We start from the raw sequence: 72,089 nt of genomic DNA, 5'->3' as shown, positions 1-72,089 counted from the left end.
AATTTCGCACCGTGCTATCTCACTGGTTGTTGTCCAACCAATCCCTTTAGCGGGATTGTATCCTCTAGAGGATAACCAGCGCACTTCTGTGTGTTGTAAAAGCGTTACATGGTCGCTGCCCATATCATTGTATAGTGCAGGAAATGCGCGAGAGTTCAGGGGCCTTGCTTTAACAAAGTTAACCATTTTTCACTGTAGTGTCCAAAACGTCTTTCAAGCTGTCAGGCATTCCCTTGGCAGCAAGAGCCCCTCGGTGGATGCTGCAGTGTACCCAAGTGGCATCGGGAGCAACTGCTTGTACACGCGTTACCACTCCACTATGTCTCCCTGTCATGGCTTTTGCGCCATCGGTCCAGATACAGATACCAACACATCTTAACCACCAAAGTCCGTTTTATGTCACAAAGCTGTCCAGTACTGAAAAAATATCCTCTCATGTTATCCTGGTTTCCAGAAGAGGATGGCTTCCTTAATTGACCCCCATAAATGTAATGGACATATACCATGAGCTGCGCCAGGCCCGCCACGTCTGTTGACTCATCCAGCTGTAACACATAGAATTTACTGGCTTGTATGCGAAGCAGTAATTGTTTCAAAATATCTCCTGCCATGTCACTGATGTGTCGTAAAACAGTGCAGGTGTAGTACTGCTGGTTGTAGCAGTACTACCAGTAGAGCTGGTATGTGTCTCTATGGACGCGGGCCTTACTTTTTTTTAACAATTTATCAATTTTCTAGGAAATGGAATGAGCAGCAGCTACTTTTGGCTACATATGGACCATTAGTGATATTCCCACGAGAGAGTAACAGTTAATGTGATTGGATGTTAATTATTTGACTAGGCTACCTGTATTTGACATTGTGTTGTTATTTCACTGAACACTACATGGTTTAATAAAACATTTTACAGGAAAACGAGGCTACTCAGGCGAGAGAAAAAAACTCACCCAAATGTATAGCCCCATTGGAAAATCTAAATGGACTGTTTGAAAATATGAATCACATTTTTATTTGGTGTACCCCTGACGGCAAGTTTGGGAATAGCCGTCCTGGAAGATGATCCACTTAGTGCTGGAATATGGGAGCATGGCATTTGGATCGGCGGCAGCTACAACCCTGTGGATGTTGGATGTGGTACAGGCATGGGCGCTGAGGTTGTGTTGTGGGGCATTTCAAACTACCCCTATCTCTGTGTTGTTGGTTGTAATGGGGGAGGTTCCGTTGAGGCTGAGACGAGCTAATCTGGCCATTCGCTACGGTATGAAAGTATGGGGAATGACTCAACTCCCCTCACAAGGTGTCTGCTGGGAGAATGGGGAGGTGAGGGAAATGGAGTGAGAAGAGGTAGGCCAAGCTATGTGACCCAAGTGCAGGAATGGTGGGAGGAGATAAGAATGGGAGGTCTGGAAGTGGGGGTCCCTGTCTGCTGGCCATAAGTTCCTCAGTGGCTGTTTGATGAAGGTTCAGTCTTCTCTGCTGAAATGCTAGCACTAGTGGGCATTGGGATGGGTGGAAGAAATGGGTCCTAAAGGGATTTGTGTTCAGACTTTGCTGCTAGACTGGTCGAAGGGAAGTCAAAGGCATGACCAGACCTGATAAGGTGGGTCAGAAAGGGTGTAAGGTAGGTTTCTGTGGATCCCAACTCATGTTGTGGTAGGGGAAATAAGGCCGCAGATAAGGTAGCGAAGGCAGCTCTGAAGAGGGAGGACGTAGATGTGGTGGTCCCATTAGGGGGGATGGAATTTTGGAGCATCATAGTAGAGGGGTTGACCCAGGAGTGGTAACATAAGTGAGAGAGAGAGAGGAGCGGTGAAGGCAGTTTTTCTCTATCCAGAATTCTGTGAGGAAGGTCAGTAGGAATCAGGGGCTCGTTTATAAACGTTGCGTACGCACAAAATATGCCCCAAAACATGCATGTGCCAGTTTTTACACAAAATTGGGAAATGATAAGAAATGTATTTGACCTGAGAATGTGCTTATCCTCCCGCAAACTTTAGATCATGCATACGCACAGTGTTTGAAGTATTGCATTGCAAGAGGCAAAAGTAGGCCGTCATTGTAAATAAGAATTTGTTCTTAATAACTGACTTGCCTAGTTAAATAAAATAAAAAAAATAAAATAAAAGTAGCCTATTTAGTAGCCTTGTGCAGGAATATTCATATAACTTAATATAATAGCAAGATACAATCATTTGCTGTTAGTGAGAAGAGTGCATTCTTAAATAATTACAAATAGGCATCTATTTCCTATTATTTATTTAATTTCCATGATCCTTGTAGAGTAAACGCCTCACCTTTTCGAACTGTGATGGTTTCATATTTGCAAAATAGCCTATAGGCCTACAACAAGTTAGGATAGGCTACTATTCATCCAAGGGAGTCATTTAATTGGACCTACTTCACTGCAGTAAATAGATACCCACACAGACAGTGTGGTGAAGAAGGTGCAACAGCACCTCTTCAACCTCAGGAGACTGAAGAAATTTGTCTTGGCCCCTAAGACCCTCACAAACTTTTACAGATGTACAATTCAGAGCATCCTGTCTGGCTGTATCACCGCCTGGTACGGCAACTGTACCGTCCGCAACCGCATTGCTCTCCAGAGGGTTGTGTGGTCTGCACAACGCATCACCGGTGGCACACTGTCTACCCTCCAGGACACCTACAGCCCCCGATGTCACAGGAAAGCCAAAAAGATAATCAAGGACATCAACCACCTGAGCCACAGCCTGTTCAACCCCGCTATCATCCAGAAGGCAAGGTCAGTACAGGACCATCAAACCTGAAACAGAAGCTGTTTTTCAACCTCAAGGCCATCAGACTGTTGGATGTAGTCTATTACAGTGCCATCCGTTTAGTCACCAAAGCCCCATTTTTTACCCACCACTGCGACCTCTATTCTCTCGTTGGCTGGACCTCACTTCATATTCGTCGCCAAACCCACTGGCTCCAGGTCATCTATAAGTCTTTGCTAGGTAAAGCTCCACCTTATCGCAGCTCACTGGTAACCATAGCAACACCCACCCGTGGCACGCGCTCCAGCAGATATATTTCACTGGTCATCCCCAAAGCCAACACCTCTTTGGCCGCCTTTCCTTCCAGTTCTCTGCTGCCAATGACTGGAACGAATTGCAAAAATCACTGAAGCTGGAGACTTACCTATATCTCCCTCACTAACATTAAGCATCAGCTGCCAGAGCAGCTTACTGATCACTGCACCTGTGAACAGCCCATCTGTAAATAGCCAACCCAACTACCTGTGTCGTGGAAAATTGCAAGATTATGTTATAATGCTTCTATTGTATTATAATGGTTGTTTTATTCGACAGAATAGAGTATTCTGTTAACTATTGTGTGTATGTTTTTCTGAGGATGGGCCTCTATGAGATAGCACTGACAGAGGAGATTTACAATGTCTTTGGGTGATAAAACCTAAAGAGCATTCCAGAATAACATGAGGTAATGTTTTTGTGCTATGAAGTACCAGGAACGAGATTAGAACCTCGTCTTAGGGAACAAACTGAACAATAATTTATAGCGAATGCTATCTGGCTATGGGATACTCCTCTCTCAAGTAAAAGTCTTTCTTTGTGAACTGTTCCTAAGATCTGTGGTTCGTCATGAAGGTTGAGAGGGGTGTATTTTGGCTATAAAAGATCTTTGTACTTAATGCTAAATTGTAATTATTTCACCTCTATGGCCTATTTATTGCCTTACCTCCCTAATCTTACTACATTTACACACACTGTATATAGCTTTTTCTATTGTGTTATTGACTGTACGTTTGTTTATCCCATGTGTAACTCTGTGTTGTTGTTTTTGTCGCACTGCTTTGCTTTATCTTTGTCACGTCCTGACCAGCAGAGGGAGTAATTGTATTAGTTTTGGTCAGGACGTGGCAGAGGGTTTGTGTTGTGTGTAGGTTCTAGGTAGGTTTTCTATGTGTAGGTTGGGTGCTGGACTCTCAATTGGAGGCAGGTGTTTCTAGTTGCCTCTGATTGGGAGTCCTATAAACAGGTGTGTGTTTTTCTTTGTGGTTGTGGGTAGTTGTTTGTGAGCACTGCTTTTGTTTAGCCTGCCACACTGTTCTTGTCGTGAGTATTGTTTATTGTTTTTTCCTGTGGATGCTTTGATCGTGTTTTATTAAAAAGATGAGTATCCACATTCCCGCTGCGTATTGGTCCTCCCTTCAACACAACGACATTATCTGTGACAATCTTGGCCAGGTTGCAGTTGTAAATGAGAACTTGTTCTCAAATGGCCTACCTGGTTAAATAAAGCTGAAATACATTTTTTTAAATAAAAAAATAGCAAATCACTAGCTGGCTACCACCCGGTTATTCAACCCTGCACCTTAGAGGCTGCTGCCCTATGCACATAGACATGGAATCCCTCGTCACTTTATTAAATGGAACACTTGTCACGCCTGCTCCCGCTTTCCCTCCTGGCGCTTAAGGGGGCAAGGCTGCCCTGCATTAAGCACTCCTGCCACCATCATTACGCACACCTGCTCCCCTCGTCATGCACATCAGCGATTCATTATACTCACCTGAACTCCCTCCCCTGTGTTTATTTCCTCCCCTATATCTGTCTGTTCCTGAGGTTTTCCCCCCACTTCAGCATTGATTGTTGTATGTCTTTGTCTTACCCGGTTCTGGCGCTGTTCCTGTCCTGTCCCTGTCTGTGTAAATTAAATGTTCACTCTCCGTACCTGCTTCTCATCATCGGTGTCGGTTCTTACAACACTAGTCACTTTAATAATGTTTACATACTGTTTTACTCATTTCATTTCATATGTATACACTGTATTCTACTGTATTTTAGTCAATGCGACTCAGACGTCACTCATCCTAATATTTATATATTCTTAATTCCATTCTTCTACTGTCACGTTTGCTCCTCCTCCTCCCCTCCGGCGTACGACGTCGCCAGAGTACTAACCACCGGTCCTGGGATTCATCATTACGCACACCTGGCACTCATCATTACGTGCACCTGGTAATCATTATAATTCACACCTGGACTTCATTACCTTCATCATCTACTCCCTTTTATATGTCACTCTCCCATGTTCACTCACCAGTTGGTATTATTCTTGTGTATCGGCGTTCTGCCTTATGTTAGTGTCGTGTTCTTGGTTTTGTTGTTTTCTTAAAACGTTTCACCTGTTTCCGACTCACCGCCCCATCATTACAGAATACCTACTCAATATGGAAGCAGCAGGACAACCGGACATCTCCCAGACAATCGATGAACAAGGTTAACTTCTTTCTCAACACCATGATCAGCTGGCTCAACTGGGGACGGCCATGAAAGATGTTCTCCGCAGTCTACAATGTCTCAACAGCGGAGGACATTCTAGAGCCCATCTACCCAATGAGTCAGCACACCAGCCCATCCAGCAAACCGCTCAGGTCAGCGATACCCGTCTACCCCTCCCGGAGAAATATGACGGGACACCATCCAAATGTCATGGCTTCCTCATTCAGGGCTCCCTCTATTTCGCACATCAGATGGGAGCCCCCACCACTGACAGGTCTAAGGTTGCCACGGTTATTTCTTTGCCGACTGGGCGGACATTGGAATGGGCCACGGCCGTCTGGGAAACAGGAGAGGAGGAGCTCGAGTCTTATGAGAGGTTCATGGCTCTGTTTAAATGTATTTCCGATCATCCTGCGGAGGGCAGTGAGGGAGGTGAGCATCTGCTTCAACTCCAGCAGAGGAATCAGACAGATGTTGAGTATACTCTTACCTTCCTGACAGTAGCAGCTTCCAGTGGGTGGAATAAGCCGGCGCTCAGCATGTTATTTAGAAGAGGTCTGCGTGTGGAGGTCCTCTGCGTGAGGAGGCCCTGGACGCACTCATTGCGATGGCCATCCATCTGAATATCCTCCTCCGGGAGATTCGGCATCTTCATCGCTTCTCTCCCTCCTTCGGCGAGTGTTCGGGATCAGAGCCGGAACCCATGGAGGTAGGGGTCACACACCTCCCGCGGCGGAACGACGCAGATGGATACAGCTGGGGCTCTGTCTGTACTATGGCCAGGGAGGGCAAAAGCGCTAGCGGTGTCCGTTACTTCAGAATTCGGGATCCACTAGAGATGAGAGACGGTACGTGATGTTACATCCCCTGGACAAGGAGTGAGTATTCCATATACTGCTCTTCCTGTTAGACTCTTTGTCGTACCCATCACTCTGGCTGACTGTCCCTCATGCCCTGTCTACAGCTTTAGTGGATTCCGGCGCCGCGGGGAACTTTATGGATCAGATCCTTGCCTCCTCTCTCAATATTACTACCTACCCACTCTCCTCTCCTTTTCCGGTTCAAGTTCTTGGCTGTCGGCCTCTAGGATCCGGAACCATCACACACATCACCCAACCACTCACCCTCACTGTGGAGCCTAATCACCAGGAAAACATCCCCTTCTTCATCACCACTACACCAGCTCACAAAATCATCCTCGGCCTACCTTGGCTTCAGCGCCATAACCCTACCATCTCATGGTAGAGGATGAGAATCCCTGACTAGTCACCTGAATGCCGGAGGACATGCTTCCCTGTCCCCTGTGGTTCCACGTCGGTTGAGAGTCCTGTGGTTGCCCTCTAGCCCAATATCCCGGAGGAATATCAGGATCTAAGGGAGGTATTCTCCAAGACCCGTCTTACCTGTCTCCCTCCTCATCGCCCCTGGGACTGTGCCATTGACCTGTTTTCCGGTGCTACACCTCCGCGCAGATGCCTCTACCCTCTGTCAACCAACAGAGGGTAGATGGACTACATTCAGGGTTTCATCCGCAGGTCCACATCCCCTGTGTTGGCTGGTTTCTTCTTCGTGGCCAAGAAGGAGGTAGGATTAAGCCCTTGTATCGATTAACGTGGAATCAATGACATCAACACAAAGTATCTGTACCCTCTCCTGCTGGTGCCGTCAGCCATCGAACAGCTCCACCGGGCCCGGTTCTTTACCAAACTGGCCCTGCGGAGTGCCTACAATCTCATTCGCATCTGGGAGGGGGATAAAATCAAACTTTATTTGCCACATGTGTCGAATACAACAAGTGTAGACTACAGTGAAATGCTTACTTACAAGGCCTTAACCAACAGTGCAGTTCAAGAAGAATAAAATATTTACCAAGTAGGCTAAAATAAAAAGTAACACAATTAGAATAACAATAACAAGGCTATATACAGGGGTCACCGGTATCGAGTCAGTGTGCAAGGATACAGGCTACTTGAGGTAATCTGTTCATGTAAGTGGGGGTAAAGTGACTATGCATAGGTAACAAACAAACAGCCAATAGCAGCAGTGTACAAGGGAGGAGGGGGGGGTCAATGTAACTTGTCCGGTGGCGATTTTTATTAATTGTTCAACATTCATATGGCTTGGGGATAGAAGCTGTTGAGGAGGCTTTTAGTCCTAGATTTGGCGCTCCAGTACCGCTTGCCATGCGGTAGCAGAGAAAACAATCTATAACTTGGGTGACTGGAATCTCTGACAATTTTATTTGCCTTTCCTCTGACACCGCATATTATATACATCTGAAGTGGGAAGTTTACATACACTTATGTTGGAGTCATTAAAACTTGTTTTTCAACCCCTTCCACAAATTTCTTGTTAACAAACTATAGTTTTGGAAAGTTGGTTAGGACATCTACTTTGTGTATGACACAAGTCATTTTTCAAACAATTGTTTACAGACAGATTATATTACTTATCATTCACTGTATCACAATTCCAGTGGGTCAGAAGTTTACATACAGTTAGTTGACTGTGCCATTAAACAGCAAGAATTGAACCCTGTGGCACCCCCATAGAGACCGGACAACAGGCCCTCCGATTTGACACACTGAACTCTATCAGAGAAGTAGTTGGTGAACCAGGTGAGGCAATCATTTGAGAAACCAAGACTATTGAGTCTGCCGATGAGGATGTGGTGATTGACAGAGTCGAAAGCCTTGGCCAGGTCAATGAATACGGCTGCACAGTATTGTTTCTTATTGATGGCGGTTAAGATATCGTTTAGGACCTTGAGCGTGGCTGAGGTGCACACATGACCAGCTCTGAAACCAGATTGCATAGCGGAGAAGTGCGGTGGGATTCGAAATGGTCGGTAATCTGTTTGTTGACTTGGCTTTCGAAGACCTTAGAAAGGCAAGGTAGGATAGATATAGGTCTGTAGCAGTTTGAGTCAAGAGTGTCCCCCGCTTTGAAGAGGGGGATGACTGCAGCTGCTTTCCAATCTTCGGGAATCTCAGACGACACGAAAGAGAGGTTGAACAGGAGTGTAATAGGAGTTGCAACAATTTTGGCAGATAGTTTTAGAAAGAAAGGGTCCAGATTGTCTAGCCCGGCTGATTTGAAGGGGTCCAGATTTTGCAGCTCTTTCAGAACATCAGCTGACTGGATTTGGGAGAAGGAGAAATGGGAAAGGCTGGGCGAGTTGCTGTGGGGGGTGCAGTGCTGTTGACCGAGGTAGGGGTAACCAGGTGGAAAGCATGGCCAGCCGTAGAAAAATGCTTATTGAAATTCTCAATTACAGTGGATTTATCAGTGGTGACAGAGTTTCCAGTGGGCAGCTGGGAGGAGGTGCTCTTATTCTCCATGGACTTTACAGTGTCCCAGAACTTTTTTGAGTTTGTGTTGCAGGAAGCAAATTTCTGCTTGAAAAAGCTAGCCTTGGCTTTTCTAACTGGCTGTGTATATTGGTTTCTAACTTCCCTGAAAAGTTGCATATCAGGGGGCTGTTCGATGCTAATGCAGAACGCCACAGGATGTTTTTGTGTTGGTTAAGGGCAGTCAGGTCTGGAGAGAACCAAGGGCTATATCTGTTCCTGGTTCTAAATTTCTTGAATGGGGCATGCTTATTTAAGATGGTGAGGAAGGCATTTAAAAAGAATAACCAGGCATCCTCTACTGACAGGATGAGGTCAATATCCTTCCAGGATACCTGATCGCTGAGATCTTGGTTGAAAACAGCAGAGGTGTATTTAGAGGGCAAGTTGGTTAGGATGATATCTATGAGGGTGCCCGTGTTTACGGCTTTGGGGTGGTACCTGGTAAGTTCATTGATCATTTGTGTGAGATTGAGGGCATCAAGCTTAGATTGTAGGATGGCTGGGGTGTTAAGCATGTCCCAGTTTAAGTCACCTAGCAACAAAGCCCTCAGAAAAAAATGGTAGACCTCCACAAGTCTGGTTCATCCTTGGGAGCAATTTCCAAATGCCTGAAGGTACCACGTTCATCTGTACAAACAATAGAACGCATGTATAAACACCATGGGACCACGCAACCGTCATACTTCTCAGGAAAGAGATGCATTCTGTCTCCTAGAGCTGAACATACTTTGGTGCAAAAAGTGCAAATCAATCCCAGAACAACATCAAAGGAGCTTGTGAAGATGCTGGAGGAAACAGGTACAAAAGTATCTATATCCACAGTAAAAGGTGACCTATATCGACATAACCTAAAAGGCCGCTCAGCGAGGAAGAAGCCACTGCTCCAAAACCACCATAAAAAAGCCAGACTACGGTTTGCAACTGCACATGGGGACAAATATCGTGCTTTTTGGAGAAATGTCCTCTGGTCTGATGAAACAAAAATATAATTGTTTGGCCATAATGTCCATCGTTATGTTTGGAGGAAAAAGGGGGATGCTTGCAAGCCAAAGAACACCATCCCAACCGTGTAGCACGGGGGTGGCAGCATCATGTTGTGGGAGAGATTTTCTGCAGGAGGGACTGGTGCACTTCACAAAATAGATAGCATCGTGAGGAATGAAAAGTATGTGAAAATATTGAAGCAACATCTCAAGACATCAGTCAGGAAGTTAAAGCTTGGTCACAAATGGGTCTTCCAAATGGACAACGACCCCAAGCATACTTCCAAAGTTGTGGCAAAATGGCTTAAGGACAACAATGTCAAGGTATTGGAGTGGCCGTCACAAAGCCCTGACCTCAATCCTATAGAAAATTTGTGAGGGTAGCGTGGTTCGTTCTGCATTGTGTGATTTAAGTAGGACACTGCCACAATTGGAGGTCTGCTGGTTGGATTTTTTTATTTGCCATGCACATGAACGAGACGTGCTGGGCTCGACAACAACAGTACTGCCCACAGAGAGTTTTGTCTTTGGGGGTAGGCGGCCCCACACCAGATGCTCACTCATGGGTTGGAGCATTACTGCTCTCTTCAACTAAATAGTGCCCATTTTATCTGGGATGGAGTCTCCTCTCCATCTCTCCAGATTTGATAGGAGACGAAGGAACTGGCTGTCATCACACTGGCCAGAAGGACCTGTCGTACCCACCACCCGCCAGTAGCTGTCATTTGATTTGAACTGCCTAATCAGAGACTTAAACACGTTAGTGCCCACAATGAGTTCATCAACCTGCCCATCTACAATAAGCACTAGGACTAGATATCTGAAGCCATAAAGCTGTATTTTTAAGTCACACGTGCCCACTGGGCTAGTTTGCGTCCCACCACAACCCACCAGGATGATGTCTGAAGGAGCTAGAATGTTCCCCTCTACCACTCCTGCCTCCTTCAACCGAGGTACAATATCTGAGCGCAGAGTAGTAGCCATGGACCCACTGTCTAGTGTCCCCTTCAGCTCCACTTTATCCTCAGAATGGAGGCTTTCTAGTTTTCTAGCTTTCTGGTATTGCTGACAAGAGCCTTCTCTAACACACTCAAAACTTTCTCTAATGTCCCAACCTCAGATACAGATGGGGCCTGTTCTGGTTCACGGCCAAATCAAGAAAAAGATGACACATTAGGTCTGCTCACAGGATCCACTTCCTCCTGGGGGAGTCAAAGACGGCAGCCATCTGCTGTAAAAGTTGTGTTCTACATGCTTTACGCTCCCTTAACAGTTCATCCAAATGATCCTGTACCTCACTGGCTGTCCAGTCACGAAGGGGTTTGCATTTGAACACTTGGGCCAACTCTTTATCAGGACAGTTGTGTACAAACATGACTGCCAACTCTGAGCACTGATTGGACAAGGTTCTACCCTCACTCACAAGGTACTGTTCAGCTGCCTCTGCAGCTTCGTTAAACCTAATCCAGAAATCTAGTGGACCCTCATTAGCATATGCTTTGATTGAGTAGAAATCAGCATACCTGAGCAGACAGTATCCCCAAAGTGTTGCTTGAGAACACTGAACACTGCCTTAACATCTGTGACAACAGGGTTGTTGCGCATCCAGACTTTGGTCACATCCCGTGCCCTCCCCATGAGCTTAGACATCACCTCCCCAACATGCTCAGACCCAGTGTAACCCCTTTTCTCTAGATACACTCCCATTAGCTCCTCCCACTCCAGGACAGAGTACTTATCTGAGCCATCACCCCTAAAAAAAGGTGGAACACTAACATCTGACTTCACAACCAGATTCAGCTTGGACGCATCAATAAAAGTTGACCCACACTGCTCAGGCAGGGGAAACTGCTGGGGTTGGTGAGGGTGATAGGCAGGAGAAAGACTTGATGCCCCAGGCTGCAGTAAACTCGCTCTGATAGATTCTCCTATCTCTGAAACAATCTGCTAGGGCGGTATTTTCACGTCCGGATGAAAAGCGTGCCCAAAGTAAACTGCCTGCTACTCAGGCCCAGAAGCTAGGATATGCATATAATTGGTAGATTTGGATAGAAAACACTCTAAAGTTTCTAAAACTGTTTGAATAATGTCTATGAGTATAACAGAACTGATTTGGCAGGCTAAACCCCGAGCACAATCCATCCAGGGAAAAACATTTTTGAGGTCAATCTGTTTTCCATTAGTTTCTATGGCAAGCCCATTTTAATAGAAATATGCTTGCAGTTCCAATAGCTTCCACTAGATGTCAACAGTCTTTAAAAATTGGTTGATGTTTTTCTTTAGAGAAATGAAGTAGTACGGCTTTTCAGAACGAGGGTCCAGCCTAGTGCTATCTACTGTTTTGATGCGTGCTCCAGGTCACGCGCTTCACGTTGTTTTTATCCGGTATTGAACACAGTTTATCCCGTCTTCAATTTTTAGCGATTTATTTATGTTTTAAAATACCTAAAGTTGGATTAGGAAAGTTGTTTGAAATGTTTGGACAGCGTTTACAGGTAACTTATTAGATATTTTGTAGTCATGCTGGGTGAGTTGGAACCGGTGTTTTGGTAGTGTTGGAACGCGCCAAATAAATTGACATTTTGGAGATATAACGACGGAATTAATCGAACAAAAGGACCATTTGTGATGTTTATGGGACATCAGAAGAAGTTCTTCAGTGGTAAGGCATGAATTATATCGTTATTTCTGAGTTTTGTGTCACGCCTGGCGGGTTGAAATCTGATTTTCATGTGTTGGTATGCTTGGCGCTGTCCTCAGATAATAGCATGGTTTGCTTTCGCCGTAAAGCCTTTTTGAAATCTGACACGGTGGCTAGATTAAAAAGAAGTTAAGCTTTAATTTGGTGTATTGCACTTGTGAATGTATGAAAGTTAAATATTTCTAATAATTTGTTTTTAATTTTGCGCTCTGCATTTTCACCGGATGTTGTCAAATCGATCCCGTTAACGGGATTTGATCCATAAGAAGTTTTAATATGGCCACTAAGCTGACTCGGAGGTGTCCCATTACTACTGAGGACTGGGGATGATGGTACACCAAAAGACAGAGGTGGGATACCCTGGTCAGGTGGAGTAAACAGCCTACCACTCCCAGTGCTTGTAAACTCAGGACTAGCAAACACTAAAGAGAACTCTACTCCCAGGAGCTGACTGTACAATTGGTGTAAATGCAAGGACACCCCTCCCTCTACCCACACTAAAATCCCCAGCATAACTCATTTTATGGAATTGAGAGTCTTCCATGGCTCAATATAGCACTAAAATACAACGTCATTTACTTCATTCAAATACAACCAAAAAAATGACAATAAACAAATTCCTTCAAAACATGCAAATAAACACAAATACCCTTATCTAGTGAATATGCTACATTCACCTTAACTATTTACAGTATATATTCACTTACAGCAAACTATCAACAAGTGCGCATGCGCAGATCTCGCACCTCATCCTCATGCACAGCGCCGGTGGTCGGCTTGAGCTGACCAGTCGTTGTGGCACCAGTTTGTAGTGTGGTCGTGGCACCAGTTTGTAGTGTGGTTCGTTCTGCATTGTGTGATTTAAGTAGGACACTGCCACAACTGGAGGTCTGCTGGTTAGATTTTTTTATTTGCCCTGCACACGAAGAAACAACACACAATATTTTAGCCCTTGGCGCAGTCACAGCTCTCAGGCACCTCGCTAGCCGAAGGTCAGGCAAAAGAGAGCGCCAAAAAGAAATAACAGGTGCTGCGTGCACACGTTCAGTGCAAAACAGCACACCATACAATACAAGTAAAATGACATACAGCATAATTCGGACAAAATAAAAGACATATCTGCACACGAAGAGACAACACACAATATTTTAGCCCTTGGTGCAGTCACAGCTCTCAGGCACCTGCGCGAGCACATGGAAACTCACTCAAACACTGTCCCAAGTACTCACAAGTTACAATAGGTACCCTAGTTAGCGAGCTCGGTGAAACTTGTTAACATCAATCTTTATATTGTCCACATTGTAACAAAACTTATTGTTGCATAACAGCACATTGTGTAACATTACCACGGTTTTATATTGAACAATTGCTGAGCCAAGGACAACATACCTCGCTAGCCGAAGGTCAGGCAAAAGAGAACAATAAGGGGGTACGGAAATAGAGATAACCCGCGATGGACCAAACCAAAATATACAAAACTTTTACAATCACGTGTATGTACAATATAGATATGAAAGTGTTTGTATACCAAAAATAACATTAGCTATGCAGCTGTAAATACATTTTCAAAAACACACTGAATTATTATTATTATTATCAAATTATTAACATGCCCTCTTGACCTGGCCTATTTGAATTGGTCCTTGTGTGCAATTTGGTGCATAATCTAGGGGAACAACATCACACTGCTACATTCACCCCCACTGTTTAACACTAGATTATAGGCACAAAACAAAACACATTACCTCGAAGGTAACAAAGCAAAGAGAAAAAAAATAATTTCACACCCACAGTACGACAGACTAACCCAGTGTAGTCCCTTAATTCTAGACCCACAAATGGTTGATCAGGTGAAAAGCTATCCTGTGAAGGATTAGGAAAAATAAGGGGTAGCTAATCCCTTATTCCGTATACGAAAAATGCCATATACATTTTATGCCGGTGGACTACACACAAAGTTACATGAATTGTCAAATATAGACAAATCCACAAATCATTCTAAGACACGCTTAGATTACTACATATATATATATATAAAGTAGGCAATATCCTACCGTCACTGAGAAACCAAGAACTGTTTCATTTCCTGTGTAGACATAGTTTGGATTAGCCTATTCACTGGCTTAATAAGTCTACCTAGTCTAGTCCGAACACCCTCACCCAAAAACCTAGCAGGAATGTCATAGACAGCACTAACCGTGCTCAGAGGTCTAACCTCAGGATGGGGAGTACTACAGATCGCAATGCTACATGTGCTGAACTGAAAAAGCGTGTGAGAGCACGGAGGCCTAAAAACCTGACTCAGTTACACCAGCTCTGTCAGGAAGAATGGGCCAAAGTTCATCCAACGCATTGTGGGAAGCTTGTGGAAGGCTACCCAAAACATGTGACCCAAGTTAAACAATTTGTAACGGCGTTCGTCAGAAGAATGGGACCAAAGCGCAGCGTGGTAAGTGCTAATGATTTTATTTAACTATGAAAACACTCGAACAAAATGAAAGCCAAACAGTTCCGTCAGGTACACTATGCAAAACAGAAAACAACTACCCACAAAGACAGGTGGGAAAAAGGCTGCCTAAGTATGATTCCCAATCAGAGACAACGATAGACAGCTGCCTCTGATTGGAAACCATACTCGGCCAAAACAAAGAAATAGAATGCCCACCCCACACCCTGACCTAATCAAATAGAGAAAAAACACGGCTCTAAGGTCAGGGCGTGACTCAATTTAAAGGCAATTCTACCAAATACTAATTGAGTGTATGTAAACTTCTGACCCACTGGGAATGTGATGAAAGAAATAAAAGCTGAAATAAGTAATTTTCTCTACTATTATTCTGACATTTCACATTCTTAAAATAAAGTGGTGATCCTAATTGACCTAAAACAGGGAATTTTTACTAGGATTAAATGTCAGGAATTGTGAAAAACTGAGTTTAAATGTATTTGGCTAAGGTGTATGTAAACTTCCGACTTCAACTGTATGTGACAAATAAGATTTGATTTAGATATTTAAGTATTTTGCACTGTTTGATCCGATCCAAAGCGCAGTTTACTGGTTGAACAGACGGTTTACCTTTTCCATTGACGTTTGTAAGCTACTGCAGCCGAATACTGTAATGTCAAATTTCTCGCCTTTTCTGGCCATTTTTTATTAATATTCTTGTAGCAGCCATACAACAAATTACCATGCGAATCTATCATTGTGCTCTTTAGATATTATAATTTCAATGTTGTTATTTTTTAAGCGAATAAACAGTTTAAGTGGATAGGCTACCACTGTAAGTAGGCCTACTGTAAGTCAGTTTTGTTTTTGTTCCGAGTGGAAAATATTTCAGAATTCACAGGCAGTGCGGCATATTGTAACGACCCTGGGTTTATAAACTCGGATATCGATTAAGCCGCACAAGTACGCATTTGCGCGCTGGACTTCGGGCAAGAAGTTCGAGGGTTCGAGACCTGCTTCCCTCCCTGTTTCATTACACTGGTGTCAGACGTGCGTGTGCTTGGCCGGTGAGCGCGTTCCTATAAGACGTTGAGTCGCAAGCTAGCGCGAGGACGCGCTCTTTGAAAGGAGGGCGTAGTGTAACGACTCTGGGTTTATAAACGCAGATATCGACTCTTCTGCACGAGCATGCTTTTGCGGCGCTGGACTAGAAAGTCTAGGGTTCGAGACCTGCTCCCTCCCTGTTTCATTACAATAGTTATGTTCGGAAAAAGTAAAAATAAAACACAAATATAAAACATCTGTTTACTGGTCCACAACAATGTGCAATTGTTTTTGTCTTTCAGATACAGCAAATGTCACTTAAAAAAATAAAAAAATCTGCAAACCCCTCCAAAGACATTTGACCAAGTTCGCCATGCATTGCGATTTCCTTAGATACAATCTTGGCCTAATTCCAATACTTCCAAGGTATACCTAGTGTTATTGTCAGCATGAAAGGCTCGTTCGCGAGAGCACTGTTTCACGACAGGTCTGATTATAATGGGAAACATGCGTATGTATGGCGTGCACCAAGTTTACAAATCTCAATATTTGTGTACATGCGCAATCTTTTCAGAAATGACGCATGCAGATATTTTGTGTTACATTTACGCAATGGTTATAAATGACGCCCATTGGGAGTGAAAGGAGGGGTGGGGTTCTGTCCACGAGGTTGAGGTTGGGTCATTGGGAATGGGGTTATTAGTGGGGAAACACCAGATGGGAAATGTGAGGATTATGGGGAGGTAGAGACTGTGAAGCATGTCCTGTTATATTGCAGGTGGCATGCTGAACATAGGAATACATTTTTTTCTGTGAGCTAGCTGAGTCGGGTGTAACCACATTTAAGCTTGTAATTGTGGACTCTAAACGACAGGCAGAGAAAAATGGCAAGGAAGCTGTTGTCGTTTCCCTATTCCACCGGCTTGCACCTACGGGTGACGTTTTTAGATATTTAAATGTGTAATTCGCACTCCGACCTGAGAAAAGCAGCAATACGCAATACAGCGTCTAGTCTGCCGGAAACGCACAAGAAGAAGAAGCAGAAGGGGATGATGATGATAATGATACTGATACCACCGATACCCCGGCTGTAACAACATTCAGCCGATTCATAGCTAGTTGTGGCTACAACGGGGTGTACTGTTACATATAGGTTAGGGCCCGGAGTTTTAGGGGGCTTATGCTTTATAACATTTTCAATGATGATGAAACTCTAAATAAACATTTTAGACACCACTAGAAGAAGACAGTGAAGTGACATTTCAAGGATACCTCAGGAATATTTTTGTTCCGTTCTGCCATTGCTTTGGAAGCTAGCTTACGTTAGCAGGCTAGCTTGTAGCTAGCATTTGGGAGGTTGTGGAGGCGTAAAACGAGAGAAGAGGGATTGCAACGCTCTTGTTTTTTAGTTCACAGTTATCTTTCGGTTATATTGTATTTATTTTTCTAGTTTACATTCAGTGACACTTATGTGCGATTTCAATGTTGGTAATGAAACGTCATTGTGCTAACCCAGCTAGCTATCTTTGTTAAACGATAGCTAACGTTTGCGTTGATCATTAACGTTAGCTAGCTAACACAAAGGGGAGTTCTAGTAGCTAACGTTAGCTAGTTAACGGTGGAGTTGACTGTATTGCTAGCAATGCCTTTGTATTTTCCTCTGTTCTGGAACAATGCATAACACAAAGGTTAATATCATACTAGGAGATGGGGTGTCACATATATCTACACATGTAATGTGACGATGGATTAATATTGGCTAGGAATAGATAGATCGCTTACATTAGAGTAATCGTTAGCTAGCAGTTTGATTAGCTAAAATTCAATGTCGCTATTTTGTTGTTATACTAGCTAACTAACTAGCCAGCCAGTTGCAACGCACTGTCGTGTTTAACGGTTTGATTGCAGTATTTTGTCAAGACGGCTATAGTATTGTTTCTTCATTGTCATCTAGCTAGCAAGATAACTGTATAAGATCTGTATTGGCTGTATAATTGATTGTCAATCACTGTCAGTTGTCTGGCCAGAAAGGAATTGGCAAACGTTAGTTAAAATAACTTTAAATCCGTAGCAATCTCATTGGTTGCTTTTGTTTTTGTTACTGCCTACATTTTTTTGGGACACCAAAGAGAGGTTGCTTAGTTACATTTTTGGGAACATTGTAACAAGTAACAACGTAGCAACAAATATAATTAGGCCTAGTTCATTAGCTATAATGGCCTACTACACTTTGAGCTCAAATGGGATTTCATCTTCTTCATGGATATCTCTACACATGGTCCTCATATTCACTGGTAAGTATTTAATAACTAAATATTTGTTACAACTCTCATACAATCTATACCACAGCAACTCAAACACACTCAAGCACACAACAGGATATGGTCATTTCCATCTAAAAGGACCCATGCACACCGAGTTAGTCCTGTGTAGCTCAGTTGGTAGAGCATGTCGCTAGATAAGCCAGGGTTGTGGGTTTCGATTCCCACGGTGGACCAGTATGAAAATGTATGCTCTAAGTTGCGTCTGCTAAATGACTGAAATGTAACTTGAAGTTTATAGGCGCATATAACATTTGGTGTCAAATGAAAGCTAAGAGTGTATATTTTTGGGAGATTCTCACAATGCTACATGTATTGCGATTCGATACTGGGATTTTCTTGTGATTGGATGTTCCAATCATATTGCTCACTACAGTGCATTCGGGAAAGTATTCAGACCCCTTGACTTTTTCCACAATTTGTTACTTTACAGCCTTATTCTAAAATTGATAAAATATTTTTTCCTGTCACCAATCTTCACAGAATGACAAAGCAAAAACAGGTTTTTAGACATTTTCGTAAATGTATTAAAATTAATAACAGAAATGTTGTATTTGCATAAGTATTCAGACCCTTTGCTATGAGACTCGTAATTGAGCTCAGGTGCATCATGTTTCCATTGATCATCCTTGAGATGTTTATACAACTTGAAGTCCCCCTGTGGTAAATTCAATTCATTGGACATGATTTGGAAAGGCACACATCTCTCTATATAAGGTCCCACAGTTGACAGTGCATGTCAGAGCAAAAACCAAGCCATGGGGTCGAAGGAATTGTCTGTAGAGCTCAGAGACAAAATTGTATCGATGCAGAAATCTGGGGAAGGGTACCAAAACATGTCTGCAGCATTGAAGGTCCCCAAGAACACAGTGGCCTCCATCATTCTTGAATGGAAGAAGTTTGGAACCACCAAGACTCCCTAGAGCTGGCTGCCTGGCCAAACTGAGCAATCGGTGGAGAAGGGCCTTGGTCAGGGAGGTGACCAAGAACCAGAAAGTCACTCTGACAGAGCTCCAGCATTCCTCTGTGGAGATGGGAGAACCTTCCAGAAGGTCAACCATCTCTGCAGCACTCCACCAATCAGGCCTTTATGGTAGAGTGGCCAGAGGGAAGACACTCCTCAGTAAAAGGCACATGACAGCCCGCTTGGTGTTTGCCGAAAGGCACTTAAAGGACTCAGACCGTGAGAAACAAGATTCTCTGTTCTGATGAAACCAAGATTGAACTCTTTGACATGAATGCTAATCGTCACGTCTGGAAGAAACCTGGCACCATCCCTACGGTGAAGCATGGTGGAGGCAGCATCATGCTGTGGAGATGTCTTTCAGCGGCAGGGACTGGGAGACTAGTCAGGATCAAGGGAAAGATGAACGTAGCACAGTACAGAGAGATCCTTGATGAAAACCTGCTCCAGAGCGCTCAGGACCTCAGACTGGGGCAAAGGTTCACCTTCCAACAGGACAACAACCTTAAGAACACAGCCAAGACAACGCAGGTGTGGCTTCAGGACAAGTCTCTGAATGTCCTTGAGTGGCTCAACCAGAGCCTGGACTTGAACCTGATCGAATATCTCTGGAGAGACCTGAAAATAGCTGTGCAGCGATGCTCCCCATCCAACCTGACAGAGAATCTGCAGAGAAAAATAGGAGAAACTACCCAAATACAGGTGTGCCAAGCTTGTAGCGTCATATCCAAGAAGACTCAAGGCTGGTATCGCTGCCAAAAGTGTTTCAACAAAGTACTGAGTAAAGGGTCTGAATACTTATGTAAATGTGATATTTCAGTTTTTTATTTTTAATAGATTTGCAAAAATATCTAAACCTGTTTTTGCTTTGTCATTATGGGGTATTGTGTGGAGATTGATGGAAAAAATAACATTTAATAGATTTTAGAATAAGGCTGTAACGTAACAAAATGTGGAAAAGTCAAGGGGTCTGAATACTTTCCGAATGCACTGTATATGTCTGCTGCAGAGACACGAGAAAATAAGTTTTGATCAGTCATGGAAATAAAAGTGCTGAAAACATGTTGGCTCACTATTTAAAAAGCTGTAGAACAAGTTATAGGATGAAAAATACCAGAGTTTTGGCACAGGTACAGCCAACTAGTGCTAGCTAACGCTGCCTGGCATTTTATTATTTTACAAATCGATACTTTGAGTCTTGGTATTGATATAATATTGTCCAAAATTATATTGCAGTTTGTAACTGCTGATTTTCCCCCCCTCCCGCCATCACTTTCCAATTACCCACATATCTTTATGATATTTTCATATTTCTCTCCCGCATGAGGGAGAATTATGAAAGTTCACAGAAGTAATAAGTATAGGTAGACCTACCGCTTAGTTAGTGTTTTTACTGATAACAATTTTGTTTATGAATCGGTAACAGTGACTGAAAAATCTGGAACAAACTGACTGCAATTGAATTGGCCACATCGGGGAAATCATAGTAATCCCAAACCACAGTCGCAGTAGAGTATGGTACAGTAGAGCACAAATGAGTAGGATACAGTATAATGTAATATACAGAACTGTACTCTTTACTGTACTCTACTGTACCAGGGGTCGCATTAACACAGAATTCCGAGTATTTAAAATTAAAGCAAAAAATAAAAATAAAACACTAAATAAATATCTTGCTGTATTTTGTAAGCACAAATCTAAAATGTTATTGTAATATCTGCTCGGCTTCAGAAAAATGTGCTTCAGTTGCACTTTTCCGCTCGGATGTCGTCAGACTAAGCAAATTCACGTATTCACGAACGGGCATTCTATCAGCAGACAGCACTCTGATGTGCTAATTTTCTCGGTGTACTTTTGTCCGGTAAAATGCAAGATTAACTTCAAGCAAAACATTAGGAAATGTAGATGGTTACAATCATTCTATGATAAACATTAGAAATGTGATGTACATGCTTCGTTTTGCAAAAAATACCTTGCTTTTTCATTGTAAGCTAATTTATTTGTGTGGCTGCTAGCCAAATAGCATTACACTTCTATTGTCAACTGATGAAAATGAAGCTATTTACTGCCAAATGTTTGGCATTCATTTATTTTGTGTGATGAAAAACCTTAGTTGCATGCTCATGATCGCTGTTGACTTTTAATATAAAACACTGATTTTTTTCATGGTCTGCTGTACTGAACTATACTCTGCTGTGCTGTACTCTAGTCTGCTGTACTCTACTGTGCTATACTGTGATGTCCAAACTTGTTGAACATAGTCATGTCTAAGATTGGTAGATATTAGGTCCGTTCTGGACCAACCAAATTTGATCTTGTTTGGGGGCCGACTTCATTAGAATAATAGCTAGTGTGTAGAATAATACCCAAACATGGAGGATATTACATTTTTCTGCCTTATAAATAAATAATAGGGCCAATGTGTCACATTGGAATCAACGTTTTAAATGGTTTGGGGGGGGGGGGGGGTTTCATGCAGTTCCACATGTGTAGTTAGAGGAATAAAAGTGAATATATGCAAATTTGCCCATAACGCCACCTATACAACAACATAGGCTTAGGACTATACATCCTTTAAAGAGGGTTCATACAGACATTGGCAAGTCAAATTCAAGGGATTTCAATGTTATACAATGGTATAATTCATATAATTGTACACATAGGGCCTAATATAGAACCCCCCCACCTCTCCCAGCATACAAAAAGTAGCCATTACCAGAATAATGCATTTTTTAGGCCTTGCGAATGCATTGATAGACAGGTCGACGCAGGGACACATAATAAAGTCATGAATAGCGGTAGCATTAAGCTCACCATTGCTGTTTTTATGATGAGAAAGTTACCAAAAAACAGGTTCCTTTTTTAAATGGAAGGATGTGTATGGAAATCCAAGTTGAAGGCAACAGATATTTTTGTCCTCTTAATAACTGCATTTGGTTTTACCGCAACAATGTAGCGCAACACCCTTCAATTGAAGCGTGGGAAACAAACGAAAGTGGTCACATCTCACAAAAAAAAATGAAATCACAGATAATTCTAAGGGAGTAGGAGAACTTAAAATTGGCTAAAATAATTACAAGGACTTTTCAAGAACTAAATTGAGGAAATGTCAGATTTTCAAGATCGGCCTATTCAAGTAACGAATGAGACACCAAAATTTTCTTGACATTCCTTGCAAATGCCTTTTTTCCAGTACTTAGTGCCTGCGATGCAACAACAGCCCATCACAACAGCTGTTTGTCACTTGAGTGTCATTCTGAAAATTCCTTCTTGGATCAGATGATGTGTGAAAATGTCACGGTGTAACTATTTTGCATAATTAAGAAAGAACCACGTTAATGAAAATATCGATTTAAGTTTTAAATATCAAGGTAAGGTGACTCGGTTAGAAGCATTCAATTTTGCAATCTCATACATCATTTGGAATTTGTGTGCCCATGAAAAAAAAAAATTTGCCCTGTAACAACACAAGGAGACACAAAATGTTACGTAGTTACACTGCATTTCTGAGATCTCTATACAAAAAAACTGTCCAACAGCTGTATCCAGGATTCTTACAGGGTTCAACTTCAATGTCAAATTTAACTGCTTAAAATGTATGACAACAATTTACACTGTCATAAATGCAAGGACAGAAAAGTAATGTTTTATGTCACACGATTTTGGACAATCCATCAAGACAACCATGATAAAGGGTTAAACAGGTTTTAAATCAACTCTTGAATTTTATTGAATATAGCTATGATCCCCCTTATATCTTCATGTAATGACATGGGGGAAAAAATGGCACATTGTCATTGACTTGTCAACAGCTGCAACAAGTTGTCCAGTGTAGGAAATCCTTACTGGTACCCTAGTTTATAGAAAGGCCCTCATAATTATGCATTTCTGTATAGTACCAATCAAGGACCCATGATGTCATTATTTTACCGTAAATATGTTACCAGGTGTTGATCCACTTCACTTTACTGAAGTTCAATAGCCAAAAATGTCCTGAACAAAATATAAACGCAACATGAAACAATTTCAAAGATTTTACTGAGTTACCGTTCATATAAGGAAATCATTCAATTGAAATAAATAAATTAGGCCCTAATCTATGTATTTCACATAACTGGGAATACAGATATGCATCTTTTGGTCAAATATATATATATATATATATATATATATAAAAAAGTAGGGTCATGATGATTAAAAAAACAGTATCTGGTGTGACCACCATTTGCCTAATGCAGCGCGACACATCTCCTTCGCATAGATCAGGCTGTTGATTGTGGCCTGTGGAATGTTGTCCCACTCCTCTTCAATGGCTCTGTGAAGTTGCTGGATATTGTCATGAACTGGAACACAACTGTTGTACACGTCAATCCAGAGCATCCCAAACATGCTCAGTGGGTGACATCTGCAGAGTATGCAGGCCATAATAGAACTGGGAAATGTTCAGCTTCCAGAAATAGTATACAACATGGGGCTGTACATTATCGTACTGAAACAAGAGTTGATGGCAGTGGATAAATGGCATGACAATGGGCCTAAGGATCTCGTGTTCGTTGTCCGTAGCTTATGCTTGCCTGCCCATACCATAACCAAACAGCCACCACGGGGCTCTCTGTTCACAACGTTGGCATCAGCAAACCGCTCACCCACACAACGCCATACAGGTGGTCTGCAGTTGTGAGGCCGGTTGGACGTACTGCCAAATTCTCTAAAATGACGTTGGATGCGGCTTACGGTAAATAAATTAACATTACATTCTCTGGCAACAGCTCTGGTGGACTTTCCTGTAGTCAACTTGCCAATTGCACGCTCCCTCAACTTGAGACATCTGTGGCATAATGTTGTGTGACATAAAAAAAAACACTGCATCGTTTGGAAGGGTCCCTAAGCAAGCATTTCACGGTAAAGTCTGCACACATTGTATTTGGCGAATGTGACATAACATTTGATTTGATTGTCATAGGATGGGTTACCTTTAAATATTGATCAGCAGCACCAGGTCTCTATGGGGTTTGTCAGCTTTCTAATTCTCTTATTTCAGCCCATGTGACATAACATTTGATTTGATTGTCATTGGATGGGTTACCTTTAAATTTTGATCAGCAGCACCAGGTCTCTATGGGGTTTGTCAGCTTTCTAATTCTCTTATTTCAGCCCATGTGAAAGGCAGCTATTTAAATCCACATTTGTTAACTGGGTCGTTCCATGTCATTTCAGCAAGCCATAACACCTGTCATCTCAGATTGTTCTGGAATAATTTCTGTATTTAGAAACATAAGATAAGCATTCCAGAAACATTATTTTTTTTAAATATAATTTGATCTCTGCGAAATAAGCTGATTGATGGCACCCAAATTGGCCATTTTAATTTATAAGATTCATATAATATTCAATAATTATACTAGCAAACATCCAATTTGGACCAAACTTTTTTTCTAACAATGAGTTAGACATGAGGAATCCAAAGAAGGGTTCAAAAGCCATCCACGGACCCCCGATATCCCACGCCAATCCCACCCCAGCAACAAGTGTATATGGTATCAGTTCTCTATAGTTGAAAAGTAGTATGAAGCTATGGCTCGGAATATTGCTTCTTCATCCTATGAAATGTAATACTTTTTCCCCCCTGTTCAGAGAAATTAGTAATTGTAGTTGTTGGGTTTCTGCCCCATTTAAAGAATCTCCCCCATTATTAAAGGGATAGTTCACCCAAATTACATAGCATGTGCTGCTGTCATACCTGGTCAATGGACTGTTTACAGGGTAAGAAAACCAATATGTAATTTGGGTGAATTAACACTTTTAACAAAAGGGGGGTGGGTTCTTTAACCTGGCCAAGACCAAAGAGCTGTCAAAGGACACCAGAAACAAAATTGTAGACCTGCACCAGGCTGGGAAGACTGAATCTGCAATAGGTAAGCAGCTTGGTTTGAAGAAATCAACTGTGGGAGCAATTATTAGGAAATGGAAGACATACAAGACCACTGATAAAAAACGTACCCGATAAAAAAATCCTACAATGTGATTTTCTGGATTTTTTTTCTCATTTTGTCTGTCATCGTTGAAGTGTACCTATGATGAAAATTACAGGCCTCTCTCATCTTTTTAAGTGGGAGAACTTGCACAATTGGTGGCTGACTAAATACTTTTTTCCCCCACAGAATTATAGATACAGAACTCCTTTATGCAATCGCGGTGTCAGATTTTAAAATAGCTTTTCGGCGAAAGCACATTTTGCAATATTCTGAGTAGATAGCCCGGACATCACGGCTAGCTAATTTGATACCCACCAAGTTTGGCCCTCACCAAACTCAGATTTACTATAAGAAAAATTGGATTACCTTTGCTGTTCTTCGTCAGAATGCACTCCCAGGACTTCTACTTCAACAACAAATGTTGTTTTGGTTCGAAATAATCCATAGTTATATTGAAATAGCTCAGTTTTGTTCGTGCATTCAGGTCACAATCCGAAGGGTGACGCACGAGCGCATTTCGTGACAAAATATTTTAAAATATTCCATTACCGTACTTCGAAGCATGTCAAACGCTGTTTAAAATCAATTTTTATGCGATTTTTCTCGTAAAATAGCGATAATATTCCAACCGGGCAACGTTGTATTCATTCAAAGACTGAAAGAACAAAATGGAGAATTCACATGAACGCGCATCTCCAGTGTCACTGTCCCCAGGCAGGCCAGTAACAAACTTTGCTGCTGTTCTTTGCCCAGAGACTGCAGACATCTCATTACACTTTCTGGCGCCTTCTGAGAGCCAATGGAAGCCTTAGAAAATGTCACATTACAGCAGAGATGCTGTATTTTTGATAGAGAGGCTACAGAAGGACAATAAATTGTTAGACAGGGCACTTCCTGTATGGAATCTTCTCAGGTTTTGGCCTGCCATATGAGTTCTGTTATACTCACAGACACCACTCAAACAGTTTTAGAAACGTTAGTGTTTTCTATCCAAATCTACTAATTATATGCATATTCTCGTTTCTGGGCAAGAGTAGTAACCAGTTTAAATCGGGTACGTTTTTTATCCGGCCATGCAAATACTGCCCCCTAGCCCCAACAGGTTAATACTTCTAAGTAGTTTGTCTAGTCAAATGATTCAGTCCTTCAAAAGCCTTGTCTTATTTGCGTTTAGTCAGTTCCTAGGCTACCCCAGGGAAGGAGCAGTGGTTCTGTAGTCAAACTAGTCGTTTAACAACATTGTTTCCTTTGTTGGGACATGTTGGAGGGTTTGTCTGAAGATTATTGATGCTCTGTTCTAATGCTCACTCACAGCACCACACACCCAACATTGCCTAAATGCCCTCAGCTCGCAGCTTGACTAATAACAAGGTATAAGCCTCGGGCCAGGCAGCCAAGTACTTCAAGTCTTCCATTAGCCTAGCCTGTTCAGTCATATATATTTCAATTGGCATGTAGAATCCATTCTTTCAGTCATATATTTTTTTCTTCATTTTCTATGATACTCATAACCTGCAAGAATGTTAAGCCTAGTTAGTTTTCCACTTTCCAATATTTTCCACTCAGTTGTTGACCAATGTTTACGTGTGACACTTTGGGCAATGTAATCGTCCTCTCTAACTGTCAGTTGTTCCCATACACATTAGCCTACACACTGTCTCAAAGCTTCTCAAATTCTCCTGCTGCAAGACGACAGATGTAATTTCAGTTGCCTGTTAATCAACGTGTTGTTTGTAGCCTATGTCTAAAGGCAGTCTTGGGTTTCATTGATTCAATAGGTCAACATCTGCATTTGCCCTAGAACCAGTGGAATTGCCTCAGAAGGGCCAGAGTTATGAATAAGCCCCGTTTACACAAAAGATGAGTCCAAAGCTCCATCTCGTGATCACACAGTCATTCATTAGAAAATAACATTTTTTTTTGTTTGTTTTATCTTTTCTAGGAAATGCAGTTTGCTCCCAGCACAACGAGAACGTTTACGTATCAGGGATTTCTAATGGTAAGTTGATTTAGCCTAGATCACATGATTTATGATTATCTCTGAGCTTGTAGGCAGTAGGCATTAACTTACAACTCAGCCTTTGTTTTTGTCTGCAAAGAACCAAACACTACAATTGTTGCCCACAGCAGACTTTCAGAATAGCCTTTTTGCATGAACAGAACAGAACAACCAGAGTTTGACTGCAGATTGAAGGAAAAGCTGCCAACAAGTCAAGTCAATTCCTTCAAGACTTGGAAAAGCATTCCTCGTGAAGCTGGTTGAGAGAATGCCAAGTGTGTGCAAAGCTCTCAAGGCAAAGGGTGGCTACTTTGAAGAATCTAAAATATATTTTGATTTAACACATTTTTTGGTTACTTTATGATTCTATATGTGTTATTTCATAGTTTTGATGTGTTCACTATTATTATATTATGTAGAAAATAGTAAAAATAAAGAAAAACCCTTGAGTAGGTGTGTCCAAACTTTTGACTTGTACTGTATAGGCCCTCAGAAGCAAAGCGTTTTTTTCACTCACTATAAATAAGAACATTGTGGCCTACTTTCCTGATTCCATAGTGACATTTTGGTCTTGACAAACTCACAACGGGTGATGGTAGTCCACAGTATGGCTAATCTATATTCTATTGGCTACATGACTTGCAAAGGAGTAGGCTATTTGAAGCAGACATAAGTATAACATTTCCATTGTACAAAATGACATTCACTTACTAGCTCGAGGAAGTTTTGCCCTGGCTTGGAAACATCTCTTGCAATATTTTTTTGAAATGATGATAAAACTTCAAAGTTAGGACTTTTTTTTTGTAGCCCAACAAAATTATATTACCCAACAAAAAATGTAACAGTGATCATAAATTGTATTTCCATAGCTGCACGCATCAATATCTATTTGGAATATTTTTGCCCTGTCAGAAGCTCTCTGGCAGTTGAAGCATCTAGCCTAATGAAAAACGAGGGTAATACATTTTTTGAATAAATCATTTATTTTAGCTTATACAGTGCCTTTCAAAAGTATTCACACCCCTTTATTTTTTCAACATTTTGTTGTTACAGCCTGAATTTAAAATGTATTAAATTGAGATTTTGTGTCACACAATACCCTGTAACGTCAAAGTCGAATTTTGTTTCTAGAAATTACTAAAAAAATTAAAAGCTGAAATGTCTTGAGTCCATAAGTATTCAACCTCTTGTTATGGCAAGCCTAAGTTCAGGATTAAAACTATGCTTAACAAATCACAGAAGTTGCAAACTCATTCTGTGTTCAATAATATGTGGTTAATATGATTTTTGAATTACTATCCATCGCTTTACCCCACACATACAATTCTCTATAAGGTCGCTCAATCGAGTAGTGAATTTCAAGCACAGGTTCAACCACAAAGACCAGGGAGGTTTTTCAATACCTCGCAAAGAAGGACACCGATTGGTAGATGTGTAACAACAAAAAAAGCAAACACTGATTATCCTTTTGTGCATGGTGAAGTTATGAAATAGGCTTTGGATGACATATCAATACATCCAGTCACTACAAAGAAGCATGCGTCCTTCTTAACTCAGTTGCCGGAGTGGAAGGAAACTGCTCAGGGATTTCACCATGAGGCCAATGGTGATTTCAACACTTACAGAGTTCGGGCTCCCGAGTGGCGCAGCGGTCTTAGGCAGTGCGTCACTGCAGTCCCTGGTTCGAATCCAGGCTGCATCACATCCGGCCGTGATTGGGAGTCCCATAGGGCGGCGCACAATTGGCCCAGGTTTGGCCGCCATTGTAAATAAGAATTTGTTCTTAACTGACTTGACTAGTTAAATAAAGGTTAGATTTAAATAAAATCTCATTTTTAAAAAATGGTTGTGATATGAGAGAACTGAGGATGGATCAACAACATTGTTGTTACGACACATACCAACCTAAATGACAGTGTGAAAAGGAAACCTGTACAGAATACAAAATATTCCAAAACATGCATCATGTTTGCAAAAAGGCACTAAGTAATACTGCAAAGAAATTAACTTTCTGTCCTGAAAGATTTGGGGCAAATCCAACACAACACATCACTGAGTACCACTTCATATTTTCAAGCATAGTGGTGGCTGCATCATGTTATGGGTATGCTTGTCATCGGCAAGGACTAGGGAGTCCTTGAAAGACACGGAATACAGCAAAGCACAGGCATAATCCTCGAGGAATACCTGGTTGTCTTTCCAACAGACACTGGGAGATGAATGCACCTTTCAGCAGTACAATAACCTAAAACACATGGCCAAATATACACTGAACATCTGCACCCCCTTTTTGCTCTCAGAACAGCCTCATTTCGTCGAAGCATGGACTCTACAAGGTGTCGAAAGCGGTCCACAGGGATGCTGGCCCATGTTGACTCCAATGCTTCCCAAAGTTGTGTCAAGCTGGCTCGATCTCCTTTGGGTGGTGGACCATTCTTGATACACATGGAAAACTGTTGAGTGTGAAAAATCCAGCAATGTTGCAGTTCTTGACACTCAAACCGGTGAAGGGAAATTTGAAGGTACAGAGCTGTCTGTTTAAAATACTAGCTCACAGCTCGGACACCCATGCATACCCCACAAGACATGCCACCAGAGGTCTCTTCACGGTCCCCAAGTCCAGAACAGACTATGGGAGGTGCATACTACTACATAGAGCCATGACTACATGGAACTCTATTCCAGATCAGGTAACTGATGAAAGCAGTAGAATCAGATTTAAAAAGCAGGTAAAAATACACCTTATGGAACAGCGGGGACTGTGAAGTAACACACACATGATAACATACGCACTATACACACACATGGATTTTGTGTTGTGGAGTATGCGCCTGAGGGCACACACTTAGTGTGTTGTGAATTCTGTAATGTTTTTAAATGTGTATAACTGCCTTAATTCTGCCGGACCCCAAAAAGAGTATCTTTGCCTTTACATGAGCTAATGGGGATCCATAGTAAAAACAAATACAAATCACTCGGAGTTCCAATGTGGCAATTGTTTGCTTGCCGAGGATTATAGGATTGAAGTGCCTTCCTTGATCAAGCAGGGGAAACGCAGATTGGAATGTTTACCTTTTCTACGCCGGTAGCTGGACGGTGTTCGCACTTGTTGGATGCATCTCTGCCTTGCCATTTGTTGTTGTCCGACTGGCCGGTGTTGCCCAGAGTTCGCTCTCCAGGGGAGCCATCTTCTTCCTCTCCTCCCCTATCTGATAGTGGAGTCGAAGGAGCACAGCAAGAGGAGCATGCAAATCCAATGATGGTCGCATGTTACGAGCCATGGAAGCTGAAGACAGCGGCCTGCCGCAAAGCAGGCTACACTCCCTACGACAGGCCCGGTCAGATACAAACAACTAATAGTTTCGCCGCCCTGGAGCCTGATCTTCCTGCACCTTCATCACTGGTGGTACCTGTGTCTCTCGGCCGCCGTGCCTACTCATTCCCCTACGATTTCGAAGTCGGCGTCGGCAACCTTCCGTCCCTGCTCTGGATCGAGCGGGCCTGCACCAGGCACCGGGAGCAACTGACTCAAGTTATCCTGCGTCTCGCCCATCCTTAAAGGATTCGCCGAATCCTGTGAAGCGTTGGAGTGGGCGAATTTCCTCGTCCTTCTCGCCAGCTGTGATTTTGGCGGCTCCATGATAAGAAATGTGGCTGTTTTTGCACCAGAAACAATGTCTTTCCCGGAGCTTGAGTAAATGACATTACTAAGCTGCTCCCGAATGTACTACGTCAGGACATGGACATCGATTCTATCGTAGTCCTTGTGGGTTTTAATGACATTATGAAGTCAGCTCTGAACAGTTGAAACTGGATTTTAAAGAGCTGACTGATTCTCTGCTAGACAATAATAAAATACCCATCATATCTGGCCCTGTGCCCTCTTTGAATCGTGTCATTGAACGCTTTAGCCGGATTCTTTCTCTTCACAACTGGCTATGTGATTATTGCAGCTCAATGGGTGTAACTTTTGTTGACAATTTCAATAGCATTTTGGTAAACAAAACACGTTTTATAAGGAGGATGGATAATAGATCATACCTTTTGATAGAGTGGTAGCAATACATACATTTTACATTTTAGTCATTTAGCAGATGCTCTTATCCAGAGCCACTTACAGGAGTGAGTTCATGCATTTTCTCGTACTGGTCCCCCGTGGGAATCAAACGCCAAGCTCTACCAACTGAGCCACATGGTTATAGCATCAACAGAAAATACAGAAATCCCAATGGTGGTGGTGTTGCTGTTTATATTCAGAACTACATTCCTGTAAAGCTCAGAGGATCTCATGTTAAATTATGTTGGAAGTAATATGGCTACAGGTTCATCTGCCTCACCTGAAGCCCATTCTTGTGGGAAGCTGCCATAGACCACCAAGTGCTAACAGTCAGTATCTGGATAACGTGTGAAGTGCTTGATAAATGTATGTAATATCAACAGAGAGGTATGTTTTCTGTGTGATTTGTAATAATGACTGGCCTTCATCAAGCTGCCCACTCAAGAAAAAGCTTCAAACTGTAACCAGTGCCTGCAACCTGGTTCAGGTTGTCAGTCAACCTACCAGGGTATTAACAAACAGCATAGGAATGAAATCATCAACATGTATTAATCACATCTTTACTAATGCTACAGACATTTGCTTGACAGCTGTATCCAAATCCATTGGATGTAGTGATCACAATGTAGTAATAATATCTAGGAAAACCACAGTCACACGAGGTCATACAATACGTTTTGTAGTGATTCCTATGTTGATATAAACAATATTTGTATGCCTGTGGTGTGTAATGAGGAGCTACCACACGCTGCACTTGACACATTTTTGAAATTGCTTATTCCAGTTACTAATAAGCATGCACCCATTTAAGAAAATGACTGTAAAAACTGTTAAATCCCGGTGGATTGATGAAGAATATAAAAATTGTATGGTTGAGAGAGCTGAGGCAAATAAGTCTGGCTGCACAACTGATTGGCAATGTACTGCAAATTGAGAAATCGTGACTAAACTAAATAAGAAGAAATTATACTATGAAACAAAGATGAATAATAGTAAAAAACTCTTGGCTTTTTACAATTGGCTCAGAACAGGGCAGCACAGCTAGTCCTTGAATCTACTCAGAGAGCTAAAATTAATAATATGCATGTCAATCTCTCGTGGCTCAAAGTGGAGGAGAAATTGACATCACTACTTGTTTTTGTAAGAAGTGTTGACATGCTGAATGCATCGAGGTGTCTGTTTAAAATACTAGCACACAGCTCAGACACCCAATTCCACATCAGGTAACAGATGCAAGCATTAGAATCAGATTTATTTATTTTTTTACGATAAAAATACACCTTATGGAACAGCGTGGACTGTAAAGAGAACATCTGTAATTTTAGTCCCATTCAAATCTGCCATGTCAGTCATTTTTACTTGGCAGGAAGGTTATTATCCCAGTCCTAAAAACCTACTGTTTTTCAGCAAACTCCCAGATCTTCAGATAATAATTATCCTGTGCGAATCGTCACGCCTCTGTTTTGAGGGATATTACAAAGTTGAACAGATACTGCACCCAGTTTGGGTAAGAACATCTGGACAATTTGATACTTGAAACAAAGTTCTATGCATATAGCCTTCAGATTAACTGTTTTGTCATATATCAACTTTCCTAGTGCGATACTTCTCTTTTAAAAGATGAAGTGGACGATATTGTGCCAATGAATTGCTAAATTGCCGTACACGTCAGGTAATTAAATGTCTGGATAGGTTACAGTTCATGGTTCTTAATGATATGCGTTATTATTTTGACTTTCTCCGAACTGTAGGCTAATATTAGGCTATCCTTAGATATTTGAAATATCTTCACGCCAGGAAGAGCCAATTTTGAATGAGGAAAAAAAAGAATTGCAGCAGCAGTTTTGTAAAACCAATTCCGTCCGAATCGTCCACTGAAGAAATGGACATGCTGGGGTAATAATTACATAACTGACATTCTATAGTAGTATTAGTCCCATGCGAATAGGGCTTAAATCATGGAAAGGAAAGAGCAGGTGTCCCTAATGTTTTGTACATTCAGTGTATAAAATCTAAGGCAAGACTTGAAAATGGCTGTCTAGCAATTATCAACAACCAACTTGACTTGAAGAACAAAAAAATTAAATAATGGGCAAATATTGTACAATCCAGGTGTGAAAATATCTTAGGTGTTTCTAACATTACTTATCTACTAATCAAGATATATTTGTTTTTTCTGTGTTTTCTGTAGCTTGTTGACCGAAAATTAAATACATTTTATACCCTTTTTAACACAACAAAATTTGGAAGAAGTCAAGGGGTGTGAATACTTTCTGAAGGTCCTCAGATTTTATTATATTTTGCCATTGTCTTTTCCGACCATGCAACAAAGGGTGATAGAAAATCAGTAGCTTACAACAACCTAGCATGATGGACAATGTTTATTGGCAGGTGGAATCATGCCCAATTAGGTTGCAAGGTAAAAATGGTAGGCGGGATCTGGTCAGCCCAGTATTGTCCAATGAGGTTGCATAGTGGATCCAAGCACATCTGTTTAATTTACTCTCTTTGTGCACAGTGCAGGGTTCGAGAACAGTGACGTGTTGCACATACAGTTGAAGTCGGAAGTTTACATAAATAGGTTTTTCACAATTCCTTAATCCAAGTAAAAATTCCCTGTCTTAGGTCAGTTAGGATCATCACTTTATTTTAAGAATGTGAAATGTCAGAATAATAGTAGAGAGAGTGATTTATTTCAGCTTTTATTTCATTCATCACATTCCCAGTGGGTCAGAAGTTTACATACACTCAATTAGTATTTGGTAGCATTGCCTTTACATTGTTTAACTTGGGTCAAATGTGTGTGTGTGTGTCCAGCCTGTGGAGATGTGGCAGAGCAGATCAGGGCGTCCAGTGGAGTGATCACCAGCCCTGGCTGGCCCTTCCAGTACCCCTCCAGGATCAACTGCAGCTGGAACATCAGGGCTAACCCTGGGGAAATCATCACCATCAGGTACAGCTCTGCACCATCTCCTTCCCACAATGTATACCACTTCGAAACATCTCTCCCTCTCCTCTTCCTCTCCTCCATTCCTCCTCTCCTCCCTCAGTATCTCCCTCCCTCAGTCTGTACCCTCCTCATCCTAGCTGGATGCATACATTGCCCATGCGATAAGAGGGCCTGATTAATGCAGGGGCTGATTCCTCCTGGCCCAAGCCCGTAGGGGGCACTTGAGGTGTGAAAAATGCAGAATTTTTTTTTTTTACTGCAACTATCAACTACAGAAGCCTGCACTCAATAAGTGTTAATCAGCAGATGGGGAAGAGAGGAGGTAGGGGGCCCTATATGGGGGTTGGGTAACTGGGGGCCCTAAGCAAGGCAAAACACTTTAGTCAACCCACTCAACCCGCCCCTACCATCCATTCTATTAGCCAACGTGCAGTCACTGGATAATAAACTGGATGAGGTCATTTCGAGACTACTACCAACGGGACATTAAAAACAGTAGTATCTTATGTTTCACCGAGTCCTGGCTAATCGACGACACAGATAATATACAGTTGCCTGGGTTTTCCGTGCATCGGCAGGACAGAACAGCTACGTCCGGTAAGACAAGGGGAGGGGGGGGTGTGTCTTTGTCAATAACAGCTGGTGCGCAATGTCTAATATTAATGTAATCTTGAGGTATTGCTCACCTGAGGTAGAGTACCTTATGATCAGCTGTAGACCACACTATCTACCAAGAGAGTTTTCATCTATATTTTTCGTAGCCGTTTATTTACCACACAAAAAATGACGCTGGCACTAAGACCACACTCAACGAGCTGTATAAGGCCATAAGCAAAAAAGAAAATCCTCATCCAGAAGCGGCCCACCTAGAGGCCAGGGACATTTATGCAGGCAAACTTAACTTAAATCAGTTTTACCAAATTTCTACCAGCATGTCACATGTGCAACCAGAGGGGGAAAAAACTCTAGACCACCTTTACTTCACACACAGAGACACGTAGAAAGCTTTCCCTCGCCCTCCATTTGGAAAATCTGACCATAATTCTATCCTCCTGTTTCCTGCTTACAAGCAAAAACTAAAGCAGGAAGTACCAGTGACTCGCTTAATACGGAAGTGGTCAGATGACGTGGATGCTACGCTACAGGACTGTTTTGTTAGCACAGACTGGAATATGTTCTGTGATTCATCCAATGGCATTGAGGAGTTTACCACCTCAGTCACCGGATTCATCAATACAGTTGTGGCCAAAAATATTGGCACCTTTGCACTTTTTTCAAGTAACTCACTATTTTTCCTAAAAATAAGTTGAAATTGTATTTGGTCTCCACAATTCTTTATTTCACTGTTAATATTACAGAACCTTTATTTTTGATTCAGAACGTAATATATCCATTTAAATCAGAAAATAAACAGAAATGGCATTGACAAAATTATTGACACCCTAGACTGCAATCAAGCGCTTCCTATAACCATCAATGAGCTTCCTGCACCTCTGTACAGTCAGTTTGGCCCACTCCTCTTGTGCAAACTGCTCCAGTTCTCCCAGATTAGAAGGGTGCCTTCTCCTAACTGCTGTTTTCAGATCTCTCTACAAGTTTTCAATGGGATTTAGATCTGGACTCATTGATGACCACTTCAGAACAGTCCAGCGTTTTGTCTTGAACCATTCCTGGGTGCTTTTTGAAGTGTGTTTGGGGTCATTGTCCTGCTGGAAGAACCATGACCTGGGGGGTCTGACATTGCGCTCCAAAATACATTGATATTCACCTGACTTCATGATGTCATGCACACGTTCCAGGCACCCAGTGCCAGAGGCAGCAAAGCAACCCCAAAACATCACTCAACCTCCATGGTTGACTGTAGGGAAGGTGTTCTTTTCTTTGAAAGCTTCATTATGTTTTCCGTAAACATAGAGATGTTGTGCTTTACCAAAAACCTCTAATTTGGTCTCATCTGTCCACAGAACATTCTCCCAGAAGGATTTTGGCATGTTCAGATGTGTTTTGGCAATTGCAGTCGGGCTTTCTTATGTCTTTCTCTCAGCAGTGGGTCGTCCTGGGTCTCCTACCATATAATTTAGTAAATTATTCAGATTTTTTTGTTTTGTTCAACTGCACCGAAGACATGCATATATGGATACCAAAATATGTTTTAATTTCAACAGTTTTCTGGAAGAAATGGTGCATTATTTGAAAAAATTACAAGGGTGCCAATATCTTTGTCCGCGACTGGTCGTGCATCGATGACGTCATCACCACAGTGACCATACGTATATATATCCTAACCAGAAGCCATGGATTACAGGCAACATCCGCACCCAGCTAAAGCTGCCGATTTCAAGGACTTGGGACACTAATCCGAACGCTTATAAGAAATCCTGCTATTCCCTCAGACGAACCATCAAACAGGCAAAGCATCAATACATGACTAAGATTGAATCCTACTACACTGGCTCTGTCGCTCGTCGGATGTGCCAGGGCTTGCAAACTATTATGGACTACAAAGGGAAACCCAGCCGCGACCTGCCCAGTGACGTGAGCTGACCCAACTGGCTAAATAACTTTTATGCTCGCTTCGAGGCAAGCAATGCTTTTTCAGTTCTGCCCACAAATGTTCTATAGGATTGAGGTCAGGGCTTTGTGATGGCCACTCCAATACCTTGACTTTGTTGCGTTTAAGCCATTTTGCCACAACTTTGGAAGTATGCTTGGGGTCATTATCCATTTGGAAGACCCATTTGTGACCAAGCTTTAACTTCCTGACTGATGTCTTGAGATGTTGCTTCAATATATCCACGTAATTTCCCCTCCTCATGATGCCATCTATTTTGTGAAGTGCACCAGTCCCTCCTGCAGCAAAGCACCCCCACAACATGATGCTGCCACCCCCGTGCTTCACGGTTGGGATGGTGTTCTTCGGCTTGCAAGCCTCCACCTTTTTCCTCCAAACATAACGATGGTCATTATGGCCGAACAGTTCTATTTTTGTTTCATCAGACCAGAGGACATTTCTCCAAAAAGTACATTCTTTAACACCATGTGCAGTTGCAAACTGTAGTCTGGCTTTTTTATGGCGGTTTTGGAGCAGTGGCTTCTTCCTTGCCGAGCGGCCTTTCAGGTTATGACGATATAGGACTCGTTTTACTGTGGATATAGATACTTTTTTACCTGTTTCCTCCAGCATCTTCACAAGGTCCTTTGCTGTTGTTCTGGGATTGATTTGCACTTTTCGCAAAGTACGTTCATCTCTAGGAGACAGAATGCGTCTCCTTCCTGAGCGGTATGACGGCTGCATGGTCCCATGGTGTTTATAATTGCGTACTATTGTTTGTACAGATGAACGTGGTACCTTCAGGCGTTTGGAAATTGCTCCCAAGGATAAATCAGACTTGTGGAGGTCTGAGGTCTTGGCTGATTTCATTTGATTTTTCCATGATGTCAAGTAACGAGGCTCTGAGTTTGAAGGTAAGCCTTGAAATATATCCACAGGTGCACCTCCAATTGACTCCAATTATGTCAATCAGAAGCTTCTAAAGCTATGACATAATTTTCTGCAATTTTCCAAGCTGTTTAAAGGCACAGTCGACTTAGTGTATGTAAACCTCTGACCCACTGGAATTGTGATACAGTGAAATAATCTGTCTGTAAACAATTGTTGGAAAACTTTGTGTCATGCACAAAGTAGATGTCCTAACCTACTAGCCAAAATGATTGTTTGTTAAGGACAGACCGCCTCACAAATATCCAATGGTAGAGCGTGGCGCGAAATACAAATACCTCAAAAATGCTATAACTTCAATTTCTCAAACATATGACTATTTTACACCATTTTAAAGACAAGACTCTTGTTAACCTCTCTGGGCCAGTGGAACGCTTGCGTCCCACCCTAATCAACAGCCAGTGGAATCGCGTCGGGCTAAATGCAAAACCTCATAAATGCTATAACTTCAATTTCTCAAACATATGACTGTTTTACACCGTTTTATAGATACACCTCTCCTGAATCGAACCACGTTGTCCGATTTCAAAAAGGCTTTACAGCAAAAGCAAAACATTAGATTATGTCAGCAGAGTACCCAGCCAGAAATAATCACACAGCCATTTTCAAAGCAACTAGCATGCATCACAAATACCCAAAACACAGCTAAATGCAGCACTAACCTTTGACAACCTTCATCAGATGACACTCCTAGGACATCATGTTACACAACACATGCATTTTTTTGTTCGATAAAGTTCATATTTATATATAAAAACAGCATTTTACATCGGCGCATGACGTTCAGAAAATCTTTTGCCTCAAATGCTTCCGGTTTATTAGCGCTACAATTTACAAAATTACTATTCGAAAACATTGTTAAAATGTAATATTGTCATTCAAAGACTTATAGATTAACATGTCTTGAATGCCATCTCTTTGCCAGATTTAAAAATAACTTTACTTGGAAATCACACTTTGCAATAAACGACGTGGTATGCCCAGAAAAATAGTCTAGGCTATACATGTTTTGAGCCATCTTCGAACGATCAACCATCAAAAATACTATTGTAAATAATCCCTTACCTTTGATTATCTTTATCAGAAGGCACTTCTAGGAATCCCACAATTAATCTTCTCCTTTCCCCCTTCTGATAACCAGGCGGCAAATCGCATCTCTGCATGTCTGGCAGACATATCAGTGTGGATGACGGATCACCACCTCAAGCTGAACCTCGGCAAGACGGAGCTGCTCTTCCTCCCGGGGAAGGACTGCCCGTTCCATGATCTCGCCATCACGGTTGACAACTCCCTTGTGTCCTCCTCCCAGAGTGCTAAGAACCTTGGCGTGATCCTGGACAACACCCTGTCGTTCTCCACTAACATCAAGGCGGTGACCCGATCCTGTAGGTTCATGCTCTACAACATTCACAGAGTACGACCCTGCCTCACACAGGAAGCGACGCAGGTCCTAATCCAGGCACTTGTCATCTCCCGTCTGGATTACTGCAACTCGCTGTTGGCTGGGCTCCCTGCCTGTGCCATTAAACCCCTACAACTCATCCAGAACGCCGCAGCCCGTCTGGTGTTCAACCTTCCCAAGTTCTCTCACGTCACCCCGCTCCTCCGCTCTCTCCACTGGCTTCCAGTTGAAGCTCGCATCCGCTACAAGACCATGGTGCTTGCCTACGGAGCTGTGAGGGGAACGGCACCTCCATACCTTCAGGCTCTGATCAGGCCCTACACCCAAACAAGGGCACTGCGTTCATCCACCTCTGGCCTGCTGGCCCCCCTACCTCTGAGGAAGCACGGTTCCTGCTCAGCCCATTCCAAACTGTTCGCTGCTCTGGCACCCCAATGGTGGAACAAGCTCCCTCACGACGCCAGGACAGCGGAGTCAATCACCACCTTCCGGAGACACCTGAAACCCCACCTCTTTACGGAATACCTGGGATAGGATAAGATAGGATAAAGTAATCCTTCTAACCCCCCCCCCCCCCCCCTAAAAGATTTAGATGCACTGTTGTAAAGTGGTTGTTCCACTGGATATCATAAGGTGAATGCACCAATTTGTAAGTCGCTCTGGATAAGAGCGTCTGCTAAATGACTTAAATGTAATAATATTCCATTGGGACGGTTGCATTGTCTTTCAAAACGTTTCGAAAAGGGAGAGTACCCATGGGCGCCGACGTCACAATGGTAATGGCCCATTCCCTGTGACCAAGGTAAACATCCTCTCTTTCAGTCAATTTTGATGGTAGGAGGCTCAAACCACTTTGTAAAGACTGGGGACATCTAGTGGAAGCCATAGGAAGTGCTAAATGAGTCGCAAGCCCCTGTGTGTTTCAATGGCAAATGTTTGAAGTGATATCCACACATCAGATTTCAGTTTCCTGTCAGGATTTGTCTTAGGGTTTTGACTTCCATATGAGTTCTGTTATACTCACAGACACCATTCAAACAGTTTTAGAAACTTTAGGGTGTTTTCTATCCAAAGCCAATAATTATATGCATATTCTAGTTACTGGGCAGGAGTAGTAACCAGATTAAATCGGGTACGTTTTTTTATCCGGCCGTGCAAATACTGCCCCCTAGCCCTAACAGGTTTTAATCTAACCACATTGTCCGATTTCAAAAAGGCTTTACAGCGAAAGCAAAACATTAGATTATGTCAGGAGAGTACCCTGCCAAAAATAATCACACAGCCATTTTCAAAGCAAGCATATATGTCACAAAAACCAAAACCACAGCTAAATGCAGCACTAACCTTTGATGATCTTCATCAGATGACACTCCTAGGACATTGTTATACAATACATGCATGTTTTGTTCAATCAAAGTTCATATTTATATCAAAAACCAGCTTTTTACATTAGCATGTGATGTTCAGAACTAACATACCCACCGCAAACTTCCGGTGAATTTACTAAATTACTCATGATAAACGTTGACAAAATACATAACAATTATTTTAAGAATTATAGATACAGAACTCCTTTATGCAATCGCGGTGTCAGATTTTAAAATAGCTTTTCGGCGAAAGCACATTTAGCAATATTCTGAGTAGATATCACGGCTAGCTATTTTGACACCCACCAAGTTTGGGACAACCTAAACTCAGAATTACTATTAGAAAAATTGGATTACCTTTGCTGTTCTTCGTCAGAATGCACTCCCAGGACTTCTACTTCTACCAAATAATCCATAGTTATATTGAAATAGCTCCGTTTTATTTGTGCGTTCAGGTCACTATCCGAAGGGTGACGCGCATTTCGTGACAAAACATTTCTAAATATTCCATTACCGTACTTCGAAGCATGTCAAACGCTGTTTAAAATCAATTTTTATGCAATTTTTCTCGTAAAATAGCAATAATATTCCAACTGGGCGACATTGTATTCATTCAAAGGCTGAAAGAAAAAAATTGAGTAGTCTCGTGACCGCGCATTTCCAGTGTCACTGTCCCCAGGCTGACCACTCACAAATTCTCCTGCTGTTCTTCGCCCAGAGACAGCAGACACCCCATTCCACTTTCTGGCGCCTTCTGAGAGCCAATGGAAGCCTTAGAAAATGTCACGTATTTTCGATAGAGATGCAACAGAAGGACAACAAATTGTCAGACAGGGCACTTCCTGTATGGAATCTTCTCAGGTTTTGGCCTGCCATATGAGTTCTGTTATACTCACAGACACCGTTCAAACAGTTTTAGAAACTTTAGAGTGTTTTCTATCCAAATCTACTAATTATATGCATATTCTAGTTTCTGGGCAAGAGTTGTAACCAGATTAAATCGGGTACGTGTTTTATCCGGCCGTGAAAATACTGTCCCCTATCCCAAACAGGTTAACAAGAATTTTGTGGAGTGGTTGAAAAACAAGTTTTAATGACTCCAACTTAAGTGTATGTAAACGTCCGACTTCAACTGTATGTACGGTCACTGTGGGGACAACATCATCGATGCACTTATTGATGAAGCCAGTGACTGTTGTGGTGTACTCCTCAATGGTATCGGAAGAGTCCTGGAACATATTCCAGTCTGTGCTAGCAAAACAGTCCTGTAGCTTAGTATCTGCGTCACCTGACCACTTCCGTATTGAGCGAGTCACTGGTACTTCCTGCTTTAGTATTTGCTTGTAAGCAGGAATCAGGACGATAGCGTTATGGTCAGATTTGCCAAATGGAGGGCGAGGGAGATCTTTGTACGTATCTTTGTGTGTGTGACGTAAAGGTTGTCTAGAGTTTTTTTCCCTCTGGTTGCACATGTTACATGCTGGTATAAATGAGATCAAACGGATTTAAATTTCCCTGCGTTGAAGTCCCTGGCCAAAAGGAACGCCGCCTATGGATGAGCACCGACCAGAGTGCTGACAGCAACTTGCCTTTTCTTTTTGGCAGTGCTGTGTCCATGGTTACCAGCACAGAAATAGACCCTGTTTAGTGGTTAAGAACAAACAGAAAATGCAATCTATCAATGACCATTAATGGGCAACAGGGCTTGCATGCAAAAGCAACACTTGATAAATTCACTAAATTAGCGATTGTGTTAGTTATAGGTTAGTAGTGTTTATACGCAAGTCGTGGTTCTACACATTAGTAATGTAAGTGGTTTTACTCTCTTTATTTTTTTTAATAAAAGCAGTTCAGTATTGGTTATGTCTTATCCAATGTATTCTAACCCTGGAGGAAAGTCAACTAGTCATATCAGGGAAATACATTGATTATCTTTATTGTTGGGAAACTTCTTTCAACTGTTTGCTTTTTTCCAGCATGTACCCTATGAAAGTCGCTCGTATCGATGACATCCAATTTACAGACTTCGACGAGATATGTGGTTTTCTTACCTACTTCAGTTGAATGCACTTATTGTAGTTCGCTCTGGATAAGAGTGTCTATAAAGCTAGTCCTTAATTAGTGAAACTGCCACGTCCTTTTGGGATATTTCAACAAGTTACTGCAAACAACGAACACTCGAACATCAATGCACGCGCAGTAGAACAGCAGAATATGTACTGCACATTTTATTTTACCACGCTGCTAGACACTCCTCTCCATTGTTTCATCAACAAAACAATAACAAAGACGCTGGGGCGAACAGTGGTGCTGTTTCCCAAAATGCAGATTCGATCTTTAACATACTAAATTGTGAAATGTACAGTACATGAATGGTTTTTACTGTCGGGAAACCTCTTTTAACCCTTTGCCATTTCTCCCCCCAGTTTCCAGGACTTTGAGATCCAGAGCTCTCACCGTTGCGGCCTGGACTGGATCTCCATTAGCACCTACAAGAACCTGGACAGCTACCGGGCATGTGGCTCATCCATCCCAGCCCCTTACATTTCCTCCCAGGACCACGTGTGGATCAAGTTCCACTCGGACGACATCATGACCGGCAAGGGCTTCAGGCTGTCTTATATAACAGGTAGCACCACTCGCAGAGTCATGCTATTTATATCTGTCGCAAGGGCTACTGTACGGTCAGATCAGAGATGACATGTGGACAGATGTCTACTGGTGGTGAGGATGTTACTACCCCCAAGAGAAAAGACAGAAAGCAGCTTTTATTTTTTTTTGTCCTCTTTCTATGCTTTTCTCTCTGTCTCCAAGCATTGGATTTTAAAACGTGTAAAAAGACAGAGGATCAGAGGCTCACGGATTGTGTACGTCGATAAATGAACATATAAAGAAATTGATTCTGCTGATATAATGTTGATCAACTTGATCAGCTTGGTCAATAGGCACTATCATTGTACATAATTTAACTAAATGATCCCACAATTTTCGCTTGATTGTCACTAATGGTAAAACATTTTTAAATGGTCACAAAGTGCATTAAATGGTGGTATTTCCCCTAGGGCTGTTGCGGTGACCGTATTACCGCCACACTGGCGGTCACGAGTCATGAAGGCAGTCAAATTCCACGTGACCATTTAGTCACGGTAATTAAGCTTCTCCCAGCTCTGATGCTGCTGCTGGTCATATAGTAGCCTACCAAACGTGCTAACTGCCTGGTACTCAGCACTTTATTGGCCCTCTATTTACTCTGACATCAATGCAAATGTAATCGAAAATCTAATCAAACACTTCGAGAGCCCATGAGCTCATGTTGCGCAACATTTCTATATGCTATGCAATTGCGTGAGAAAACAGAGTGATGGCCTCTATTAAAAAGAGGAGGATCCCATCACCTTTCTATAGACTAGGCCTACTATATTTATTTATCAACTTTCCTAATATTAAGCACATTATTTATCTTTACAACAGGAGTATAGCCTACCTGGCTGGCATGAAAATAAACCACAGGGAAAAGCGTTCTCCATTCACTATTTAAGTGCATAGATGACATGTATTTTTTCCCGCTGACCCTGTTTCGATACAGGTGCATGATAATGGTCCATTCTAAATCCAAAACAAATTTCACACATATATTATTTAGTATATGTAAAGACGAGATTAAATCAAGAATAGTCTGATGGGTGACAATATTAGCCTATCACTTGTGAATGATATATCACTTGTGAATGATGCCCAGCATAAGAAACTGCATTTTTTTGTCACTTTTTCAAATCATAATTGCACACCTCGTGTTGGCTAGCCCAAAGCCCTATATGTTTTGATAAGGTTTGGATCAACTAAAGTGGCCAAATAACTTCTTAAAATTAAGCATATTAATCCGCTGTACAAGGGATGTAGAGCCTAACTGGCAGACCCAAGCAGTGTGTGAGTTTCAAGTTTGGGGAAGACACTTTTATAATAATGGTGCATTTTTATGGTGAAAATTATTACATGCATAATTGCATTTGTGATCACTTCTGATAAGGGTGTTTTCCGCTTATGATAATGGTGTTGTCCGCTAATGGAACATTTGCGCTTATAGTGTGCATTGCTGCGCTTATTATGTGAAGAAATAGCCTAATAGTTTATCAACAGTTTAAGCTAAACGTTCTGATCTGTTGCGTCAGCCACATTGCGTAAAAATGTATTTTTTATGCTAGTGGTTGTATTAATTTGGGATCTATCGCATCCCACAACTGTCCCAGACTATGTTTGGAATATTTATTGGCGCCTTGAAATTCTAAGCATTATCAAGTGCTTGTCAAATTGTGAATGAGTGACTGATGTAGTGTGTACACCCTACTCAAGAAACAAAGCACAGCTCATGCCTTTCAAGCTACTTTTTTCAAATCATCATTAGAGTCGCATCATGCAGCCTTACAATGTATTAAACATCAAAACATATATCCCAACGTTTGTAGAACTGAAATTACACTAATAACTCTAAATGAAGCATATAGGAATAGGTATTTCTTTGTTAACCGCTCAACACAGAATAGCCGCACGTGCGCACCCCCTCAAATTGTTTGGAAAAAATTTCCTTTCTAGTTTATTCAGCTTTGTTCAATTGTATTCTTCATACACTATAAAATAATGCCACAGAATTCTAAGCAAATCTTGTCTGCTAAATGAACGAGTGTAGCCCACAGCCATTTGGCATAGCCAGATCAGGACCTAACATTAGGACAACATTTCTTCATATCATGGTTCTTTAGACCCGTTTTTAAAATAAATAATGGATTTATTGTGACGATGTAGGCCATATTATATGGATTTATTAGACTTTTTAAAATATACATGTTCCAAAGGTCTGCATCAGTGGCAGGGATGTGTGGAAGCCAGGAGATGAGAAAATGTGTTTATGTTAATTAACGGTCAATTACCGTGAGATCGACAGATATTTGCTTGACAATCACCGGCTGACGAACTTTCATGACCGCCACAGCCCTAATATTCCTAATTTCAGGAAAATCGGAGATGATCAGCTGCGACTTGGACCAGTTCCACTGCTCCAACGGAAAGTGCATCCCGGAGTCATGGAAGTGCAACACCATGGACGAGTGTGGTGACAACTCTGACGAGGAGCTGTGCGTCCAGCCCAACCCCTCGGCAGCATTCTCCTTCCAGCCCTGTGCCTTCAACCAGGTATCTCATTTACATAGAGTACCAGTCAAAAGTTTGGACACCTACTCATTCAAGGGTTTTTCTTTAAATGTATTATTTGCTACATTGTAGAATAATAGTGAAGACATCAACTGTGAAATAACACATATGGAATCATGTAGTAACCAAAAAAGTGTTAAACAAATCAAAATATATTTTAGATTTTCGATTCTTCAAAGTGGTAACCTTTTGCCTTGATGAAAGCTTTGCACACTCTTGGCATTCTCTCAACCAGCTTCATGCGGAATACTTTTCCAACAGTCTTGAAGGAGTTCCCACATATGCTGAGCACGTGTTGGCTGCTTTTCCTTCACTCTGCGGTCCAACTCATCCCAAACCATCTCAATTGGGTTGAGGTCGGGTGATTTTGGTGGCCAGGTCATCTGATGCAGCACTCCATCACTCTCCTTGGTCAAATAGCCGTTACACAGCCTGGAGGTGTGTTTTTGGTCATTGTCCTGTTGAAAAACAAATGATAGTCCCACTAAGCGCAAACCAGATGGGATGGCGTATCGCTGCAGAATGCTGTGGTTGCCATGCTTTTTAAGTGTGCCTTGGATTCTAAATAAATCACAGACAGTGTCACCAGCAAGCACCATCACACCTCCTCCTCTGTGCTTCACGGTGTGAACCACACATGCGGAGAGCATTCGTTCACCTACTAGACACTGCGGTTGGAACCAAAACTCTCAAATTTGGACTCATCAGTCCAAAGGACAGATTTCCACCCGTCTAATGTCCGTTGCTCGTGTTTCTTGGCTCAAGCAAGTCTCTTCTTCTTATTGGTGTTCTGTAGTAGTGGTTTCTGAACAGTTGATGTTGAGATGTCTGTTACTTGAACTCTGAAGCATATATTTGAGCTGCAATTTCTGAGGCTGGTAACTCTAATGAACTTATCCTCTGCAGCAGAGGTAAATCTGGGTCTTCCTTTCCTGTGGCGGTCCTCATGAGAGCCAGTTTCATCATAGCGCTTGATGGCTTTTGCGACTGCACTTGAAGAAACTCCAGATTGACTGACCTTCATGTCTTAAAGTAATGATGGGGGGTCATTTCTCTTTGCTTATTTGAGCTGTTCTTGCTATAAAATGGATTTGGTATTTCACTAAATAGGGCTATCTTCTGTATACCACCACTGCCTTGTCACAACATAACTGATTGGCTCAAACGCATTAAGAAGGAAAGAAATTCCACAAATTAACTTTTAACAAGCCACACCTGTTAATTGAAATGCAATCCAGGTGACTACCTCATGAAGGGAATGCCAAGAGTGTGCAAAGCTTTCATCAAGGCAGAAGGTGACCACTTTGAAGAATCTAAAATATATTTTGATTTGTTTAACCCTTTTTTGGTTACTACATGATTCCATATGTGTTATTTCACAGCTGATCTCTTCACTATTATTCTACAATGTAGAAAATAGTCAAAATAAAGAAAAACCCTGGAATGAGTAGGTGTGTCCAAACATTTGACTGGTACTGTAAGTATTCACACCCCTGAGTCAATACATGTTAGAATCATCTTCGGCTGCGATTACAGCTGTGACTCTTTCTGGGTAAGTCTCTAAGAGCTTTGCACACCTGGATTGTATCATTTTTGCAAATTATGATTTTTTCAAATTCTTCAAGCTCTGTCAAATTGGTTATTGGTCATTGCTAGACAGCCATTTTTCAGTCTTTAATTATTTATTTTTTGCCCTTTTTCTCCCCAATTTTCGTGGTATCTAATTGGTAGTCTTGTCCCATCGCTGCAACTCTCGAATGGACTCGGGAGAGGCGAAGGTCGAGAGCCGTGCATCCTCCGAAACACAACCCCGCCAAGCCGCACTGCTTCATGAGAAAATGCTCACTTAACCCAGAAGCCAGCCGTACCAATGTGTCGGAGGAAACTCCGTACACCTGGCGACCGTGTCAGTGTGCACTGCGCCCGGCCCACCACAGGAGTTGCTAGAGCGCGATGAGACATGGACAACCCAGCCGGCTAAACCCTCCCCTAATCCGGACGACTCTGGGCCAATTGTGCGCCGCCTCATGGGTCTCCCGGTCGCGGCCGGCTGCAACACAGCCTGGGATCGAACCAGGATCTGTAGTGACGTAGCCAGCACTTAGACCGCTGGGCCATGCGGGAGGCCCTCAATGTTTTACTCTTGACATAGATTTACAAGCCAATTTTAAAACTGTAATTAGGCCACTTTGAAACGTTCAATGTAATTTTGGTAAGCAACTCGTGTATATTTGGCCTGCTGAAAGGTGAATTTGTCTCCCAGTATCTGTTGGAAAGCAGACTGAACCAGGTTTTCCTATAGGATTTTGCCTGTGCTTAACTCTTTTCCATTTATTTTTATCCCCCCAAAAACTCCCTAGTCCTTGCCGATGACAAGCATACCCATAACATGAAGCAGCCACCGCCATCCTTAAAAATATGAAGAGTTGTACTCAGTGATGTGTTGTGCTGGATTTGCCCCAAACATAACACTTTGTATTCAGGACAGAAAGTTAATTTCTTTCACACATTTTTTGTCATTTAGAAGACGCTTTTCTCAAGATCAACTTACAGTAGTGAGTGCATACATTTTTCATACTATTTCGTACTGTTCCCCTGTGGGAATCGAACCCATAACACTGGCATTGCAAGTGCCATGCTCTATGAACTGAGCCACATGGGACCTACAACTACAATATTGTTGATCCATTCTCAGATTTTTCCTATCACTGCCATTGAGCTCTGTAACCATGGCCTCATGGTGAAATCCCTGAGTTTCTGAAGAGGTAGGAAACCTCAGTTAGGAAAGACGCCTGTACCTTTGTAGTGACTGGGTGTATTTAAAGGGTAATTAATAACTTCACCATGCTCAAAATGATATTCAATGTCATTATTTTTACTCATCTACCAATAGGTGATCTCCATGCAACTTATGTAATTTGTTAAGCAAGTTTGTACTCCTGAACTTATTTAGGCTTGCTATAACAGCAGAGTTGAATACTAATTGACTCAAGCGTTTTCAGCTTTTCATTTTAAATTAGTTCTTAGAAAATGTTTTTCACATAATTCCACTTTTACATTATGGGGTATTGTGTGTGTTCAGACCAGTGACACAAAATCTATTTTAAATTAAGGCTGTAACACAACAAAATGTGGAAAAAGTCAAGGGGTGTGAATACTTTCTGTATGTATTTTCTAATTTAATTGAATATAAAGTGTTTTTGGGGTCTCTAATGTACAGCCAATCTTGAGCAAGCTGTCCATTATTTTGCCCACTTGATAAAAACAAGGACCACAATTGAAAATACATTTGTAGACCTTGTTTTCAATTCTCTACGATTTTTGTTGTACTCCCATGGCCGAGGAAACTATATGTATTTTAAATTTGTAAAATAAAATAATAATATTAATATTATCAATTAATACAATTATCATTCAGTTTCCCTGCCTGTCCCGCTACACCCGTGTCTACACCTGCCTGCACGAGTCGCTCAAATGTGACGGCAGCATCGACTGCCAGGACCTTGGTGACGAGATCGACTGTGACGTGCCCACCTGTGGCGAGTGGCTGCGGAACTTCTACGGCACCTTCAGCTCGCCCAACTACCCTGACTTCTACCCACCAGGCAGCAACTGCACCTGGCTTATCGACACAGGCGACCACCGCAAGGTTGGATGTAGCTAGGACTGTTGTTTTTTTTTAAATCCTCAATGATTTTTTGTATGCGTGTATTGTTGTACGGTATTCACATGGCTGAGACAACTATGGGTTTGTCTGAAATGACACGATATCCCTATATGGTAAACTATTTTTGACAAAGGCTCACCAGACGTTAGACTATGTATTTAAAAATCATTAATTAATTCTTTAATGGATTGATTTCAGGTGATCCTGCGTTTCATGGACTTCAAGCTGGACGGGACGGGCTATGGGGACTACGTCAAGGTGTACGACGGCTTGGAAGAGAACCCTCGCCGTCTACTCCGCGTCCTCACAGCCTTCGACTCCCGTGCCCCCATGGCCGTGGTCTCGTCCTCGGGCCAGCTGCGCGTTCACTTCTACGCTGACAAGATCAATGCGGCAAGGGGCTTCAATGTCACCTACCAGGTAGGCGCATGAGTTCAACCCAAGTTTCTCCATATCGATTAGTTGCTATTGGTTTGGTTGCTAGGGCCGATTGATTCAATTAATAGTTTTCCAGGCAAAATATAGTAAGAGGTACCCACATCGTTGCATACTAGCTTCTTATTTATTGCACGGGAGAAAAGCGTATTTTTTTTATCAAAACCAACAGGCTTGTTTATTTAAAGGGACATTTAGCCTTATCTCTGTCACTGTATATAGAATATTAACAATGTTACGTTTTTTCATTAAAAAAATAACAAGCTTGTTTATTTAAAGGGACATTAAGCCTTATCTCTGCCACTGTATATAGAATATTAACAACGTAAAAAATTTTCATAAACATAAAAAGCCAACAATCTTATTTAAAGAGACATTTAGCCTTATCTCTGCCACTGTATATAGAATATTAACAATGTTACGTTTTTTCATTAAAAAAATAACAAGCTTGTTTATTTAAAGGGACATTAAGCCTTATCTCTGCCACTGTATATAGAATATTAACAACGTAAAAAATTTTCATAAACATAAAAAGCCAACAATCTTATTTAAAGAGACATTTAGCCTTATCTCTGCCACTGTATATAGAATATTAACAACGTTACGTTTTTTCATAAACAACCAACAAGCTCGTTTTCATTTCACTGGCAGAATTAGGAAGTTTCGACTTCCTGTCTATTCCTCTGCTCATAGTGTACCACAAGATCCAGCATTCATACCGAATGCACGACGGACCAGAGCAGGAAGCACTGCCCCACACAGAGCTGTAGTATTTCTGATGTGTCATCGTGTGTATATATAGGAATGAATCCGCTGAAAGACATCCAATGGCTCTATCGAAGAAGTACAACAGTATCTACACGCACACAAATATATAGTGCCATTGGTATATCAGAGGCTTTGCGAAATGCCACAAAGCAGGACTTACTTCAATTTCCTGATCTCGTCCGTATTTTTGTCATTGGGTGTAATGTGCATCTAACGATACACGAAACCCAGACCCACTTTCTTTGAGGCCAAATATGTGTAAAACACATCTCACTGACCTAGAAGTGCTTCTGATATTTCCCTTTAAACTCTCCCTTGAAAAGTCTTGATTTCTTTATTTTGGAATCATTACGGATGCCCTCGAATCAACTAATCAATTAATCTACCTCATCTCCTGCCAGGTGGACGGTTTCTGTCTGCCCTGGGAGATCCCGTGTGGGGGCAACTGGGGCTGCTACACAGAGCAGCAACGCTGCGACGGTTACTGGCACTGCCCCAATGGCCGCGATGAGGTCAACTGCAGCACCTGCCAGGAGGATGAATTTCCCTGCTCCAGAAATGGCGCCTGCTACCCGCGCTCGGACCGCTGCAACTACCAGAACCGCTGCCCCAACGGCTCGGACGAGAAGAACTGCTTCTTCTGCCAGCCTGGCAACTTCCACTGTAAGAACAACCGCTGTGTGTTCGAGAGCTGGGTGTGTGACGCGCAGGACGACTGTGGCGACGGAAGCGACGAGGAGAGTTGTCCGGTCATCGTGCCCACACGGGTCATCACGGCGGCGGTTATAGGAAGTCTCATCTGTGGCCTGCTGCTGGTCATCGCTCTGGGCTGCACCTGCAAACTCTACTCCCTCCGGATGTTTGAGCGCAGGTAATAAACTCAGACCCCATGCTATTACTCTTGTTATTACACAGTGGTTAAACAGTTATACAGTGCCCACATAAGTCATAAGACTTTGTTTCTGTCTGTGTGGTTTGCTATGACAGCTTTAGTATGTTTCACAATTACTACAAGAGATGATTGATAATCCAGACTAGTCTTTAGGCTTTTATAAATGCTGTCTTTGGATTCATATAGCTAGTTAGCTCTCTGATTTCTGTCTTTGATCTCCATCAAAGGACACTGAATGAACTTTGAAATGCTTTTTTTTTGTACACCTAACTGATCTGGTTGTGTTTGTTGCTTCCATTCCTTTGAATCCCTCTAACTGTTTCCCCAGGTCATTTGAGACCCAGCTGTCCAGGGTTGAGGCTGAGCTCCTGAGGAGGGAGGCTCCCCCGTCGTATGGCCAGCTGATCGCCCAGGGCCTTATACCCCCTGTGGAGGACTTCCCTGTCTGCTCCGGCAACCAGGTAAGTCTACATCTAGATCACACTGCCCTCTCTTGTTCTCCTCAGAAGATGTGATCCTCTTGTCCATACACGACTTAAGCTTAAGTCTGTGTTAAGAGTGCACATTTCAAGTCCGGACGTGAATGCCTATCTTTGTCATAGGATTGGAGACGCCAAGAATCAACTGTGTAATGTCTAACAACCTGACTTCAGTAACAAAAGTTGAAGCGGTTTAACTGTGATTCATTACGTGGAAGTTGACTGGGATTGTTTAGTTAAACAACTGCTTCATGGAGAACATTATGGCTGTTTACAGTATATGGACGTTTTTATATAGTAAGGTTTATTTGAGCTTGTACACATTCACAGCTGAAAGCTGAATTACAGTGTACAGACAAAAAGGGAAAGAAAAGATATTCGGGTGAAATTAAATAATTGATTTAAAGCAGTTCGGAACTGGAGTGGAGGGAGGATCGCAGTAGCAGCCAGGAGGGTCACAGTTAGTCAGCCAAACACGGACAGGTCCGGAGCCTCAGCCACGAATCAAGCTGTCCTGCCTGCTTCTCTGTATAGCCACTTGTATAGCCACTCCTCCAACAAGTTTGTTCAGCACCAACTTTTCTCTCCTCATAAAGCCTTTGTCATGGAAATCCAAACAAACAGTCCCGTTTGCCGCCAGCTTACAACTATGTGGGATAAACTGTCTTTCCTGGTTTCTGTTGGGAGACACATTTCCCAATGACCTTCAGATTCACATCTCAGGAGTTTGATGTTAATTGTCATCTATAATAGATTGGATTACTTACTGTAAAGGACTGTGTAAACTGTTGATTTAAAAAGGGATTTATTATTTGATTGATGATACTAACAGTCTTGCTGTTCTCCCTGTGTGTTGTCCAGGCGTCTGTGTTGGAGAACCTGAGGTTGGCTGTTCGCTCCCAGCTGGGTTTCACCTCCATCCACCTGCCCACCTCCGGTCGCCACAGCAACATCTGGCAACGCCTCTTCAACTTCACACGCTCACGGCGCTCCGGCTCACTGGCCCTGGTGTCTGCTGACGGCGAGGACAACAGCACCAGCAGCGGTAACGGTGGCTGCTCGGCCCACGAACCCGACAGGGCTGGACCGCACCGGGGGTTGCTGCCCCTCGACTCGGACGACACTGATACAGAGAGCGAGCGCCGGGATGTCCCTGGGGCCGTGGGGGGGCTTGTAGCCCCCCTCCCCGTAAAGACCCCTCCGGCAACTGCAGTGGAGGCCATCGTCTCGGTGTCGACAAACTCCACCACTCCCGCACCTCTGCCCAGCCGTAGGGACAGCCACCGGGCTAGGGCCAGCCCAGCAGTGGTGGAGACACACACCATAGAGACCCCAGGGGGAGAGGCAGCAGAGCCTCAGTGTTCTGCGACCGGGAGGAGTCAGCTGAGCAGTGCCCTGAGCCGGGTCACCCGCAGCCTGCGCTGGGTACGTTTCTCCCTGGGCCGCTCCGGAGGCTCCTCGGGTGGGGGAACCCAGAACCACAGCCCTCTGAGGCACCTAGAGCATGGAGCAGGGACCAGGGAAGACGAAGACGACGTGGAGCTGCTTATCCCTGTGTCAGATGCTGCCTCGGACACTGACTCCACCAGCGAGACCTCCAGGCTCCTCAGCCTGGAGGTAGGTCTAGATCAGGCTGCCCCACGCCTATCATCCCCAGCCTCTCTCAGGTCAGGCCGGGTGTCCCTGGGCCGGAACGGGCCCTGTGAACACTGTAGCATGGTTCACACCGCACAGATCCCAGACGCCTGTCTGGAGGCCACAGGCAAGACGGAGACCAATAGTGATGACGAGTTACTTCTGCTCTGCTAATAGCTCTAACCTAAATGACGTTACAGTATGGCTCAACTGACTGTCAAAATGGACCGTCCCTGTCAAACTTTGCCATTTATTTTGTCTGGAAGAGGGCGGGGGGGTAAATGTCATTTTTATGCCCCGTTTTTGAAAAGTCTGTAGTTCGTACTGTATTGCAGTTTTCTTGGTGTATTCATCAGATGGTACTATCTCTGCCCTCCTCCCCCTCTTCCCCTCCAAGTTCCAGTTCCAGACCTTTCCCTTGGGAGTTCCAACTCAGCCTGGGAACCGGGGAGTAGAACTACTGAACCTTGACTTTGTCTAGCCGAGCAAAAGTTGAATTTCCTCCATAGCAACAAGACCCGTGCACCTGTGAGTGTGAGTTAGGCTTAACTCAAGGCAAGCAGAGTGGGACTGAGGTGTATAACAACGCAGCCACAGCACCTCTTCTTCTCACACTAATTTGGGATGAAGCAGAATAAATAAGCTGTCTTTTTATGTTCAAGAATAATGGTACGAGAGAGACCAAGTGTAGAGTACGGACAATTAACAAACTAGAGCCTATGAAAAGCTTGACGAGATTTAAAAATAGCTGTCAGCTTTATTTGATGTCAGTTGTTTCTTCTCCTTCAGTATAGGGAATGTGAGGGTGAGGGCTCTGAGTATCTGTGGCTTACCGTGTGATGGTTTGTTTGTTTCATTTCAGTTCATGGGAGGCTGTGTAACTTCTTTCCTATTGAAAGGTACTGATGTGTTCTCATGCGTAATCTTAGCAAGAGCAGTTTATTTATGAAAAGTAAATTGCAGAGAACCTCTTTCTGAAGACGAAACGTTGTATAACATCCACAGATGTTTGTTGTATTTATTGTTTTGTTACTGTTTTGGTAACCTCAGTGTTTTGGTACTGAGAATACTTGTGCCACTGTGTATATTTATTTCATTTTCAGTAGTTATTACTTGAGAAGATGCATGTCAAATTGTCTTGTGCTATTTTTTTTGTTAAAGTGATACATTGAAAAACAAGTATATAAACATAACTGTTTTCTGCATGTAGAAAATCAGAATAAAGCATTCATCCTGCTAACTTGTTTGTTTCTTTGTTGGGATATGAGGTGAAATTTGTAATGCTCAAAGTCAATAGTAAATTCAGCACTAATGTTCGTACCTGTATTGCTGTCAATATTTGTTTTCTTTACTGAATCACCTGATGATGGTCGACAATATCACTTGACAACTAGCCTGCAGCTAGTCACAAATGTGGCAGGTAGCCTAGTGGTTAGAGCTTTGGGCCAGTAACCGAAAGGTTGCTAGATCGAATCTCCGATCTGACAAGGTAAAAATCTGTCATTCTGCCCCTGAACAAGGCACTGTTCCTAGGCTGTCATTGTAAGAATTTGTTCTTAACTGGCTAGCCTAGTTAAATACAGGTTAAATAAAAAATGTGCATCCAATCCATCCAACAAGTATACTGAACAAAAAAATTAAAACAAAATCAGTCAATTCAAATAAATTCATTAGGCCCTAATTTATGGATTTCACATTACTGGGAATACAGATATGCATCTGTTGGTCACAGACACCTTACAAAAAAGATAGGGGCGTGGATCAGAAAACCAGTCAGTATCTGGTGTGACCACCATTTGTCTTATGCAGTGCGACTCATCTCCTTTGCATAAAGTTGGTCAGGGTGTCTCTGGCTAAAGCTCTGGTGGACATTCCTGCAGTCAGCATGCCAATTGCACGCTACTGTGCCTCAACATGAGACATCTGTGGCAGTATTGTATGACAAAACTGCCCATTTTAGAGTGGGCTTTTATTGTCCCCAGGACAAGGTGCACCTGTGTAATGACCATGCTGTTTAATCAGCTTCTTGATGTGTCACACCTGTCAGGTGGATGGATTATCTTGGCAAAGGATAAATGCTCACAAATAGGAATGTAAACAAATTTGTGCACGGAATATGAGAAGAACATTTCTGGGACATTTTACATGTTGCGTTTATATTTTTGTTCAGTGTACAGTATATGTTAATGACAGCAGGCCTATAGTTAACTATTTTGGTTAGAAGCATTCGATTTTGAATTAGCATATGCCTACATTATGTTGGATTTGTGTGAGATCTGTTTTCACAGCGAAACATAATGAAATGTTACGTAGGTATAGTTACACTTAAGGTGCATTTTCAGAGGTCTCCAAGATCCATGATTCGTACAGGGTTTAAGTTCAATGTTCTAATTTAATTGTTAAATGCTACATAACACTAATTAATGTAAGGAAAGAAATGTAGTGTTTTATATCACATGATCTGTGAAGACTCCAAGCATTAACTCATGAATTATGGACAATTCATGAACTAGGGTGCAAAACATGTATTATATTAAATGTAGTCTGTTCTGTGTATGTTCAAGTGTTTAACATTGCCTTGGCTGAGAGGGTAGGCTACCGGCAGTGGTGTAGGCCAAGTGGAGGGTAAACGCTGTTCAAAAAAATGCATTGAAAGTCCAGGGAGAGTTACTTTTTTCACCGTGACCAGCAATCAGTTTACCCACCTATTATTTTTAACACTACATCACTGGCTACCGGTAGGTATATTTGTAGTTCATGTTAATACACATTTTAGCCTAGTTTAGTAAGTTGACCATGTCAGCAAGACGCATCAATTAATGCAGGCCTGATCAATGGCAATCGCTGAATGTCATTAGGAACACTTGGTGTTTTGTAACATCTGGCTATTTCCATTCATCAAATGGCATGAGTGTACATGCAGTTTGGATGCTGGAATTATTTTGGAGTGGAAGAACATGCCTTCTTTTTGAAGTTATTTCTTGGACAATCAGATGAAAATATCATGACTGGTTGAGTTCATGCCACTTTAAAAGGTAATTATGTTTTACAGTTTATTATTAGGCCCTTAAAAAAAATCATGCACATGCTCAATACTGAGACCCTCCCGAATGTCATAGCATAATTCACATCCCTTATATTGTACGACAACAGGCTTGGGCAGCTGCCATGGTAATACCTGGCATTGGAGTACTCTGTAAGTTAGCGTTTTGATGGTCATCATGCATGCATACTGTGAGAAGATATCTATTGCTCTCTAGTGGCAGGACTTTCCATTCCATGTCCACTTTCATAAGCAATATAAACAACAAAGTACATCACTGAAGAACACGTTTATTTGGGCCTGTTCAACGTGAATTGTTCAATAGCAGAACTAGTTTGATGTGTCTTTTATTGGAAACATGCTGTTGTGATGATGTTAGGCTAATCTGTCTTAAAGCCAATTTATTCTTGATCCGAAAATGTGGTCGGAGGCGCCGTATGGATGATGTAACGCAAATGCAGAGCTTATGGTGGCATGCAGAAGCTCCGTACTGGAGGTCCAGTATAAACACAAACTCGCTTTCTTGACAACTTCCTTCACAACAGCTCTGCTCAGCGAAGTGCAAGAAGTACAGTTTAAGTCAGAAGTTTACATACACCTTAGCCAAATACATTTAAACTCAGTTTTTCACAATTCCTGACATTTAATCCTTGTAAAAATTCCCTGTCTTAGGTCACTTAGGATCACCACCTCATTTTAAGAATGTGAAATGTCAGAATAATAGTGGAGAGAATGATTTATTTCAGCTTTTATTTCTTTCATCACATTCCCAGTGGGTCAGAAGTTTACATACACTCAATTAGTATTTGGTAGCATTGCCTTTAAATTGTTTAACTTGGGTCAAACGTTTTGGGTAGCCTTCCACAAGCTTCCCACAATAAGTTAGGTGAATTTTGGCCCATTCCTCCTGACAGAGCTGGTGTAACTGGGTCAGGTTTGTAGGCCTTCTTGCTCGCACACACTTTTTCAGTTCTGCCCACAAATTTTCTATAGGATTGAGGTCAGGGCTTTGTGATGGCCACTCCAATACCTTGACTTTGTTATCTTTAAGCCATTTTGCCACAACTTTGGAAGTATGCTTGGGGTTATTGTCCATTTGGAAGACCCATTTGCAACCAAGTTTTAACTTCCTGACTGATGTCTTGAGATGTAGCTTCAGTACATCCACATAATTTTCCTACCTCATGATGCTATCTATTTTGTGAAATGCAGCAGTCCCTCCTGCAGCAAAGCACCCCCACAACATGATGCTGCCACCCCCGTGCTTCATGGTTGGGGTGGTGTTCTTAGGTTTGCAAGCCTCCCCCTTTTTCCTCCAAACATAACGATGGTCATTATGGCCAAACAGTTCTATTTTTGTTTCATCAGACCAGAGGACATTTTTCCAAAAAGTACAATCTTTGTCCCCATGTGCAGTTGCAAACCGTAGTCTGGCTTTTTTATGGCGGTTTTGGAGCAGTGGCTTCTTCCTTGCTGGTCGGCCTTTCAGGTTATGTCGATATAGGACTTGTTTTACTGTGGATATAGATACTTTTGTACCTGTTTCCTCCAGCATCTTCACAAGGTCCTTTGCTGTTGTTCTGGGATTGATTTGCACTTTTCGCACCAAAGTACGTTCATCTCTAGGAGACAGAACGCGTCTTCTTCCTGAGCGGTATGATTGCTGCGTGGTCCCATGGTGTTTATACTTGCGTACTATTGTTTATACAGATGAACGTGGTACCTTAAGGTATTTGGAAATTGCTCCCAAGGATGAACCAGACTTGTGGAGGTCAACAATTTTTTTTATGTCTTGGCTGATTTGTTTTGATTTTCCCATGATGTTAAGCAAAGAGGCACTGAGTTGGAAGGTAGGCCTTGAAATACATCGACAGGAACATCTCCAATTGACTCAAATTCAATTAGCCTAAAGCTATGACTTAATTTTCTGGAATTTTCCAAGCTGTTTAAAGGCACAGTCAACTTAGTGTATGTAAACAGCTGACCCACTGGAATTGTGATACAGTGAATTTTAAGTGAAATAATCTGTCTGTAAACAATTGTTGGAAAAATGTATTGTGTCATGCACAAAGTAAATGTCCTAACCAACTTGCCAAAACTATAGTTTGTTAACAAGAAATGTGTGGAGTGGTTGAAAAACGAGTTTTAATGATTCCAACCTAAGTGTATGTAAACTTCTGACTTCAACTGTATAAATGCCCTGACTTCTGCAGAGCCCGTATCGCCACAAATGCTGCACGGTCAATGCAGACGTCGGATTGAGCATGCAGCGACTTTTATGGCAGGCTAAAGGCGTCCGCATGCTTCCCAGCCGCAACAGTTCATGCATACATTATGATGACATTCTGTAATGTTTTTGTACGTTTTGGACTTATGTGTTTTTTATTTTTTTGAAGAAGCCTAAGTTCGGAGCCGAAGTCTACACCCCTTTTTCTGTGATTGGTCAACAATAGGGATTCTTCAATAGTCTGTTGTCATTCAATGAGAGACGACGGAACTTTGCACTTGTCAACTTCTGCTTACAGACGTATCTAGCGGGCGGCGAGTAGTGCGGACGAAGTGGAAGAAATTAGAAAAGGTTGGAGAAGCAACAGCTGTTCTGGAATGTTAACAACATGGGTGTATGTTCTGATGATATGAAGCAGGAGGATGTTAATATTTTGTAGTACCCAGGCTCAGCAAGGGAAGATTCTGCAAATAGAAAAACTTAATGGGAAGATGATTAAAAGCCATGTCCCTGGTGCTTATCCTAGGTTGAGGGGAGTCATCTCTGGAGTCCTAATATCTATGTCCATATATGATATTAAAGAAAATGTAAATGGAGGCAGAGTGATTGATGCCAAAAGGTTGATCAGTAGGAAAAAGGATCAAAGAAGTGAAAGCTTATCAGCACTGCTGAGGTTTGAGAGGATTGCGGTTAATGTGGGAGCAATGTGAAGGTTAGGTGTTGTAATTGTGGTGGGGGGGACATAATGCAGCATTTGGTAAATGCCAGGTGCAAAGAGAGGCTAAAGAGGCTCAGAGATATAGAATCAATCATGACGTATCATATGCAGAGGCTGTAAGACATATTGGTAGAACTACAATGCGGACTGATGGAGCCTACATGAATGTTCCCATAGTAAGTGGACCTACTGTCGCGGCTGGTGCTTCTGCTGGTCCTGGCATGGTTTTGAGGAATGTTCAGAAATCTTGCGCTCATGAATGTGCGGTGTCAAAGGAAACTTTAATAATGAATAATGTTGACTTCATAGCTTTTATTGGTAAGGTTATCAATTCGACTCAGGTTGTGGAAAGCATAAATGCCAGGTTGATAGTTATTGTGGATATGGCAAAATAGATATTGGGGGTAACAGATGTCATCAGATCTCTGTAGTTTTCTTTCTTTACTGGAAGAGGAGACTCGTAGGCCCTGGGTTAGTGGCTTGCGAATGAGGTATCTTGAGTTCTATATTCACTCTTCAGCCTACAGACAGATCAGGACTTCCATCCCTCATACTGGCTGTGGCTCTGACTAGTGTGTATGTTCCAATGATCATCAGCTGAAATTCTAAAGGACGTCAGAAACAATATTTACGATACAATTCTAAAAGTTTTTCAAACTAATGCCCTACCATCACTTTTGGTATAAAGCAGTGTGCTGGATTAGGAAACCCCTCTAAAAGACAGACAAACAGCGAGAGAGACAGAGAGAGATTTTAGTACCTGAGAGTTTGAGCCATATAAGTGAGGTGATGTGTAGTCCAGCTGGTCGCTTGAGGACAGAATCTGCTGGAAGTCTTCACACACCATTTCAATGACATTCAAGGAGTTTTCAGGTCTTGCTTGTGCAATCATTTTTGAGGGGGCAGAGGGGCATGTCTGGGGGGAGAGAAGGAACTGGTCCTTACCATCTTTAGACATGGAAGGATGGACAGACCCTCATAGGCCTGGGAATCTGGAAACGATAGGGGACCGGGTGATGCGATTCAGGATCTTGAATGGTCCTATGTAACGTGGAGCAAGCTTCCACGAGTCCACCTTTAAGGGAAGATCACGGGTGGAGAGCCTCACCCGTTGACCCGGTCGGAGAAGACGAAGAGGCCCTCGATGCCGGTTTGCCTGGTGTTGGTGTCTGGCAGAGGAGCGGAGCAAGGAGGATCGTGCTCGGAATCCAGGTGGGTCAACATTGTGGAATGAACGCCTCGGCTGATGACCCAGCTTCGGCCTCTTGTTCAGGAAATGGGGGGGGATTGACAATCGAACGGCGACGAGTTTGGCAGTGTGTTATGAGCATATTCCGCCCAGACGAGGAACTTGCTCCAGTTGCTGGCCTGAGTGGAGATGAATCAGCTCCTGGTTAGCCCGCACAGTTTGCCCATTAGACTGTGCGTGGAACCCCGAGGAAAGATTCACCGACACCTCTACAGGGAGCAGAAGGCCTTCCAATACCGTGCAACGAACTGTCCTGGGGAAGTCCGTGTAGTCGAAAGACATGGGTAATCATGAGATCAGCGGTCTCCTTCACTGAGGGTAACTTGGGTAAGGCAATGAATGGGCAGCCTTGGAGAACCGATCTACGACCACCAGGATAGTGGTAAGCCCTTGGGATGGAGATAAAGTCTACAGACAGGTGGAACCAGGGCCGTCTAGGGATGGGCAGAGGTTGGAGCCACCCAGCCGGTCGCTGTCATGAGGACTTGCTTTGGGCACCGGTGGAACAGGCCGCAACAAAGGATCTCACATCCTCAATCATGTTGGGCCACCAGAATTTCGCCTCAGGAACTCCAGTGTCCAATTAACCCCTGGATGCGCAGTTAATTTAGAGGAGTGTCCCCATTGTAGCATTGTAGCATAAAGTATTTTAGTGGGACCCTCGCCGGGGTCAGGTTCTCAGGTCTGGGCTTGTCATACCCGTGGTCTCAATACTCCATATCACAGGGGCCACAATGAAGGAGCTGGGGATGATGGGCTTGGTCCCGAGTGGCTCAGTTGGTAGAGCATGGTGTTTGCAACGCCAGGGTTGTGGGTTCGATTCCCACGGGGGACCAGTATGGAGAAAAAAATTATGAAATGTATGCATTCACTACTGTAAGTCGCTCTGGATAAGGGCGTCTGCTAAATTACTAAAATGTTAAAAAAAATGTTAAATGTAAAATGAGTCCCTCTCCTCATTAGAGACATCGTGTTGGCGGGACAGAACCTGTTAAAAAACAGAGCCCACCTAGCCTAGTGAGCGTTCAACCTCTGGTCTTCTTGAATGGAGACCAAGTTCTTATGGTCTTTCCAGATCACGAAAGGACGAGGTGCCCCCTCCAACCAGTGTCTCCACCCCTCAAGGGCCCACTTAACTGCCAAGAGCTCCTGGTTGCCTACATTGTAGTTGCGTTCCTCTGGCGAGAACCGCTTGGAGAGAAAGGCGCATGGGTGCAGTTTCTTGTCCTCCTCGTTCCACTGTGAAAGGACCGCCCCTGCTCTGGTGTCCGAGGCGTCCACATCTATCACAAAGGGACGAGTAGGATCAGGATGAACAAGGATGGGTCTGGATGTGAAATGTCCCTTGAGCTCCATGAATGCCCTGTCAGCCTCAGGAGTCCGGTCTGTGACTTGCAGATTAGGACCGTTAGAGGTGCTGCCACCACACCAAAGTTGCGTATAAAACAGCTGTAAAAATTGACAAACCCGAGGAACCGCTGGACCTGCTAGAGTGAGATGGGACGGGGCCAGTCAGCGACTGCCTCAACCTTCATGGGATCCCTTTGGATGCCTGCGGTAGAGATAATGTGACCCGGGAAGGAAACTTGGGATACATGGAACTCACACTTCTCAATCTTGACATATAGTTGACTCTGCAGGAGGCATCTCAGGAATTGGCGGACGTGCAGTATGTGTTCCGGAAGGGTTTTGGAGAAGATCAGGATGTCGTCGAGGTAAACAAAGACAAACCGATTCAACATATCCCTAAGAGTGTCATTGACTAATGCTTGAAAGACTGCCGGTGAGTTCGATAATCCGAAGGGCATGACTAAATACTCATAGTGAGGTGTTAAAGGCAGTTTTCCATTCATCTCCCTCCCTGATTCTCACCAGATTATAAGTGTTGCGGAGGTCCAGTTTGGTGAAAAATTGGGCCCCTTGGGCCAAATCCAATGCAACAGACATCAGGGGTAGGGGGTAAATATTCTTGATCGTAATCCGGTTCAGCCCTCTGTAATCGATGCAAGGACGCAGGCCTCAATCCTTCTTACCCACGAAGAAGAAGCCTGCACCAGGTGGGGATGTAGAGGGGTGAATTAAACCTGCCTCCAGTGATTCCCGGATGTAATTGTCTTTGAATGCTGCTTTAGGGGTCGAGAGGGAGTACAGACGGCCCCGGGGAGGTGTGAAGCTGGGTAGGAGTTCTATGGCACAGTTGTATGGACGATGGGAGGGAAGGGTGGCTCTTACTGAAGGCCTCCCGGAAGAAAAGTATTCGTGAGGAAGAGCAGAGAAGTCTTGGTCGTCAATGAATGCAGAAGGACACGGCGAGGCTCTTGGTGGGGGTCTGAGACATTTAGTCTGGCAGTTCTTACCCCAGTCTAGTAGGTGTCCCGTGGACCAGGAGAATAGTGGGTTATGTAGCACTAGTCAGGGGTACCCTAGGATAAGGGGGTTCTCGGGAGACGTGATCAAAAGAAAATTAAGTCTCTGAGGGATTCACCGCAACCTACAATAGAATGGGCTTGGTCTGATATTTCACCTGGCCGGAGCCAATGGGGCATCCATCGAGGGCTTGAATCTGCAGAGGGTTGGGACATTTCACACAGGGGATTTGTAATTCCCCGGTTGAAGTCTTGATCAATAAAATTCTCTGCGGCCCCGGAGTCCGCAACGGCTTGAATCTGGTGCTGATGGTTGTCCCAGTGGAGAGTTGCGGGTAGTGACAGACAGTGACTGGGTAGCCAGGGGGCTCGTCAGGGTCTCCCCTTATCCTGGCAAGCCCTGGCGTTTCCCGCCAGCTCTGGGCATATAGCTCGGAGAAGACCGAGACCTCCGCAGTATAGGCAGCAGCCTTCGCGCATACGCCTGTTACGCTCCTGTGGGCTCAGACGTGTGCGTCCCAGCTGCATAGGCTCCTTAATGCTGGGTTTGGGGGTCTTGGAGTGATCAGGAAACCAGGATACTGGGGTGGTGTCAAAAAGGCGCAGTCACGCGTTCTCGGCGGCGGTTGTCGATCCTGATTGCCAGCGTTATCATGAACTTGAGGTCCTCTCCCAGTTCCCGAGAGGCCTGTTCATCCTTGATGGAGTTAGACAAACCCTGGTTGAAAGCGGGGACCAGGGCCTCCGTATTCCACCCACTCTCGGCTGCGAGGGTGCGGAACTCAATGGCGAAGTCAGCCACTGGTCTGGCCCTTTGGCGGATGTTGAACAGTCGGCTGGACGCTTCTTGTCCTCCGACTGGGTGGTCAAAGACCCGTCTCAGCTCGGCAGTGAAGGCTAATATGGAGCTGCAGGATGTTGGCTGATGTTCCCACACCGCCGTTCCCCACGCCAGGGCCTTGCCCGAGAGTAGAGAGATGATGTAGGCGATCATGGCCAGATCGGTGTAGAACGAGGAGGACTGTAGCTCGAACACCAGAGAACACTGAGTAAGGAACCCCTTGCATCCTCCCGTGTGGCCGTCATACCATTCGGCGGAGGCTGGGATCTTGGGTTCCCGGGGGTGGGTATAATTTGTGGAACGTTCCAACAGGATTCCGTTCCAAAAACTTTGTAAATATCAAGCTTGCCAACAAACAACGCATACAAAGTCGAATAGCGTTAGAATGAGATACCGGACAGGGAGTGGGCTATGTAATTCTGTTTTTCACTCACCAAGTTTATTCGGAAAAATGTCTCTCTTCATTCTGGTAGCCTCCACCATTTCTCGGTCGTTGGTTTAGTCATTATTTCCGGTGTTCCGGCATTCACTGGGGAACTCTATTGCGACCTCAATTAGGCTATCGCTATGGTTGAAATGTAACTAACGACCGCTAGTCTCAGTATTTTATTAGCTAGTTGGCTTGTACACAATTGTTACCGATGATCCTGCATATACCAGCTTACTCGTACTACAGAAACATACATTGTATTTTGCCAAGTTCTCTGTGTTAATCCTAATTCCCAAATATAGCAGGTAACTTGTGTCTGTGTCGATGTTGTTGAGTTCAACTTGCCTAGTTAAATAAAGATGAAATAAATTAGAACATTTTAAAGATATGATTTGACCTATTTCAGGCAACCTCAAGATGCTTGACTCGCTACAGCTGCTTTTCAAGAACTTTCCAGTCGTTTGTTCTTTACATTCCGACTTTTGAATGTCTGTTAATTGGACATATATAGTAGTGTCTAATGAAAAAGATAAATGTATGTAAAGCATCCCATCTGTTTTAAGGTTATTGTGTTTGGTGTAGTTTCTCTTGATGTCCACTAGGTGTCATCACAGTTTCAATAATGTCGCACCAGGTTCATAATGTGTTTTTGTGTAAAAAATCAAATCAAATTGTATTTGTCACATGCGCCGAATACTACATGTGTAGACCTTACAGTGAAATGCTGACTTACAAGCCCTGAACCAACAATTTAGTTTTGAGAAAAATACGTGTTAAGTACAAAATAAGAAATAAAAGTAACAAATAATTAAAGAACAGCAGTAAAATAACAATAGCAAGGCTATATACATGGGGTACCGGTACAGAGTCAATGTGCAGGACATCGGTTAGTCGAGGTAATTGAGGTGTTCCTTCCAAGTCCAGTTGTGTAAATTACTTAGCAAAAATGAATTTAAAGTACTCCACTACATTCCATATATATATATACTGTATTTTTCTGCAGTTTTCATTGCACAAATATTTCATCTACATTTCATGGCTAACAATATCAAATAATTTCATACAGTTTATGTATATATATATATCCATTCAGTTGGGTCATGTACATTCAAGGACATGTTTACATTGCTAGAGGGAAATGCTTCTCAACTACTGGCCTTGGGACTCTCTACTTTTTGCTCCATACAGTTTCCATGATGTAAAAATACTTGAGAAAGTACTACTTAAGTCAGTTCTTTTTTGTATCTGTACTTTTACTCTTTCTATTTTTTTTACAACTTTCAAAAAATAATGTATTTTTCACTCCATACAGTTTCCCTGACACACAAAATTACTTGTTGCATTTCGAATGCTAAGTCGGACCGGAAAATGGTCCAATTCACACACTTATCAAGAGAACATCCCTGGTCATTCCTACTGCCTCTGATCTAGCGGACTCACTAAACACATGCTTCGTTTGTAAATTATGTCTGAGTGTTGGAGTGTTCCCATGGCTATTTCTTAAATGAAAAAACAAGAGAATCGTGCTGTCTGGTTTGTTTAATATAAGTAAGGTCAAATAATTTAGACTTTTACCACTCTTATTTAAGTATATTTTAGAAATGAAGTTTAGTATTTTACTGGGTGAATTTCACTTTTACTTGAGTCATTTTCTATTAAGGTATCTTTACTTTTACTCAAGTTTGACATTTGGGTACTTTTTCAACCACTGTTCAAGACATTTAGACCCAAGAACCAACATTCACTTGGTGGCCTGAAGTAGGAGTGCTGAACTAGCATTTTAGCATTTCTGAGCACAATGAATAACATTAGTTCGACGGGGGGGGGGGACTGATTCCAGTTCAGCATTCTTAGCCTGAGACATTTCATAAATGCATACAGAGGAGTACTGTTCTACGATCAGCTTTGCCTAGATCATACCGAATCAGTTGTCTCTGGAATAAGATTATATGGACAGGGGTGTGTTTGATCGTAGCTCAGCACTCCTACTCAACACCAGTTGCTATAACCTAACATTTTATAATCCAATTTCCCTTGCTTTCTAATGTCCTCCCGGAACCCCACCTCAACATTGTTCTGTCAAGGCAACAAAAGCAAGTTGGCATGCTCTTGCAAGGATTTTAACTCACAACCTCTCCTTTGGGAATTCACCACCATAACTAATACTACAACTATTTCTAAACTATCTTAACATGTGGCTTTCTTCATGGGGAACAAGATTAGGAACACCTTTGAATGGTCTACAAAGCATGCCCCCAGATAAAAGTAGGCTTTTGCAGAGAACGGTTATATTGTTACTCCACAACATAATATGTTACCACAACTCTATTAAAAGGACATTCTATACAAGGTGTCACTTCATTCATGCTATTTGATGGGAACTAGCTCCTGTCCCCCTACACAAATCAAGTTCTCAATCAGGCCCACAAAACAAACTTCTACGAGCAGGCCTTTCTAAATGATCTGGCCCGGGTATCCTGGAAGGATATTGACTTCATCCCATCAGTAGAGGATGCCTGTTTGTTTTTCAAAAGTGCCTTCCTCACCATCTTAAATAAGCATGCCCCACTCAAAAAATGTAGAACTTAGCCTCTACGGGCTAGGGGGCAGTATTGAGAATTTTGGAAAAAATATGTGCCCATTTTTAACTGCCTCCTACACCAACTCAGAAGCTAGAATATGCATATTATTGTTCAGGTTTGGATAGAAAACACCCTAAAGTTTCTAAAACTGTTTGAATGGTGTCTGTGAGTATAACAGAACTCCTATGGCAGGCAAAAACCTGAGAAGGTTTCATGCAGGAAGTACCCTGTCTGACAAGGTGTTGTTGTTCTTGCTTCTGTTTATTGAAGAGTCAGGATCTTAGCTGTAACGTGACAATTCCTAGGGCTCCAATAGGCTCTCAGAACCCGGGAAAAACCTGAACGATGACGAGGCAGCCTCAGGCTGAAACACAGAATCCCCTTTTCCAAGTGGCCCATCAGAGGACAATGGAATTAGGCGCGTGCCTGATTCGACCCCGTGCAGTATTTTCCTTCGGCTGTTTAGCTAATTGCAGATTCCCGGTCGGAATATTATCGCTTTTTTACGAGAATAATGGCATAAAAAATGATTTTAAACAGCGGTTGACATGCTTCGAAGTACGGTAATGGAATATTTAGAATTTTTTTGTCACGTTCTGCGCCATGCGTGCGGCTGTGATTTACCATTCTGATAGTGTCTAGAACGCACGAACAAAACGTCGCTGATGGAACATAACGATGGATTATTTGGGACCAAACCTACATTTGTTATTGAAGTAGAAGTCCTGGGAGTGCATTCTGACGAAGAACAGGAAAGGTAAGACCATTTTTCTTATAGGAAATGTGATTTTGGTGAAGGCTAAACTGGGTGGGTGTCTAAATAGCTAGCCCGTGATGGCTGGGCTATGTACTTAGAATATTGCAAAATGTGCTTCATCCGAAAAGCTATTTTAAAATCGGACATATCGAGTGCATAGAGGAGTAATGTATCTATAATTCTTAAAATAATTGTTATGCTTTTTGTGAACGTTTATCGTGAGTAATTTAGTAAATTGTTAGTAAATTCCCCGGAAGTTTGCGGGGGGTATGCTTTTTCACATGCTAATGTAAAAAGCTGGTTTTTGATATAAATATGAACTTGATTGACCAGACATGCATGTATTGTATAACATAATGTCCTAGGTGTGTCATCTGATGAAGATCATAAAAGGTTAGTGCTGCATTTAGCTGTGGTTTGGGTTTTTGTGACATTATATGCTAGCTTGAAAAATGGGTGTCTGATTATTTCTGGCTGGGTACTCTGCTGACATAATCTAACGTTTTGCTTTTGTTGTAAAGCCTTTTTGAAATCGGACAGTGTGGTTAGATTAACGAGAGTCTTGTCTTTAAATAGCTGTAAAATAGTCATATGTTTGAGAAATTGAAGTAATAGCATTTCAAACGTTTTAAAAATCGCGCCACAGGATTCAACTGGCTGTTACGTAGGTGGGACGAATTCGTCCCGCCGGTCCCATAGAGGTTAAAACAGCCTTTGGTTCACTCGAGACTTGACTGCCCTTGACCAGCACAAAAACATCCTGTCTCACACTGCACTAGCTTCGAATAGTCCCCTCGATATGCAACTTTTCAGGGAAGTCAGGAACCAATATACACAGTCAGTTAGGAAAGCAAAGGCTAGCTTTTTCAAACAGAAATTTGCATCCTGCAGCACAAATTCCAAAATGTTTTGGGACATTGTAAAGTCCATGGAGAATAAGAGCACCTCCTCTCAGCTGCCCACTGCACTGAGGCTAGGAAACACTGTCACCACCGATAAATCCACGATAATCAATAATTTCAATTAACATTTCTCTACGGCTGGCCATGCTTTCCACCCGGCTAGCCCAACCCTGGCCAACACTCCCGCAGCAACTGGCCCCCCCGCTTCTCCTTCACCCAAATCCAGACAGCTGATGTCCTGAAAGAGCTGCAGAACCTGGATGCTCTTCAACCGATCGCTGCCCGCCCGCCTAGCATCACTACCCTGGACGGTTCTGACTTAGAATATGTGGACAACTATAAATACCTAGGTGTCTGGCTAAACTGTAAACTCTCCTTCCAGACTCATATTAAGCATCTCCAATCCAAAATTAAATCTAGAATCGGCTTCCTATTTCGCAACAAAGCCTCCTTCACTCATGCTGCCAAATATACCCTCGTAAAACTGACTATCCTGCCGATCCTTGACTTCGGCGATGTCATTTGCACAATAGCCTCCAACACTCTACTCAACAAATTGGATGCAGTCTATCACAGTGCCATCCGTTTTGTCACCAAAGCCCCATATACTACCGACAATTGCAACCTGTATGCTCTCATTGGCTGGCCCTCGCTTCATATTCATCGCCAAACCCACGGTCTCCAGGTCATCTATAAGTCTATGCTAGGTAAAGCTCTGCCTAATATACATTGTTTGTCTTCTGGAAGGCAGTGACAGCTTTTCATTTAGTTTTAGAGAGAGATAGGAGATTCGATATAGGCCCGATAATTTTGGGGATTTTATGGGTCAAGGTTTGGTTTTTCAAGAGAGGCTTTAATTCTGCCACTTTTAGTGAGTTTGGTTAACATCCGGTGGATAGGGAGCCGTTGTCATAGGGGTCGTTGAATGGAGACCAAGGCGCAGCGTGTATAGTGCTCATTCTTTGTCTTTAATGAATACACTTTAACAACAAAACAACAAAATGACCAACAACAGGTTTAACTACTTTTAATAAACAGATACTTCAGCTAGCAATATCCTTGTGTAGCCATGCAAGGCATACTTCAACTACCCCCACCCTCGCATAGCATGCTGGGTAACGTAGTCTTAAAGTTATTAACACATAGCAACACAGTGTACATAAAAAAAAATTCCAAGTGAGCCTATAATTAAATCTTAAATATTTGCGCATTAAAGTCTCATGAAACGACTTATTTAATAGCGAGAATATCAAATGTTTGTTTATTGAATTATTTTCTTCAAAAATGTACATTTTTTTCGTCGCAAGGGCTCAATTATTGCCTCATTACAGGGCTTTGTTGTCTAGCTAACATTCTTCCATCCTTGGTAAATGTACAACTCTGCTCTTTTTTTAATCTGAGAAATGTATTTTGAATGTAAACCAATCAGGGTTTAGGCCTGGGCATAGCACTATTAAAGCAACCTTTAGATTAGTTTATTAATTCGACCATTTAAAAAAAGTACACAACTTGAAAAAACCATACATGCACATGAATAAAATCGAGGATAACACACAAAGTCTGGGACTTATTTCCATTGTTGTCCTGTTGAGACAAGATGTGTAGACAAGATCCAACACAGTATGGCAGTGATCACTTTAGTTATTAATGATGTTGTCAATGCTTTAGACACACCATTAAATGGGCTGATTTGTTTTGACCTGTCAAAAGCTTTTGAGACTGTTGATCATGCTATTTTGTTGAATAAGAGGTCCTCAATTGGCCTGAGCTCTGACGCCTGTTCATGGTTTCATGATCATCTTCGTTACAGATTTTTTGAAGTACATAAAGATGTTCACAGGGTGAGTTAACTCTGGAGTCTCCTTTGGTGTCTAGAGAGTTAGGTAGATCAGCCATTGGTTTCCTTGCACCTTTGCTGTGGAATGATCTACAATGCAATTTAAAATTGGAGGAATTGGTGTCTCTAGGGCAGATATTCCCAAACTGGGGTACGCGTCATGGCACAGCTGCTCTATTTGGATAGACGGTGAGAATTCCCTGCATAATTGTTTTGCTTATCAGAAATATGCTGTCCGAAAACCATGGTAATAGAGGTGCGGTTATGGCCATTATGTGAATAATGGGTATAGGGGTTGAATGGCCATATAAAGGGTGTAGAATGTTTAAATAGTATATTTCCGAGGTTCTCAAGGCTCCAATGTCAATATAAAACCGTTTTTATAAATATTTACTTACATACATATACATACATACATATACATACATACATACATACATACATACATACATACATACATACATACATACATACATACATACACTTGTTTTCTGCCATGAAGCACTATACACCCTCATAAAACCATCTATTTTATCAAGCCATGTCTGGTCATGGAATAACCAACATTTTTATTTTCAGTTTTTGGTAGCTCAGACTTGTGTTATTCTGCAATTACTGCATCCAAAATACCACAGTCGACTGCAGTTACTGCACTTTTACTGCAGTTACAAAACTGCAATCTTTTCTTGTACGGGAGGGCTCAATGTTACAGAACAATCACTCAATGGTACAATCAAACTATAACAACACTTCAAAATTGACCAAGAACTTACCGATTAAGTGTGACTTTTATTGCCAGCTAATGAATGTATGGCTTATACATATTGTAGCCACAGGAGGTTGGTGGCACCTTAATCCAATACTCCTTAGCCGGCCCACAAGAACGGAATGGTCTACCACAGGTATTATCGCAGGGGTACGTGCAATGTCGGGGTACGCCAAATAAAAATGTGATTCACATTTAAAATATATACTGTATATATGTCAAATACAGGTAGCCTAGTCAAATACTTAACATCCAATCACATCCACTGTTACACTCTCGCGGGAATTCCACTATTGGTCCATATGTAGCCAAACGCAGCTTCTGCTCATGTTGGTATCTATACTAATGCGGCAAAAGCCATGACAGGGAGACATAGTGTAGTGGTAATGCGAGTGTAAGCAGTTGCTCCTGACGCAACTTGGGTACACTGCAGCATCCACCGAGAGGCACTTGCTCCCAAGGGAATGCCTGACAGCTTGAAAGACGTTTTTGACACTACAGTGAAAATGGTTAACTTTGTTAAAGCAAGGCCCCTGAACTCTCGCGTATTTTCTGCACTATGCAATGATATGGGCAGCGACCATGTAACGCTTTTACAACATACAGAAGTACGCTGGTTATCAAGGGGCAAAGTATTGAAAGGGATTTTTAATTGAGAGACAAGCTTAAAGTTCTCTTTATTGACCATAATTTTCACTTGTCTGACCGCTTGCATGATGACTAGTTTCTCACACGACTGGCCTATCTGGGTGATGTTTTTTTTCGACTGAATAATCTGAATCTATGATTACAGGGACTCTCCGCAACTATATTCAATGTGTGGGACAAAATTGAGGCTAGGGTTAAGAAGTTGGAGCTCTTCTCTGTCTGCATTAACAAGGACAACACACAGGTCTTTCCATCATTGTATGATTTTTTTTGTGTGTGCGCAAATGAACTCAAGCTTACGGACAATGTCAAATATGAT

The 72,089-nt window shown here is 42.5% G+C and overlaps 1 protein-coding gene across 1 annotated transcript; it reads left to right on the top strand.

Annotated features, from left to right (window-relative positions):
• The first annotated feature begins 16,846 nt into the window (after positions 1 to 16,846).
• On the top strand, positions 16,847 to 54,644 carry lrp12 (low density lipoprotein receptor-related protein 12). Its single transcript, XM_029731326.1, has 10 exons — positions 16,847 to 18,083; positions 26,992 to 27,048; positions 33,923 to 34,058; positions 42,750 to 42,952; positions 45,332 to 45,510; positions 48,947 to 49,177; positions 49,394 to 49,615; positions 50,800 to 51,269; positions 51,619 to 51,751; positions 52,631 to 54,644. Exons 1-10 carry the CDS (start codon positions 18,005 to 18,007, stop codon positions 53,576 to 53,578), a joined length of 2,658 nt encoding a protein of 885 aa, XP_029587186.1. The 5' UTR covers positions 16,847 to 18,004; the 3' UTR covers positions 53,579 to 54,644.
• Positions 54,645 to 72,089: the final 17,445 nt, after the last annotated feature.

Source organism: Salmo trutta, chromosome 34, assembly GCF_901001165.1.
Source record: "Salmo trutta chromosome 34, fSalTru1.1, whole genome shotgun sequence".
Classification (NCBI taxonomy): Eukaryota; Metazoa; Chordata; class Actinopteri; order Salmoniformes; family Salmonidae; genus Salmo; species Salmo trutta.
This window is presented reverse-complemented; position numbering and strand designations above follow the sequence as displayed.

What these genes read in the sequence shown, in the direction of transcription:
- lrp12 (XM_029731326.1), top strand. Translation starts at nt 18,005, where the DNA reads ATGGCCTACTACACTTTGAGCTCAAATGGGATTTCATCTTCTTCATGG. An exon ending in CATGGTCCTCATATTCACTG is followed by an intron (nt 18,084 to 26,991) that starts GTAAGTATTTAA and finishes TATCTTTTCTAG; the next exon opens with GAAATGCAGTTTGCTCCCAG. An exon ending in ACACAGGCGACCACCGCAAG is followed by an intron (nt 49,178 to 49,393) that starts GTTGGATGTAGC and finishes GATTGATTTCAG; the next exon opens with GTGATCCTGCGTTTCATGGA.